The 71,476-nt window shown below is 46.5% G+C and overlaps 1 protein-coding gene across 2 annotated transcripts; it reads left to right on the forward strand.

The window, feature by feature from the left end:
• Window positions 1-10,714: 10,714 nt before the first annotated feature.
• THNSL2 (threonine synthase like 2) lies at window positions 10,715-27,509 on the forward strand. Of its 2 annotated transcripts, none has more exons than XM_004612099.2 (10): window positions 10,715-10,814; window positions 12,187-12,288; window positions 14,754-14,988; window positions 16,600-16,794; window positions 17,239-17,391; window positions 19,530-19,760; window positions 22,825-22,973; window positions 23,068-23,193; window positions 26,779-26,930; window positions 27,123-27,509. In XM_004612099.2, the coding sequence occupies exons 3-10, from the start codon at window positions 14,766-14,768 to the stop codon at window positions 27,331-27,333; spliced, it is 1,440 nt and encodes a 479-aa protein (XP_004612156.2). In that variant the 5' UTR covers window positions 10,715-10,814; window positions 12,187-12,288; window positions 14,754-14,765; the 3' UTR covers window positions 27,334-27,509. The 2 variants fall into 2 exon arrangements, with proteins under 2 accessions (XP_004612156.2, XP_054978337.1); XM_055122362.1 differs by lacking the exon at window positions 10,715-10,814 and adding an exon at window positions 11,344-11,446.
• Window positions 27,510-71,476: the final 43,967 nt, after the last annotated feature.

The following is a 71,476-nucleotide window of genomic DNA, read 5'->3' on the forward strand; positions in this document are numbered from 1 at the left end:
AACCAGGGTCAGCTGCATGAAAGGCAAATGCCTTACCTGCTGTGCTATCACTCCAGTCTGCAACAGCAGGACAACAAAAAATTAACTATCACTATCATCCCGTTGATTATTGATTTGTTCAAGCAGGCCCAGTAATGTCTCCATTTGTACTAGCCCTGAGATTTTAGAAGCCTCTCTTTACTTGTCCTTCCCAACAGTGCCGCACTAGAGGCTCTTACAGAGTCAGGAGAATGAGACCCATCATTGTTACTGTATTTGGCACATATATTTGGCACATGGGCAGCTTGCAGGCAGGAAGCTCTCGGTAGCTTGCCAGATTCTCTTGAGAAGGAGAACTAGGCTATAAGATGTCGTGCTTCAGGGAGTTTGGTTTTACAGTCTCTGTATGTTGGCCATTGATGGGATTACACGGCACCGGCACCGGGGGCAGTGTAATTACATAGTGGGTGTGACTGCCTAGCTACTGGAAAATGGGGGATCTGGGCGGAAGAGGCCCAGTCCTCCCGATCCGAGCAGGCTTGGAGTTCCTCTGCCGGTTCTTCATGTGTGAGGCTTGTCCAAGCATGTGGAGAGTGGCCTTGAGCATGGCTGTGGCTGAGTTCCAGAGCTCTTCGGCTGCCATGGCTCTGCTTGGGGCAGGGAGGGAGACTCAATCCGCCCCCCTCAGAGGGGCCCTGGTGAAGACAGCCAGGCTTGGGGGCAAGAGACTCTGCCAAAAAAAATTGAAACAATTAATATTTTGTGGCCAACATCCAGAGAGAGACTTAAAAGCAAGCTCTCAGAAGAGAGTGATGCAGAGAGTCTCTTGCCCGAAGGCCTGACTGTCTTCCCCAGAGCCCCTTGGAGGGGATGGGCTCCAGCTTCCCTCCCCACCCCAAGCAGAGCTCCCGGCGGCCGAAGACCACCGGAACCTAGCTACAGCCATGCTGGAGGCTCCTCTCTACACGTTTGGACAGGCCTCATACATGAAGGTACCGGCAGAGGAACCCAGGTGTGTGTAATCCCATCAACGGCCAACATCCAGAGAGAGACTTAAAAGCAAGCTCCCAGAAGCACGTGGCGCTTTGCGGCCTTGCAATATCTTTAGCCTACTTCTCCCTCTAGGAGAAACTGGCAATCTTCTGAGAGTTTCCTGCCCAAATGGGACAGCCTTGCAAGCTTCCCATGGTGTATTCATATGCAAAATTCAGTAACAAGCTGGATCTCATTCCCCTGACCCTGGAGAGCCCCCAGTGCAACATCCTTAGGAGGGCCAAGTCGAGATAGACTTCTAAGATCTCAGGGAAAGGGCAAAATGAGATGTTACTGAGCCCGCCCGAGAAATCAGTGATTAATGGGGTATTGTGATTGATTGTGATTGAATATTTTGTGGAACTTCCAAAGTAGTTTCCAAAATAGTTTGTAATGTTTGTTCCTTCCAGTATTGTATGACTCTAATTTTCCCACAATTTCACCTACATTTGATATTGTTCACCTCTTTAAATTATAGCCATCCTAGGGGATATGCTTAGATGCTAATATGGTCTCACAATTCTCTAATGCTTCATTTATTAAAATCCTATTTTGTCCAAAGTGTTTTTTATTTTTGATCACTTTTTTTATTGCTGTGAACTTGAATTTACTAATTTTTATTATACAATATTTAATTACTTTTTTTCTTACCCACTCAACTTCTCATCTTAGCCTTTAAAAAAGACTGTGTCTTTTAAAAAATTTTTTATTTATTATTTTTTAAAAATTTATTTATTTTTTAATTAGTGAGTCACCATGAGGGTACAGTTACAGATTTACATATTTTCATGCTTGTCTTTTCCTCATACAATGTTCGAGAGCCCATCCCTCCACCAGTGCCCATTCTCCACCACCAATGGACCCAGTATCCCTCCCACCCCCCAAACCCATCCCCCCCACCCCACTCCACCCCGCCTCTGTGACAGGGTATTCCATTTTGTTCTCTCTCTCCTTTTGGGTGTTGTGGTTTGCAATAGGGGTATTAAGTGGCCATTGTGTTCAGTCTCTAGTCTACTTTCAACACGCATCTTCCTTCCCATGCGGGATCTCCAACCACATTTTACTTGGTGTTCCCTTTTCTATCTGAGCTGCCTTTCCCACAGCGTGTGAGGCCAGCTTCCACATCACGGAGCCAACCTCCTGACATTGTCACTGTCACTGTCATCCCGTTGCTTATCGATTTGTTCGAGCGGGCACCAGTGACATCTCTCATTGTGAGACTTATTGTTACTGTTTTTTGGCATATCCAATACGACACGGGTAGCTTGCCAGGCTCTGCCGTGCAGGCGCGATACTCCCAGTAGCTTGCCGGGATCTCCGAGAGGGGCGGAGGAATCAAACTCGGGTCGGCCACATGAAAGGCGAACGCCCAACCGCTGTGCTATCGCTCCAGCCCCTCCTGACATTATATACTACTATTCTTGGGTGTTAGTCTCCTACTCTGCTATTTTATATTCCACAGATGCCACTGCAGTCTTTTAAAAAAAATTGTTTTAATTTTTTGTTGTTCTGCTGTTGCTGGACTAGAGCGAGATAGCACAGCAGGTAGGGTGTTTGTCTTGCACACAGCTGACCCAGGTTCGATTTCTCCAACCTTCTCGGAGAGACTGGCAAGCTACCGAGAGTATCCTACCTGCACGGCAGAGCCTGGCAAGCTACCTGTGGCACATTTGATATGCCAAAAAAGTAACAACAAGTCTCACAATGGAGATGTTACTGGTGCCCGCTCAAGCAAATCGATGAATGATGGGACGACAGTGCTACAGTGCAGTGCTACTATCTTTATGTCTTCTTTGTGTAAGTTTCTATTTCTCTCTTTGTTATTTGATGGGCTTTTTGGGTTTTGTTTGTTTGTTTGTTTAATCTGGAACAATCTTTAGATTTATATCACAGTCTTCTCAATATCACTTTTCTTTGTGCTTGCTGTCCAATGTTCTGAAAACTGTATCAAGCACAAGCAGCTCTGGATATAGTTCTTTCTTGCATTTCCAAAAATTTTTGATCATGGTGCCAGAGAGAAGGTCAACCCAGGTTCAATCCCTGGCACTCCATATGGTCCTGAGAGACCACCAGGAGTAATCCCTGAGTGCAGAGACATGAATAAGCCTGAATTCAACTGGGTGAAGCCCAAAATAAAACAAAGCAGTTCTTTTATCATTTTAATCTTCGACTGATGGTTATTTCCCCCTTCTAATCCGATTATTAATTAATTTTTTGGTCTTAGGGACTTGCTCAAGGATATCCACAACTGAAATAACAATAATGGAGTAGTTGATTACCTTGCTTTATTTGTAATGTTAAATTTTCTTAATCTTTAACTATTATGGTTTATAGGTTTTGATCCATAAACTAAACATTGCCTTAATATGCTTCATTTGAGTTCATTGACTCTCCTCAATGCTAATATAAACCAAGTATTTTATTTTTTGGGTGCAGGGCACAGTAAGAAGTGAGTGTTAAAGTCTTTGAGAAGACAGGGGGAGATCATAACTTAGAAGGGAAGGAAGAAAATCAAACTATGTCCAGAGAGCTACGGACAGAATAGCACTGTAGCACTGTAGCACTGTCATCCCGTTGTTCATCGATTTGCTTGAGCGGGCACCAGTAACGTCTTCATTGTGAGACTTGTTACTGTTTTTGGCATATCGAATACACCACGGGTAGCTTGCCAGCCTCTGCCATGCGGGTGGGATACTCTCGGTAGTTTGCCGTGGGATACTCTCGGTAGTTTGCCGGGCTCTCCTAGAGGGACAGAGGAATCGAACCCGGGTCAGCTGTGTGTAAGGCAAACACCCTACCCGCTGAGCTATCGCTCTGCCTATGAACAGAATAAACAATATGTTTATCTATCTTCCTGAATCAGGAAAATACATGGGGAAAAGTGAAGGAGGACATAAGAGAGGCAGCTGAAGCTGGAGTGATAGCACAGTAGGTAGGGCACTTGCCTTGCACACGGCCAACCCGCGTTCGATTCCCAGCATCCCATACGGTCCTCCGAGCATTGCCAGGAGTAATTCCTGAATAACTCCTGTGCAATGCCAGGTGTGACCCAAAAAGCCAAAGAGAGAGAGAGAGAGAGAGAGAGAGAGAGAGAGAGAGACAGACAGACAGACAGACAGACAGACAGACAGACAGACAGAGAGGCAGTGATAATTAGATCTAAGTCTTCAAATTTGAGTAGCTTTTCAGGAATCAGACCAAGAGAAAGGCTAGAGGCATAACAGAAAGCAGTTGCAAAGCAAGAGAGGTGAAAGTAAATAATATATGTGAGTGTTTGATAGGCAATGGGAGTACTGAGCAGTGGGAGTGGAAAAATAAATATGGTTGGTAATAATTCCTGTTGGAAACACTTTAGCTCTTGTTCTTGAGGGCACCTATATTCTGAGTTGAGTAGAGATAAATCTCTGGATCATATTTTTCTAGACCTGGGGTTAGGAGCTCTATAGATATGCTATCTATTCACATTATGTTCATTTTTTGTTTTTAGGTCACACCCGACAACGCACAGGGGTTACTCCTGGATTTGCACTCAGGAATTACTCCTGGCAGTGCTCGGGGGACTATATGGGATGCTGGGAATAGAACCTGGGTTGGCTGCATCCAAGGCAAATGCCCTACCCACTGAGCTATTGCTCCAGCCCCTCTTTTTTTTTTCACATCTATTAGATTAGTAGTAAAGGAAGATTGGTGGAATAGGAGGACCTGGGTTGGGGGCAATGAAGACCTCTTAGAAATCTTAGTAAATACCAAAATCTTGTTAACCAATATCCTCAACTTTTGGGTTTTATAAACAAATGGCATTAACCAAAGAATTTGGGCTAAAAAAGATTTTTAATCATCATTATTTTCATTCTCCATCTCTCCCTCCTCATCAGTACTGTAGACTATTATATCATATCATAAACAGCCAAAACTAAACAGGAAAGGCAAAACTCAGACAGAATTGCTGACAGTTTTAATCTGGTATGTTTTATGAGCAACCAAGATGTCACAGTGGGATTTTCAGCCCACTGAAAAAGAGAGAAGATGGCAGGTTGAAGAGGGACATAGATACGTGGAGTTGGAGTGTCCTTTGACATCTCCCTCACCGCTCCACATTAGTCCTGCCTAAGGATTATGGCTGATCTCTCTCTCCACGCTGGGAGAACGGTGGACTGTGTTCTGAGTCCTGTGCCAGCACACACGTCCCAGCGGTGCTCCATAGTTCAATCAACCTGACTTTGCTCTATCTATTTAGGAACTTGGCCTTGTGACCGTTGACCATCAGATCACGAGTCATAGATCCAATTAGTCTCAGTAAGATTAGGGAAGCAGCAGGAGCCAGTGATTCCTTTGATTAGGAACCAAATTGTCTGAACTCAGCACTCCATCCAGAGACCGCACCCTGTCTAGCTGGATGAAAGGTCTTCAGGTTGACAAAGATGACAAGAAACCTTTGACCTAACAGTTGTAGGATGGATCTGACCCTTCCCAAAGAATCTGAACTGATTTACTGGTTGGGGAATGAGTACCACAGACTTTATCAAAATCTTATCTAGAAAGGCCATTCTTTCTAAGATCTGAAGACCGGTAGAGAGGCCATTTCCTCAAGCTGATATACTTATCTTTCACGATAGCTAGTTTCTGATTAAATGGCAGTTTAAAACTTTTGAGATGTTCTGTTTGAGATAGATTGAGCAAACTCAGGTTAGTTGAAGCTATGAAGCACCGCTGGGAGTGTGTGCTGGCACAGGACTCAGAACACAGTCTGCCATTCTCCCAGCATGGAGAGAGAGATCAGCCATACTCCTGAGGCAGGAGTAATGTGGAGCAGTGGGGGAGATGTCAAAAGACACTCCAACTCCAGATATCTCTTTCCCTCTTCGATCTGCTGTCTTCTTGTAAGCCTGGATGCACTTGGTCCCTGAGCACTCCCAAGGAGGCTTAGTTACTAGAGTCTTGGTCAAGGGCAGGATTGTTTGCATCTGTGTATTTATTGGTAACTGAGCAAGAAGGACTTGCATTCTAAAGAAAGTAGGGCCTGAAAAGATGGTGCAGGACTTAGAGAACATGCTTAGCATGAGCCAGACTGGGGTTTGATCCTTTCATAATAGGACCTCTAAAGCATCACCACCCAAGCACTGTTGTGATGGTCTTGAAGGTCTCTGTCACCCCAAGAGCCTTAGCAGTACCACATCTTCTGGCCCTAAATCACTGGCTTGGCTGGCTGAGTTTTAGTGGCAGTGGCTACTGGGCGCTCTGAACATTACTAGAAGCAGTCCCTCGTCCAAAAGAGAAAGAAAGAGAAGAAGAAAGACCATATCCACCTAAGATTCTAAGTGACTTCTGTACTGTCTCTCCAGCCAACCTGTCTATTACGTCCAGAATCCAGATCAACTTGAACTTCACAGGTGAACTTCTTTAAGAACATTCAGTCCAATAATCTACAGAACCTTGAAAGCTCAGAAATACACCGAAGTATTGTACAACATATCATATTATTTTTCTGCTAAGATTTCATTAGTCTCAACTTGAGCAAACCACCCCCTCCTCCAAATTTAAGAGCCTCTGACTTTATACCATGCCTTATTAACAGGAGGAAACAGAAGTAAACTGATTGGCCTAAAGCTTTGTTGTTTAGATCTAGAACTGAATTCCTTCAAGTGGTTTGGCCAGCTCCTAGATCAGATTAAATTTTCAGACTCCTAGGCTTCATAGCCCTGTACAGTCAGAGTCTCTGAGAGTGGACACTACAGCCTAGCAAGCACCCCTCAAGTTTGAAGGTATATTAGAATGAGATAATCTTGGAACTTTCCTAGAATTAAAAAGCATACAAAAGAGGAGTTACTGGTGCCCACTCGAACTAATCGATGAGCAATGGGATGACAGTGACAGTGACAGTGACAAAAGAGGAAGAGTGATGAGATTATTACATCTCTTCTAGCTATTTCCCCCAGCTATTCCTTCCACATTTCTAAATTGGTTTTTCTTCCTTCCTTTCATGATAGGACCTCTAAAGCATCACCTCATTCCTTCCCTCCTTCCTTCCCTCCTTCCTTCCCTCCCTCCTTCCTTCCTTCCTTCCTTCCTTCCTTCCTTCCTTCCTTCCTTCCTTCCTTCCTTCCTTCCTTCCTTCCTTCCCTCCCTCCCTCCCTCCCTCCCTCCCTCCCTCCTTCCTTCCTTCCTTCCTTCCCTCCCTCCCTCCCTCCCTCCCTCCCTCCCTCCCTCCCTCCTTCCTTCCTTCCCTCCTTCCTTCCTTCCTTCCTTCCTTCCTTCCTTCCTTCCTTCCTTCCTTCCTTCCTTCCTTCCTTCCTTCCTTCCTTCCCTCATTCCCTCCTTCTCTCCTTCCTTCCTTCCTTCCTTCCTTCCTTCCTTCCTTCCTTCCTTCCTTCCTTCCTTCCTTCCTTCCTTCCTTCCTTCCTTCCTTCCTTCCTTCCTTCCTCTCTCTCTTTCTCTCTCTTTCTTTCTTTCTTTCTTTCTTTCTTTCTTTCTTTCTTTCTTTCTTTCTTTCTTTCTTTCTTTCTTTCTTTCTTTCTTTCTTTCTTTCTTTCTTTCTTCTTCTCATTTAGCTTTGTATAGTAGTGCTTTTTATACATCATGGAAGTTAGGTCCATGAGACTTACTTGATGTTTTTTTTTATGTGCTTATATGGGTACACCTGTGCCACCTTTGCTATCAGGAAATGTTCTGGAATGGTGTACCCACTTCATCTCTCTCAGAAAATCTGTCTCTTCTTACCTGGGTACCACTGAAAGTGGTCTGTGGTCTGTTCCCAGTTGCCTTGCAGAGCTAGTCTGAGCCCACAGAGACCCTAAGGATACCTCTTAAACCTTCTCTTTTTTTCTCTTAAACCTTCTTTATGGAAACATGAGGGTTACTGACTTCAGTACCAACCTGCTTCTCCTCTGCTGGTTCCTGTGCCTACAATATTCCATGCACTCTTTCACTCTACATGTGTCCTTGGTTTGTGAGATGTTTGTGGACCGGTAAGATGGTCCATAATTTTTAACTGGTTATTCATTCTTTTGTGCTCACTTTTAGCATTGGCTCTACCAAAATGCAGTACTTTGTACCAAGAAGTTGCTTAACACAAGTCTGTTAAATGAATAACTCTGCCTTACAAAGGTCTACTGATATTCTTGACCATATAGTTTCCCTATAATAGTGACAAATGAAGACGAAGGAGGGAAATTGGGTGCAGAGGGATGGGGTAGACAACATTAATACATTTTACTATCTAAAATAAAAATTTTATTTTTTAATTTTTAATTTTTGGGATATACGCAGCAGTGTTCAGGGATTATTCCTGACTGTGCTCAGGGATCACTCAGCTGCATGCAATGCAAGCACTCTTCCTGCTGTACTATCTCTCCAGACCTCAAAAATAAAAAATTTAAAAATTATTGCTGTTTAAAGGGAATAATAAAGTAAGACAAATAAAGAAAACTCTCACAGGAAAAATAAGAGAAAAATAGAGATAGTACTATCTTGGTTAATAAGGATTTTTAAATTTGATCTTTTTACCCATGGTGTATTTGATATTCAAAAAACAGTAACAACAAGTCTCACAACGGAGACATTACTGGTGCCTGCTTGAGCAAATGGATGAGCAATGGGATGACAGTGAAAGTGACAGTTTCTTTTACTCCCCCCAATCTAAAATGCATAAGCATAAAATGAGAATCTTAATTTCACCAAGAAGAGGTCACTAGGAAAGTTAACGTGGAGGTGAGTCTCTTTAATTCCATTTTTAATTATTTTTTTGCATCTAAAAGACACGGGTAAAAATTACAGCAGTATTCTGTTTCTAACATATAGACATTTCAGATAATTGCTACTTCCAATTGTTGTAGCTCCTCTACAGCAGAGGAGTTGGGAAAAACAGGAAAAGTGAAAAAGGTGATATATAAACTAGAAGATAGTACAGCTGGTAGGACGCTTGCTTTGCACGCTGCCAACTTGGGTTTAATCTCTGGCATCCCATGTGGTCCCTGAGCATCACCAGGAGTGATTCCTGAGTGCAGAGCTAGGAATAATATATGTGCGCCTCTGGGTGCGTTCCCACCCCCCCCACACACACTAAAATACACAGTCATTTCTCTCATATATAGAATACAAAGAAACATAGTAACAGAATAACAGATACTCCCAAAGCAACTGAACCTGAAAACTGGTCTACAGAACTAAGTTTAGGGTGGGGAGGATGGGGATGCAAATGGAAGGGGTGCCAGATAGTTGTGGAGGGTGCGGTATTGAAACGTTGTATGCATGAAACCCTATCATTATTGTAACTCACATGCCTCAAATGAAAATTAAATTATTCAAAACATAGAGATTAAGGGCCACCCTCTGCTGTGACAATTCTTCATTTATGACATTCTCATTCCCTACCCGCTGTACTATCACTCCGGCCCCCAGCCCTCAATCTTAGTCATCATCTGACATATCCAGCTCCTCAAACCTTGCTGGTTGTACTTTGGGACCAAGAACATGAATGTACGCTCTCTGCCCAGATGTGATCCCTAGTGGCTGCACACGAGCGGCCCCTCCATTGCTGAATGCCCATGATCCCAGAGGCCAACTAACTACTTTCAGCACCCAGCGGCTTCTTGCAGAAATGCCTCTAGACTGTGAACTAAGCTACGGCCCCATGCCGCCTCAGGAGGGGAAAAGTTTTTCTATCTCAGCCTTTCCTTTCCCCAGGGGTGGCATGGTGACTGCCATCTTATAAGGCCCACCAAACAGAGGTACAAGCTTGTAATGATGGGATTTCTGGCAGAAATTTCTCTGGACTTAATTACTAAAATACCAGAAATCCAAAACCTCATATGCTCTTCATTCTCAGAAATGAAAAACAAATGATCAAATGATGCCTTTTTGGCAGATCTGATTGTTGGGGGAAATTTTCAAATAATAATAGTGAGTTTTCTGTTGAAATATTGAATGTAATCAAAGTAAAGAGAAAATAAGGTGAAAATCATCAGCCACACAGGCGGGGGGTGGGGGTGGGATGGGAGGTATACTGGGGTTCTTGTGAAGGGATGGGTGTTTGACCATTGTATGACTGAGACTTAAGCCTGAAAGCTTTGAAACTTTTCACATGGTGATACAATAAAAAATTAAAAAAAAAAAGAATGTGGAACTAAGTAGGCAGTTCAGGAGGTCATTTTTTGTTTGTTTGTTTGTTTTTTCTCTTTTTAGTTCACACCCGGCGATGCGCAGGGGTTACTCCTGGCTCTGCACTCAGGAATTACTCCTGCCGGTGCTCGGGGACCATATGGGATGCTGGGGATCAAACCCAAGGCAAAAGCCCTACCCACTGTGCTATCGCTCCAGCCCTTGGGATGTCATTTTTAAAAAGAAATACAAATCTCTATCTCTCTTCTTTTAAACATTTGGGAAGATCTTTTCCTATTCTAGAAGAGACTCGCGTGCGTTTAACCAAATGTATTCTCATTGAGCAAATTTGAGCTAAAGCCCATTCCTCCTGAACGACTTCACTTGGAGGCTTTCCTTCTGATTTGGGCCTATGAGAAAGAAACACGAACCCCAAAGAAAGGGCTTCTTTATTTTCTATCTTGTCCTCGACTTTATCATCTGGAAAGATTAGGTCTTTCGGTACTTCCAGGACTGTAGAGAAGATTACAAGACTGAATCCGAGTCCAGCGTCAGCCAGACGCAGGTCTAGCCCCGCCCCCTCCAGCGCCAGGCCCCGCCCCTTCCCCACGGCCCTGCCCCTGTCCTGGGCTGCGGCCACTGCAGCTCTTCCCGGGCCCAGCCGGAAGCCTGCACTGTGCGTCCCGCCGCTGCGCGCCGCCGACCCGGTAACTAGCCCCGGCCCGGTCTGGCCCGGGCAGCCTCTCCGCGCCCTGCCTCCCAGCCAGCCGTGTTCCGGCCGGGTACCGCAGCTCGCTCGCTCGCGGGGTGGCACTGGCATCAGAGCTGTCTCCCGCACTGTTAGCCCCGGTGCCCCTCCCCGCCCGCGCGGCCCCCTCTGCCAGGCCCTGTCGGTATTTCTGAATTCTTAAACTTCTCCCTGGAGTCCGCTTGGCCCTGTCGCCCCCTCTGGAACCGGGTGCGCCCCACCACCCCCGCAGACACACACTTGGAGAAAGCCGGAGGGTTGCATTCCTCCCAGTGCTTTGCTTTGTGCCCCGTGCAAATTTCTGCAGGTGGGCTCGGGAGTCCGAAACGGAGGCGTCTGCCTCCGAAGTCTGAGTTTCCCCAGACTTCGAGTGCTGTATCTTGCAGACCTGCAGAGAACTGTGCAGTGCCCTAGAGTGGGCAGCGGTCCGCTGGGACTCCATCTGCTGTCCCAGATCTGCCGCCTGTACTGTCCTTGTTGGTCCCCAAGGCTCCACCCAGCCCCATCTCGGAAGAGCAGAACTTACGGGTGGCAAGCTTTCTGAGTCTCTGTGACCCATCCCCGGTCTGGAATAAGAAGCGGCGGGGGCAGGTTAGAAAATGATGTACCCGGAGATGACTGACTTTCCCGGATCCTCAACTAACTGGGTCACTAATTCTCTCACCCCACCCTGAAATGGTCAACAGGGTTTGATCTTTCTCAACATTACCACCTCTGCCTCCAGAGGCAGCTAATTCTACCTCTCTGCAGTTTCCCTCTTTGGTTTACCTTGCCTTGAAGTTGGGATAGTCATCGCTCTGCCCTCTGGGTGGGACAGGTCCCTTAGGCTCACTGAAGCAAGCAGGAGCTGCCCTTCCCCAGAGAGACAGATGCCCGCATGCCCACGCGCAGTCATTCCTTGCACAAACAGAGCCCTCGCCCTTGTTACTGGGCCTGTTTCATCCCATCTCACCAGAAAATGAGGAGCCCGGAGCAGAGTCCAGTGCCCCATGGGTGAGGTGGTTCGCTTCACCAGACCCTGGGAATTAGATTCTGCCAGATTTCCCTTCCAGGCTCCTAGCCCTGCTATAACTTTGTCAGCCCGCCCATGTCCTTCCTTTAGTGGTGCCTTGTGAGATGTTCCAGCAGGATCTCCCTCTTCCTCTAGGACCCTGGGCCATCTGCATTGGCATTACCCTGGCCACAGGGTTACAGAACTCTCTCCCTTAGTGACAGCACTGCTATCCCGTGCCCCCCTTCCCCAGTTCTGTCCTGTGAACATCACACCAGCTTTGTTTATTGGCATTTGGAGCTAACATGATTTTATTTCTGTAACATGCTTGTCCATACAGGGTGACCACATATGCCACTTTGACCGACCGTTTGCCTGGCTTATTCTCATGTTCCCAGCATAGTTATTGGCAGCAGCATCCACTTTGACTTTGGAAAGTTTCGTGAGTTAAACTTGTCTCTGGCTCTTGGGTGTGCTCATATGTGTAGGCACAGGAATAGTTACCCATGAGGATGTGGCTGGGTTCTGAGGTGTTAGGTGCACAGTACTGGAGAACAGAATTCCTTCCATTAATGCTGTCTCATTTTCTTGTGAGTGGCAAACTCCCACAGGCTTTGTTCAGAGGGCAGAAATCCCTTTTTTGTCCTGGCAGAGAAACAAGAGCAAGTTGGTGCTGAGAGCTGTGTTTAGTTAAATTCCATCCTCCGAGGTCCTGTGGGGCTTTGAGCCCAGAGCCCCTGAATTCACTGCCATAATGCAGAGAAAGGGGTTCATAGCTCAAGGCTCCTTGATGCGACTTCTGGTTGCTGGGGACCAGGATATGGAAGTGTAATTAAGGATGGGGTTCCTTGGACACAGCCCTACCCCCAATAGAGGGTCCATGTAGAGCCAAGAAGCCCTGACCATAGGGTGTTAAGAATCCTAGTGTCATGTCAGACTATCCTAGGATTCAATTGAGAGGGCACGGGGTTCACCCCTCCCTCCCTTCCTCCATCTCTCTCTCTCTCCCTCCCTCTTTCCCTCCCTCCCTCTTTCTCTCCCTCCCTCTCTCTTTCTCTCCCTCTCTCCCTCCCTTCCTCCCTCCCTCTCTCCCTCCCTCCCTCTTTCCTTCCTCCCTCTCTCCCTCCCTCCCTCTTTCCTTCCTTCCTTCCTTCCTTCCTTCCTTCCTTCCTTCCTTCCTTCCTTCCTTCCTTCCTTCCTTCCTTCCCTCCCTCCCTCCCTCCCTCCCTCCCTCCCTCCCTCCCTCCCTCCCTCCCTCCCTCCCTCCCTCCCTCCCTCCTTCCTTCCTTCCTTCCTTCCTTCCTTCCTTCCTTCCTTCCTTCCTTCCTTCCTTCCTTCCTTCCTTCCTTCCTTCCTTCCTTCCTTCCTCATTCTTGCCTCTAATTTGGCTCACTCTTGGCTCTGTGCTCAGGGCCCATAGAAGTGCTGGGGAGACCATATGTGATGCCAGGGATCAAACTAGGCCAGAAGCCTTAATCTCTGTATTATCTCTCCAGTTCTAGGGTCCCACATGCAAAGTTTGTGCTCTAACCCTTGGAGCTATTTCCTGGGCCCCAGGACTTTGGTTGAGCTGGACGATCAACTGCCCTAAGTTTGCCTTGACATGAGACAGTTTCAGAATCAGGAAAGCCTGGGCAAACTGAGACAAGTTTGTCACTCTTTTCCCAAACCTGGTGCACATTAGATTTGCCCATGGGGTTCCTCAAGAAAAGATTCTAGTTTGATTGCTCCAGACTGGTTCCCAGATAGAGGTATTTTTTCCTTTAAGCTCCAAGTTGATTTCAACAAACTATCAAAGTGGAGAATCAATAGATTTTAGTCTGTATTGCTAAGCAATTTTGAAGGTGACTTTAAAAAAAAAAAGCCTAAGCCATTGGGCTGGAGTGATAGCACAGTGGGTAGGGCATTTGCCTTGCATGTGGCCGACCCAGGTTCGAGTCTCAGCATCCCATATGGTCCCCTGAGCACTGCCAGGAGTAATTCCCGAGTGCAGAGCCAGAAGTAACCCCTGAGCATCGCCAGGTGTGACCCAAAAAAGCAAAAGCAAAAAAAAAAAAAACCCGTAGGCCATACCAGTGGCCTCATACATGTTAACTTTCTACTATCTCTTGGGTATTAAAGGTGTTTTTCTTTCCTTTTAAACTTTTGTTGTTTTGTTTTGGAGTCATACCTGGTGGTACTCAGGGTTTACTCCTGGCACTGTGCTAATGGATCACTCCTGTCAGTATTCAGAGGTCCATATGATATGAGCTGAGATCATATCAAAGGTTGGGCTATCTCTCAGGCCCTGATGGCAGTAATTTATTTATTTATTTATCTTTTAGTGAAAGTGGAACCAGACATACATCAAAATGGTCTATGAACAAGTGTGATTTTGTTTTTTATCCAGAAGATATAAAAATGGCTGTTGCCTATTATTGCTGTTAACATTCCCACCCCAAAGCTTTGGTTTTTTTTGCCCCGTGAGCACCAGACTTTCTCCTTTCCCAGCATCCGTCATTGCACACTTTCTCGAGGTTGTAAGAAGTGGGATTGGGATCAGGAGCTAAGGCACTTTCCTTACATGTTGCCGGTTTACCCCTCTGCAGCACGTTTCCTGAGCCATGCTAGGAGTGGTCCCTGAGCACAGAGCCAGGAGTAGTAAGCCTGTAGTAATAGCACAGCTGCTGGATGTTGCATCAGCCACCTTCCCAATAAAGACTGGAATTGCCTCCGGTCCACTGGAGGGTTGTGATTTGCAAAGTCCCAGAGAGAGATGACACAAGACTCCAGACAGGGCTCCATCTGAAAGCGACGCTTGACCCAAGGGACAGTTCAGGGCTGGATTGGGTGGGGGCATATGTACTTCAGCATCACCTGCTGGGATGACCTTGGTAACCTGGTGACTCTGGACTGTCCCCTCTGCAGACCTCTAGGATCATGTGGTACGTCAGCACTCGGGGGATGTCGCCACGGGTCGACTTCGAGGGGGCCCTCTTCTCTGGCTATGCGCCAGATGGGGGGCTCTTCATGCCTGAGGAGGTGCCCCAGCTGGACAGGGAAACCCTGCTGGAGTGGAGCACCTTCTCCTACCCCCGCCTGGTGAAGGAGCTGAGCGCGCTCTTCATCGGCCCCATGCTCATTCCGAGGGATGACTTAAACGGTGAGCAGCCCCACTGCCCTCTCTCCCGTCCTCTCTTGCCTTCTGTATGGCAAATTTGTCACTGTCCAGATCCTTGAGATCTTGAGTCGAATTCTCCAATGTGGATTTTTTCTTTTCTCCCAGACTCTGGGATTCCCACATTGGAAATAGCTAGCACACCCCCCCCCCCCACAACACACACACACAAACAACATTCCTCTCTTTCAGCACTCACCTCCAGCACAATGTGGGCCAAAGTGATTTGCAGAGAATTTCTTTGAGTTTCTTTCACAAACAAAAGCCCCTTGTGGAGGTTAGAGATTTCAGTATCCATTTGTGCAGTTTGGCAAGACAGTTACCTTCCTGCAAATAAAGCTTCTCCGCCTTCTGATTACTGTTTTCTATTCCTGAAGGGTCATTCTAGAAGAGGTCTCTGGTTTCTTGTACCAGCTACCAGCACCTGTCAAGATGTGTGTTCCCCTGGGTGCCCCTGGGGACCTGGTCAGATGCCTGTTCTGGTGCGTTTCGTTTGGGCTGGACCTGAGAATTCTTCGCTCTTGCTAGTGTGTTGATTCTGCTGGCCCACGGGCCAACGATGGGTGTCAGTCATAATGTACTGGAGAGAGTCAGGGTGGGGAAGAGGAAGACTTCCTGAAACGTGGCTAGATGACAGGTCCTGAAGTTCCTGCCTTTTAGTGTTTGCAGATCATTAGGAACCTGCTAAACTAGGCTCTGTGCTGAAGTTCTTAGGAGATTCATTTGCCAATTTTGATAAACACTCACTGCTCTCTAGACCCGAGAAGGCGAGAGTGTGTGAATGAGAGCTAGAAATGCCACAGATGGAAAACTCCTGACTTTAGGGAGGAAAATAAAAGACATGTGACATGTATTTGTTTGTCATATAACTGTTTGAATCTCTATTGTAATACATTCTCATAAGAAATCAAAAAGATGAGTAATTTATTTGTTTGGCTTTTTGGTTGTTGTTGTTTTGACCATCACCAGCAGGGCTCAGGGCTTGCTCCTGGTTCTGTGCTCAGGGATCACACTGTTGGTGGTGCTTGGGGGAGGGGGGATCATATATGATGCTGGGGATTAAACTGGGGTCAGCCCACATAAGGCAAGTGCCTTACCCCTATATTATCACTCTAACTTTGAAGAATTTAATTTTATTGTAATTTTTAAAACCTTTATTGATTGAGGTACTGTGATTTACAATATGTTTATGATGGTTTTATATGTATGCCATTCCAACGCCACATCTATCACTGAGTACCACCTCCTTCCCTGAGTCTCCAAGGTCTCTCTCTCTCTCTTTCAGCCCCCTCGCTTCCCTCCCCTCAATAAGCTCAGTTGTGTGGATCAACTCCCCTATTCTGTTGCCTTTTAACCCTGAAGAATTTTATAAGATGAAGTCTTACAACAGCAATCATTTCTGGAGGATTAGTTTGAGGGATCTATAGGTAGTTTATCTTTTCAGATCTAAAATCAAATTCTAGAAAATTTCAATTCTAGACAGTATCATTTTGTACTATTTAACTGGTATCAGGAGAAATTTCTATTTTAAAGGTGTAAAGAGACAGAGAGAGAACTTGTGGGAAGAGATGATGCCCTTCTCGTTGCTCCCCGCAGGTCTGATTGATCGAGCCTTCAGCAGATTCCGGCACAGAGAGGTGGTCCATCTGGCCAGGCTGAAGGATGGGCTGAACGTGCTGGAGCTGTGGCATGGCGTGACGTATGCATTTAAGGACCTGTCCCTCAGCTGCACGGCTCAGTTCCTGCAGTACTTCCTGGAGAAGAGGAAGAAGCACATCACTGTGGTTGTAGGTGTGGACAGTGGCCTGACTTGGGGGTACTCAGCCACAAAAGCACCCGAAGCTCTCTGTTCTATCTCCCAGGGAATGTTACTGGTTGTTTTAGCGTGGGACTTTCTTTGTGTCCTGAAGTCTGGTGGAGGCTATGGAGGTTTCCCATACTAGTATTGTTAACACATAAAATTATATGGTAGCAGATACACCAATATTCTGGATTCTGTCCATGGATCTCTTGGGACTTAGTGGTCACCAGATTAAGTACCAGGTTTCTTTGCTCCAAGCATTTGAAAGTAGCTAGTGCTTACCTTAAGAGAAATGCTTTAGGGCCATTTCTTTCCTTCTCTCTCTCTCTCTCTCTCTCTCTCTCTCTCTCTCTCTCTCTCTCTCTCTCTCTCTCTCTCTCTCTCTCTCTCTCTCTTGCTTCTACATTAGACAGTTCTCCTTTCTTCCCACTCAGGCACTTCTGGGGACACAGGGAGTGCAGCCATTGAGAGTGTGCAGGGGGCAAAGAATGTGGACATCATTGTATTGCTGCCCAAGGGCCACTGCACGAAGATTCAGGAGCTCCAGATGACCACAGTGCTGACGGAGAACGTCCATGTATTCGGAGGTGGGTGCTGGGACCCAGGGACTTGGGGGGCAGCATGGCACCACCATGGGCAGGTCTGAAGAAAACCAGTACAATTGGCAATCATCCTTCTTCTTCTGTCTCCTTCATCAGGCCTGTTCTGAGATTGGTTTATGCCTCAGTTTAGTGCTTGGTGGACTTTTGGCCCAACAATATCATAAGCAATCAGAGAAGAAAGATGAATATCCTAGGAAGCACAGGTTTAAAAACATACCCCAAAAGAGCAGGTTTAGCCCACTGCTACCCTGATTATAGGTGTCCCACCCACAGCCATTGTCTTGTGATCTGGGTCTCATCCCAGAACATTCAAGTTTGAGGGCACAAACATGTTCGATAATTAAGAGCACATGTCCACCATTATAGTTTACACTAGGCCATGTACCGGGCTAGCAGGTCTGAGTTAATAAAGTCAGAAGCTGTGCGCAGCCTGATGTGGCCCCGCATCCCTCTCCACGAAGGTTTTTCCAGCTTAGGTAACTGGAAGTGCAGAGATGGGTGGGGTCTGATTGATTGATTCAGGGGCATAGCAAGGCTTCTGGAACCGAGATTCTTCCTCTGCTCTGACTCCCCCAGTCCTGATGCTCACTCCCTATGTGGTGTATGATGGTGGTCAAGGCCACCAAGACACCTTCTTCCTCTTATTCTCTTGAAAATAATGAATCTTGGGGCTGAAGAGATATTTCAATGCAGAGCATGCAGGAGGCATGGGTTCGATCCCGAGCTTCTCATGGCCCTTGAGCACTGCAGAGTGCCACCCCTGAGTACAATTAGGAGTAGTCCCCAAATACCACCAGGTGTGGCCCCAACCCCCCAGAAGAACTAAAACTACAAAACAGTGAATATTTTCCTTGAACACCATTAAATATCTCCCTTATGGCTGGTTGACCTGAATTTGGTTATGTGCCCATCTTGGAGCCAAACACTCACACACAGAAATGCTAGGTGATGGTTGGTTTGGTTCTGGGTTGGCAAAGGGAATGGGTGGCTAGCAGCTCTCCACCATTCACGGTTCTGATGTGCATGTGGAGTTCATCCCCCAACCTCATATTGACACACAGAGGGGAAGGGAATGTATAGCAACCTCAGTATTTCCTCTGCATTTCCCAAGCTGTGCTCCAAGCTTGGTACCACTGGAAGAATAGACTCAGGTACCAGATATAAGAACAATATCAAGTTGGTTGCTGGTTGAGCTGGAATGAGGAATGCAGTTGACAGTTTACTTCTAAGTGTACTCACTAACTCATTCATAAATTAAGCTGTACACACATCCAGATCAGGGCAAATTCTCCCTGTATCAGCTTTCCACACAAGAGCAGTAAAACACCTACCATCCTCTAAATGAGAAGAAAGGGTAAAGTCTGAGAATAGCAGCTTCCACCCATCACCTCTGATGGGATGGTGGGTAATCAACCTTTTGCACCCAATAATCAGATCCCAGGAACAATCCAATTCTCCCAAATAACAGAAACACTGGAAATATGACCTCAAGAATATAGGACAAAGGGGGCTGGAGAGATAGCACAGCGGGTAGGGTGTTTGCCTTGCACGCGGCCGACCCGGGTTCGAATCCCAGCATCCCATATGGTCCCCTGAGAACGGCCAGGGGTAATTCCTGAGTGCAGAGCCAGGAGTAACCCCTGTGCATCGCCAGGTGTGACCCAAAAAGCAAAAAAAAAAAAAAAAAAAAGAATATAGGACAAGGAAGGGTGTTGGAGTGATAGCACAGTGGGTAGGGCATTTGCCTTGCACAAGGCCAACCCAGGTTTGATTCCCAGCATCCCATATGGTCCCTGAATACAGCCAGGAGTAATTCCTGAGTGCAAAGTCAGGAGCAACCCCCATGCATCACTGGGTGTGACCCAATAAAAGCAAATATATATATATATATATATATATATATATATATTTTATATATATATTATGTATATATTTGACAAGGGGTCTGTCCTTGAAGAGCTAGGAGTCTAGAAATCTCTGAGTCTAAAAAGCCAGGCCAAGACAAGTGAGAGATAAACACACAACTTGGAGGAAAGTGCTTGCAGGCTGGGTCCAGCCTGAGAGGACAAGTACATGAGGGAGCTTCGTGCTCCTGAGAGCTGTCTTTGTGTCTCTCCCGACAGTGGAGGGAAACAGTGATGAGCTGGACGAGCCCATCAAGGCTGTGTTTGCTGATGTGCCTTTTGTCAAGAAGTACAACCTGATGAGTCTGAATTCCATCAACTGGTCCCGCATCCTGGTGCAAATGGCCCACTTTTTCTTTGCTTACTTCCGGTGTGCGCCATCCTTACATACTCAGCCCCTGCCGCTTGTGGAGGTGGTTGTGCCAACAGGGGCTGCTGGTAACCTTGCAGGTAAGGAAACTCTTGGGTTAAATGGACTTTCCAGACATCTGCCCTTGTCCCCACCCAGCTGACTTACATCTTTGAGACAAAGAACTAAGTTCCTCAAAGATGAAGGGGAACCAGAGAGAAGATGGTTCCAGAAAATGCCCCTCAAACTGCTTATGGGCATCCCCTGGCCTCTTGCTATGAAGGGAGGATGGGCTACCCAGACATGCCCTGGTCACCTGACCTGAGGTGCTTGGTCAGCAGACTGTGTAGAAACGGGGTCAAGGTTCTGTCTCTGTGCCCGGCTGGCAGTGCCTCTTCCAGAATCACAGACTTTACTCCAGCCTCTGCCAGTTTCCTGCTCTGAGGCCAAAACACTCAGCCAACACAGATTCCCACTTTCAGACTCACAGCACAGAGACATTGTGAGGAAAGAGCCCTGGCCTTGGGGTTCAGGGCCCAGTTCAGTGCTAGCAGCCAAGTCTCTCAGCTACTCTGCTCTCCAAGGAGGGTTGGCAGTTCACTTATCTCTCTTAGGGTTGTAGCAGGGCGCCATCAGATTCTTTCAGGGTGTGTGTGAACTTTATAAGGGTAAAGTGCCATACAGTGGCGTGGCATAAAAACTGTGCCCTGCAATAGTGGTCACCATTTATTAATGCTGCTTATTACTTCCTAAGCCTTAGGCGTGGCTCTGGTGCTTTTCATGAGTTCAAGTTCCTGCGCTCTGGAGAATAGTGCTGTGACTTCTGTTTTATAATGAGGAAACTGAGGCATGGAGAGGAACAGCCCACCTCTGGGGCTGATCTTCGTGCTGCCTCCTACCAGGAGATGTGGTTCCTGGGAAATCTCTGAGTGGTACCAAGGATAGCTTAGGTGAGACCCTAAAAGCATGTTGCTGGTCAGGTATCTTCCGGCCTTCTTCCACCAACGCAGGGGAGGGAGAAGTGATGAGTTTGTAATGAGGCTCAGCCTTCTTCACCCCCGGAGAGTGAAGCAGACCACCTAGAAAAGGACTTTGAATTGTTAAAAAGTCTCTGGGGGAGCTGTGGTTACCCCTAGTTCTCTTTCCCATTCAGGAGAGTCTATGAAGCCTTCCTGGCAAGGCTGCCTTCTGGGGTTCTTCAACTCTCAGGTGCAGAAGTCCCCTCTGGTTCGCACAAGTGAACTTCCGTTTGGGGGGGCTCTCATGTGTGCCCCCGCTGATTCTCCTGGACATGCAGCTGAGCGAGTGGTGGTGAGAGGCTGAGTCAAGGGACCGTAGCCTGTGCTCTGGACTCAAACCTTCTTTGAATCCTTCTGCAGCCATTTAGCAGGCTTTCAGTGGAGAATTCTGATCCTCAGAACCTCCGTTTTCTCTTCTGCAAAGGGTAGCATAAGGTGTTTCATACCTGGTGCAAGTGGCCTGGGAAAAGCATGGGACACATTGTTCTCCTCCTTCTCCTCTTCCTTCCTCCCCCCACAGCCTCTCTGACAGCTTTATTACTCTGTGATTCACAGGGCAAACATTCAACCATTTAAAATATATAACTCAGTGTTTTTATTATATTCACAATTTGCACAGTCAACACCACAGTCAGTTTTAAAACATTCTCATCACCCTCTGTACGTGTTAGCAGGTGCGCCGTCTTTCCCCTCAATTCCCCCATTTCTCTGGCTCCTGTTTGATTTGTCTCTATAGACTTGCCTACTCTGGATTTTCTATAAATGGGATCCTACACCGGGGGAGCCATTTCTGTGAAGGAAACTGGTCTGACTTCTTTCACTTAATGTACTGCAGCCAAGGCCCATCCTTGCAGCGTGAATCAGTATTCAGTCCTTTTTCATAGACGAGTAATCTTTCATTGTTTACCACATTTTGCTTATCTGCTCATCAGCTGATGCACTTCTGGACTGTTCAGTTTTTTGGTTCAGTTTTGAATTTTGGGTCACAACTTATCCCCAGGTCTGTGTTCAAGGATTACTCCTGCTGGTGCTCAGGGAACTGTATGCAGTACCAGGGGTTCAAACCAGGATCTGCAGGGTACAGCCAAGTGCTCTAACTCCCATATCTCTAGCCAAGATTGTTAATTTTTAACTACCATTAAAAATGTCACCGTAGACACTTGTCTATAAGCTTTAGTGTAGATCTATTTAACACTGACTTTTGTTGGGCTGGAGAAATAGTATAGTGGGTAGAGGCACTTATTTTGTAAAGACTGGGCACAGAGCCGGAAGTAAGCGCTGAGCACCACCAGTTGTAACCCAAGCATAAAAAGAAATTTTAAAAAGTTGTTTTTTAAATAATAAAAATTTATTTTGCTTTAATTTTTCATTGCCATATACCCAGGTATGGAATGTCTGGGTCAACAGCTAACTCTATAGTTAGCTTTTGAGAATTTGCCAAACTATTTTCCAAAATGGCTGTATCTTTTTATATTCTAGTCTTTCTACATTCTTATCAACACTTGTTATTTTATTTTCTGTTGGGTGGGTTATTTGGCAATGCCCAGCAGTGCTCAGGATGATCTGATTCTAGCCGTCTTTTTGCCTATGAAGTGGCATTTCACACTGGTTTTGGTTTGTATTTTCATGGTAACTAAAATGGTTGACTATCTTTCTATGTGTTCATTGGCTATTTGTATATCTTCTTTGGAGAAGTGTCTATTCAAGTCCTTTTCCCATTTAAAAATATGGTTATTTGTATTTTTATTATTGAATTGTCAAAGTTCTTTATATATCCTGGATACAAATAGTGATTTGAGAATATATTTCTCTTTCTATGAGTTGACTTTTCATCTTCTTAGTGGAGTTAAGGCTTAAAAAAATTCAAAAGTTCTGGGGCTGGAGCAAAGTACAGTGGGTAGGGCTTTTGCTGCGTTTGATCAAACTCAGGTTCAATCCTTGGTATCCCATATGGTCCCCTGAGCAATGCCAGGAGTCACCCCTGAGCATAGTTGAATGTGACCCTCCCCCCCTCCCAAATAAAAAGGTATAAAACTTTGTTAGAGTCCTTCACTTTGCTGAAGTCCAGTTATTTATTTATTTTCTTTTGTCCCTTCCTCTTTTGGTGTACATGTCTGAGAGAGCGTTCTTCTCCTCTTACCTTAAGCTGGGTGTATTGCTCAGAAGATGGGCCTACCTGTCCACCTAGTTGCGGCCGTGAATGGCAATGACATCATCCACAGGACAGTCCAGGAGGGAGACTTCTCTCTGTCCAAGGATGTCAAACCAACCTTGGCATCAGCTATGGACATTCAGGTGGGAACTGTGAAAGGGTTTACAGTGTTGGTTGGGTGGGGATAGACAAGGGCCGAGACTGGTGGACTCCTGTGAACCCTGACCTTCTTCCCAGGTACCCTACAACATGGAGCGGATCTTCTGGCTACTGTCCAACTCTGATAGCCAGATGACCAGAACCCTCATGGAGCAGTTTAAAAGAACCCACAGCCTGAGTCTACCCAAGGAGCTTCATGGCAAGGTCAGTTCTCCCCGACACAGCAGGAAAGGCTGTAGCCATAAAACCAGACGCGGGATTTATAGACCCACTAGGGGAAGGGGACACCTACTTCTTGAGCATCTGCTATGAGCCTGGTATTTTGCTGTCATTTTCTATGAGTCAATGTACTGAATGACAAAGGAGGTAGAGAACATTAGTTTAAAGTCAAACGGGGGCTCTGAATGTAGAGATGGGGGAGGTGGTAAGGCTTTGGTCTTGCACTTGCCATAGTGATAGGACAGTGGGTTAGGTACTTTCTTGTATGTGGCTGGCCTGGGTTCGATCCCCGGCTTCCCATATGGTCTCCAGAGCACCAGCAGGAGTGATCCCTGAGCACAGGACCAAGAGAAAGCCTAATAATAGCTTAGCTAGCCCCCAGCCCACAAAGTCAGGTGGGGCAGAACTCCATGCCAGCAAATTCATCAAGTTAACACCTTAAACCAGCTTCTCTTTTGGTTTCTGGACCACACCCAGTATTGCTCTGGGTTTACACCTGGCTCTTTGACAGTATTAGTGAAGCAGTGAAATCGAGCCTTTGGTGTGGCTTCAGTGGTAGATTGTGGGTGCATCTGCCAGGGGTCTGCAGGGCAGGGACTCAGCCTGACCACCTCCGAGGGCACCGTGGAGTTCTCAACATGGGACCCACGTGTCTTTGAATTTTAGCTACTTAGCTTGCATCTCCTCGGAGATTACTAGTAGCTGAAATCTTTTTGCAGTTTGGTGTCTGCACAGAGGAAGCCCCGGCAGCTATACTCATTCCCATAGCTGCTGCCCTCTTACCCATCCAGCCCTGCTCTACCAATTCATAACTAAATCTCTGACAAAATTTCAGGAGGAGATGAAATGGGGAAGCAAGAAAGTTTGTTCATTGAAACCTATTTAGAAAGCTGTGAGGTGAGAGAAAGGGAAAAGTCACTACATGTTTGAGAGAGCACACAGGCTTCTCCAGAGTAGACATAGGCAAGCAATGAAACAGAGTCAAGCACGCTGATGTTGGTGGGCCCCCATGTGAGGTAGGGAGGAGAGAGACGGTCACTTTCTCCCGATCCGCCTTTGCCACCCCGAGACCCAGCTGGGAAGACCAGGACTGATAAAGTCTGCGATGAGCCCCTGCTCAGCACAGGCCAGAGCCCCACCAACCCCACCAGGAGGCCATCATGTCACACCTGATGTCCACTTGGTCTTCTAGGCAAGGGAGTCGATCCCTGCCACCCGACTTCTCTGGGAGCCATGGACTCGGGTTGGGATGAGGAATTGCTCTCTGCAGGGAAAGGAAAGGCAGTCCTAGACCTTATCCAGGGTAACTGGGTTCTTGTCTTGCTTCATAGGAAAGAATATCAGAAGTGAAAGTAAAACAGATTTTATTTGAAGGCTTTTGAAGGTGAGGAGGGAGGGAAAGTGAGAGAGAGTAATGTGTTCAAGAGAGAACATGGGCTTCTCCAAGAGTGGAGAGATCCTTGAATGGGCTCTTGGGCTGGCTTTTATATGGCTATCTTCTCTGACTGTCTTGGTCTGGAATGTTCTGAAGCCTTCTTTGGTCTGAACTGCAAAGGTTAATCAGACTAAGGGAGGGATCGAGGGTTCTAAGGTTTTATCAGGTCTTGTTTTCTGTATCCACAAGGTGGGTCAGCCTTAGGACTTTACTTTCCAGAAATTTTATTGTAAATCCAGGTGGCTTTAGAAATTTCATTGCCATGCGGCCTTTTCCTTGCCTATCTGCCTGCTTACATCAAAGTGAGAAGTGTTCAAGGGAGAACAGGGGCTTGAAGTGTGAGCAAGCTATGAATGACTTTAAGAAGGAGCTTTTATTCATGTCTTCCAAATGGGTTTTCCTGGAGTTTTGTACACATAGAAGTTAACCTGGGCATTCTCACTGCTGAAGGTCTTCTCAAGTCTCATAAATTTTTCTGTAGCTTCTTCCTGAAGGGTCCACCCCTTCTTTGGGTGGGTCCTTGGATTTCTGAATCTGGGTGGTGCTGAAGTTTCTCCACTTAAGGTCAGGATTTACATCTCAAAGGGATGTAGTCATCACACTTTGAGGCTACCTCATGCCTTTGGGCTAGGAAATCTGTGCTTATTTTTAATTATTACTATTTCGCAAAAGTACATTGGGAAGTAGGAGAGCTATCACTCTTCTTATAATTTCATTATTTTCTATTTCCCTGTTTTGTTTCTCTATATGCCAGAGGTGGGTGAGATCTGGTATTTGTCCTTCTCCCTTGAACTTGTTTCACTTAACATGATACCTTTTAGTTTAAGTTGCAGCAAACTGCAAGATTTCCTCTTTACAGCTGTGTAGTATTCCATTGTGTGCATATGCTGCAGTTTTTTTTCTCCATTCATCTGTCACTGGACGTTTGGTTACATCTATCTCTAACTATAGTACTAAATGGTTGCAGTGAACATAGGTATGCATACATCCTTTTGAATGACTCTTGTGTTTTGGGGGTAGAACTGACATCATTGGGTCTTATTGATGTTGGTGGGCCCCACCAGTCGCTTATATGAGGCAGGGAGGAGAGAGACTGTCACTTTCTTCCCATCCATCTCTGCCACCCTGAGACCCAGGGTTCTGGGGTTCTTGTCTTGCCTTGCAGATATAATTTCAGGAGTACAAGAGCAGTGAAGTAAAATCTTTCATTTGGTGGGGCTGGAGTGATAGCACAGCGGGTAGGGCATTTGCCTTGCACGCGGCCGACCCGGGTTCTAATCCCAGCACCCCATAGGGTCCCCTGAGCACCGCCAGGGGTAATTCCTGAGTGAAGAGCCAGGAGTGACCCCTGTGCATCGCCAGGTGTGACCCAAAAAGAAAAAAAAAAAAATCTTTCATTTGGAGGCTTTTAGGAAGGGAAAGGAGAGAGAGAGAGAGAGAGAGAGAGAGAGAGAGAGAGAGAGAGAGAGAGAGAGAGAGAGAGAGAGAGAGTGAGTGAGTGAGTAATGCACTCAAGAGAGAACGCGGGATTCTCCAAGGGCAGAGAGAACCCCTAGACACATTTTAATCAGATTAAGGGAGAGGTCCGGAAGTTTCGGAGTCTTCTTGGGGCTGATTTACATTCTAATCAGATTAAAGGAGAGGTCTGAGGGTTTGAGGAACTTCATGGGGAGGGGTCCAGCCTCCTCAGGGTCCGCTGAAGGTCTTATCATGTCTGTTTTCTGTATCCACGAAGTGGATCAGTCTTAGGATTTTCTTCCCAGAAGTTCTGTTGACCTGAGTTTTATTGCCAAGGGCCTTTCCCTGTCTACCTGCCTAATCAGAACGGGCCTAAAACCGGGAAACCAGGCTTTTTACTCTGAACCAATTCTGAGCCATTGGACCTACACATGGTATTGGAGAGTGGTGTTTATTGATTTCTGTTTTGTTTTTTATGTTTTTCTTTTGGTTTGAGGGCTCTGCCGAGCAGTGCTCAGGGATTACTCCTCGCTCTGCGCGCAGGAATGACTCCTGGTGGTGCTTGGGGTTGGGATGCCAGGGATCAAACGCCAACCTGCTGTAGGTCGCTCTGACCCGGGACAGTGGTATTTATCACCCTCCCCCTGCTCTCCCCCATCCTGATTCCCCCCACTCAGCTTTCAGCTGCAGTCAGATCTGTGTCCGTGTTGGATGAGACCATCCTCCAGACGATGGGGCGCTGCTGGGAGGAGAACAGGTACCTCCTGTGCCCTCACACGGCGGTGGCTGTGAGCTTCCACTACCAACAGATGGACAGGAGTCAGCCCAGGTACGACAGAGGCAGCCTTGGCCTTTCCGGGCTCTCCTCTTCCCGGGAAGGGGAGACCCAGACGCGAGCAAAGAACCGTTGCGCGATGGTCCTCAAACTGTGGTCCCTGAAGGAGTGCGCCTTCGAGTGGGGGTGAGCTGGGGAGCGATGGAGCCTGGCGGTCCACCCACACAGCCTCCTGTCCCCACACAGTGGCCCCCGGTGCTGCCTGGCCCCCGCCTGGGCCGCCAAGTTCCCAGAAGCCGTCCTGGCGGCGGGCCTGACCCCGGAGACCCACGCGGAGATCCAGGCCCTGGAGAACCGGGAGACGCGCTGCACCCCGATGCGGAGGGGAGACGACTGGACGCGCATACTCCGCGGCGCCATCCAGGGCCTCAGCGGCCGCCGGGGGTCACCTTCCTGAGGGGTGGGCTTCCTCGGGGCGCCGGCCGCTCCTCGCTTTCTGCTCCCCTGGTCAAGAGTGGGCGTGCCAAACTGTCAAAGATGTGTTCTAATGAATCAGAGAACATGCAATAATGTGAAAATTTTTATTTTATGTGTTCACTTTAGCTCAGGATAAAGACACTCCTGATAATAAAACAAAACAGACTAAAGCAAAAAAAAAAAAAAAAAAGAGTGGGCGTGGGCGGCCGCTGGGCTCCGGCAGTGATGAATAAAGAGCTGGGGGGTCTCGGGAAAACACCCCACTCCCTCTCCGTGGTGCTGGCTGTGTCCTTGGCTGTGCCAAGTTTCAGCGCCTGCAAATGAAGAGCCTCAGGAAGAGGTGCAGGAGCCCGGACCATAAACACGGCCGGGCCACAGGAACCGAGTGTAGCCGCTCCAGGGTCAGCTCATCTGACCGCTGCCCCCAGCCGCCTACATGAGGGAGCCTGGCGCCGTGTGGCGTCTGTTCTGCCACGTGGCATCTGTGCCGTGCATGTGATGTCGGTGGACCCCACGGGTGACATGTGAAGTGGGGAGGAGAAAGACGTCACTTTCTCCCGATCCGCCTCTGCCACCCAGGACCCAGGGTTACTGGGTTCTTGTAAAGGAATTTCAGGAGTAGACAAGCAGTGAAGTAAAATAGATTTTATTTGGAGGGTTGTGGGGGGGGCAGAGGAGAGAGAGAGAGAGAAAGATGGGGTGGGGGGGCAGTAACACACTCAAGAGAACGCAGGCTTCTCCAAGGGCAGAGAGAACCCTAGACACATCCCAGCATTAGACACAAAAGTATGAAAGTACATATCTCAAGAGGAGAGATGCGGGCGACACATGTGCTCAACTATGTGAGCACAAGCAGTAGATGGGCGCGGGGCAGCACCCTTCCTTATTCAAGGTAGCTTTTATAGGCCTTTCGAGGGATGTCTTGATCTGGAAGTTCTGGAGTCTTCTCGGGGCTGAATCACTAAAGTTAATCGGATTAGAGAGGTTTGAGGATTTTTGAGGAGAGGAACTTCATGGGGAGGGGTCCAGTCTCCTCAGGGTCTCCTGAAGGTCTTATCAGGTCTTTGTTTTCCATATCCACAGAGTGGATCAGTCTTAAAATTTTCTTTCCTGGAAGTTTTGCTCACCTAAGGGCAGAGAGAACCCCTAGATACATCCCAGCGTTAGACAGAAGCTCCTTCCCCTGCGCCAGACTGTCATCACCGGGGCCCCTCAGAGGGGGGCGGGTTGAGTCTCCCTTCCTGCCCTGAGCAGAGCTCTGGCAGCTGAAGACCTCCAGAACCCAGCCACAGCCATGTTCAAGGCCACTCTCCACTTGCACGGGTGAGCCTCACGCATGAAGGGACCGGCAGAGGAACCCAGGTATGTGGGACCCCTGGCTGAGATCTTTAAGCCTGCTCGGATTGGGATTGGGCTTTCTCCACCCAGATCCCCAGTTTTCCAGTAGCTTGGCAGTCACACCCACAAACTGCCTCCCCTGCCCCCTCACCCCCCACCATGCAATTTCATCAATGGCCAAGATCCAGAGACTATAAAACAAAGCTTCTGGAAGAGAGCGATGCAGAATCTCACACGGCAGAGCCTGGCAAGCTACCCGTGGCATATTCGATATGCCAAAAACGGTAACAATAATGGGCCTCATTCCCCTGACCCTGAACACGACAGGGACGAATGGAGATGTTACTGGTGCCTGCTTGAGCAAATCGGTGAACAACGGGATGACAGTGACAGTGACAGTGATAAGTGTTATTGCCAAGGGTCTTTTCCTGTCTACCTGCCTACATCACATGCACCCACCGCTCCAAGTTGGTGTAGTGGTGAGAAACTGTGAAACAGGATGTGGGCGGTTGGCAGGGGTGAAGTGTTGAGGGGCAAGATCAGCAGATGCAGGTAGGGGGATGGTGTGCACTCCAAGGTGCAGCCTGAGTCTGGGCACCCCACTGCTTGTTTATGGCACTGGTTAGACCAGGTCGGGCCTCAACAATGGGCAGCAAGCACAGCCTTTCCTCTTGCTGACCACCTGATAAGGGCCTGTGTTTCCCCAAGACCCTCTGTAATCACCTCTCCAGGGAGGCAGGTGGCGCTGTTCCTCTACAGTGGCAGCCTGTACTGACCCTGGGCACCCGTGCTTCTCCACACATGTGTCCAGTCTCTCTGGACAGTTGTATTTTGGTTCCTGGGTGTTCTTTGCTGGGGAGTTGCTCACATCAGCATGGCTGGAAGTAAAGTTCCTTGTGTCTGCATTCTGACAGAACCACATGCTTTAAGGCCTGTTTTTCCCTTCTATCCCTCTTTCTGATTCTCTGTGGAAACAGCTTTATCTCCAGGCTTTTTGAACCCGAGTACCATTACTAGGCATTACTACTTTTTGCATTTGCACACAATAAAGCTTTTCATTGAAGGTTGAAATTTTTTGTGTTTGCTGCAATGGATGAAAAATCCTTTTAAATATGTTCTCAGCTTTAGAATGAAAGAAAAAAAAGCAATCTAAAATCGGTCCTTAATAATTTCCTGCTAAGGGTTTGTTGAAAGGGGCATAGTTTGTTGTGCTGAATTAAATTAAGCAAATTATTAAAGTGCATTTCATCTTGTTTCCTTCTCCTGGGCCATTTGAAGTTATGTAGGTGGCTTGTTGTTAAGGTTCATTTTCTTATTTCTGTGGACAGTGGAGATCCGGACTCAGCCTTGGCTGTGTGTTGACATGAACACACCGCAGAGGGCTGCAGGCTTTGCTGTGTTACTGTGCAGTTCAAATCTTGTGTGCATTCAGTAGGGATCTAGACCACGGGTAAGAACATCCAGCCCACAGACCTAGAAGGCCTGTGAAACCATTAGGTCTGGCTTGGTCCTTGATGTGCTTCAGGGCTGCCTGTGACATGTGTGTCCACCGAAACAATAACTATCCCAATGGAATCTTGGTAGAGATCAGATTCCTCACTCCGGGACATGGCAAGTGTATGTCCATGCAAGCGTCATGCCCTGGCTGCTGGGGCCCCTCTGGAAAGTAGGTGAGGCAGGCAGTGCAGAGTGGGGGTCGTGGGGGTGGATTTCTGTATTTCTGTTTCCTTTCCCTGGGCCATTTGGACTTAATGTAGGTGGCTTGTTGCTAATGGTTCATATTCTTATTTCTGTGGACAGCAGAGGTCTGGACAAGCCTTGGCTGAGGGCTGCTGTGAAGGGAACCAGTAGGCCCCTGCCTTGAAAGCCCCCTCCCCTCCCTGGTCTAAGGCACAGGCCACGCAGGCTTGATCTCTACCTGCCATCCACATCAGAACTGCAGCCTGGCATCTTGGGGGAGCCCCGGAACCAAAGAGAGGCCAGAGGGCACTGGGGTACTGGAAAACTTTGTATCATATGGCACGCAGTAGAGAGAGGGTAGGGCCAGGGTGCTGACCCACAGGCGGATGGAAGGAGCATTGCTAAAGGAACATCAACAGCCCTTAGAGGTCACAGCACTGAGCCATTCCTGTGACAGTGACATGCGTGATGGATGCCCAGGCCCTTACAGAATAGGCCAATACTTAGAGGTCATATGAAAAGGTTTTGATTTCCTCAAAAATCAAAAAGGGGACTGGAGATATAGTACAGGGTTTAATATCCTTGCCTTGCATGCAGCAGAACCCGCTTCAAATTCCTTATACAACATATGGTCCTTTGAGCATTAGCAGGGGTCACCCCTGAACAACAGGTCACTCTGAGCACAGAGCCAAGAATAGTCTCTCAACACCACTGGGTGTGGCCCACCCACCATATATATAGATGTAAATATAGGTAAAAAAGGGTTGAGGGTGCAGCTCAGTAGTAGAGCCCTTGTCTTGTATGTGTGAGGCCCTGGGTTTGGTTCCTGGTACCAAAGAAGGAAAGAGAAAGAAGGGAAAGAGATAGTGAGAGAGAGAGAGAGCAATAGAAAAAGAAGGGAACAAGGAATATATTCCACTTGTTTGTATTCATCTGTATGCCAACACACTTAGCTGACCAACAGAATTAAACTATTTTCATGGAGAAAGTCCCTGGAAAGAAAAAGTGCCCAGGGTCCAAAAGTTCCTACTGGGCTCTGGGAGGAGCCACTTTGTGCTAGAGAAAGCATTGAAAGCATCACCAGTGTCATCCTGATCACAGCCCGCCCAGTGGGTACTACTAAGATCACATTTTTAGGAATGAGAACTTCAGAGGTGAGGTCTCTTGCCAGGGAGCAGAAGCTAGAACTTGAACCCAGCCCCCTGGATTCGAGATTGGGGTGTATTTTTCCATTTCACCATGCTGTAGGCAGCTGGTGATGCTCTCCTGGGATCTGCCACTCTCTCACTCCCTCCTCAACTCCCTTCCCTCTCCCTTGCATGTTTGGGTTGGGGATCCTGGCTGTGATTCTCCAGCAGGCCACCAGGGGCCGCTGCAACCCTACGCTTCAGCTCCCAGGGTGCAGCCAGATCAAACCCCTCCAACAGAGGCCCCTGTAACTGTGATAGCACCCCCAAATAAAACCATTGGATACGCACACAAAACATCAACTGTAAAATATTTTACCCCAATAGTTGTAGGGGCCAATTTGCATATGCCAAAAACAGTAACAATAAGTCTCTCAATGAGAGACGTTACTGGTGCCCGCTCGAACAAATCGATGAGCAAAGGGATGACAGTGACAGTGACAGTTGTAGGGGTGGGTGTAAAGAAGGTCAAACAGTGAGATGAAGGGCAGGGAGATAATGCAGCAGTTGGGGTTCATGAACCTTACCTGGATTCAGTTCTCTTTCCCACATGGTCCCCTGAGCATCACAGGGTGCATGCTGTACCCTGGGGTGGCTAGCCCAGGTGTCTCCAGCACCTGGGCAGCACCCTCAGGACCTTGCAATGAACCACCAGCCCAGTTGGATGAGAATCACTGGTGGGGCTCCCAGGCCTCCCAAACACCACTTGGGAACCCCCCTGCCCCCACCCCAGCCTCCCAAGGAAGTGAGATGACTCTGACTGGAGTCGTTCTTTCTGAGTTACCAGCTCCCCGGTGGTGTCCTCAGAAATGTGCTATTTCATCTCTGTGCGCCTCAGTTTCCTCATTTACTAATTACAATACTTTGCTGCCTTGTTTTGAGGATTATGTGAGATAATGTATTTCCAAGAGCTGGGTAAATGCTAAAGCGCCATACAAATGGTTCTTATTATTAGCACAATTATAGTCTGCAAGAAACAATTTAGTGCTTTTAAGCTATCTTGTGTTTTTTGCTAATTGCCTTGTGAATTAGTCTTATCTTGCCCCTGCCGCCAGGATCAAGTTTTCCGGTGGCCCCACAGTGCAGGCACAACTCTGGGCCAGTGGTGTCTGGTCCCAGCCAGTGTGCCCAGCACAGACTCTGATGGGCCTTCTGGGCTGGGCCTCCCGGGCTGGGTATCATGGATTAGTGAGCTGTGACAGCTTGCCAGCAGTGAGGCTGCAAGGCTGACGCTGGCGGAAGGCTTCCAGTGTGGGGGCAAGAATGACTAACAGAGCTCCCTTGTATTAGCCAGATCGTGCACAGTTATTCATGGATTGGGGGAGTTGAGTTTGGGGGCCCACACCTGATATTGCTGGGGTTACTCCTGGCAATGAGGTTCCCTGTGCCAGTGCTGAGGGGACTAAGGGGTGCTGGGGATTGGACCCAGGTCACCTGCATGCACAGCATGTGATAAGGTCTTTGAGTCATCTTTGCAGCTCCCCAAATTGTGACTCCTTGAACCCACACAAACTTTGGATGAGAAAGTGCAACTTAGGTTTTCTTGTGAGTAGAAAAGGTGGCTTAAATGCTGGCTGACAACAGGATGGTGAGTCCTGGGGGGCTGGGGGGGGGACTGGCACCAAAGAGGGACCATTGGCAGTTGATGGGGGTGACTAGACTTGGTGGGAGATGGGGTGAGAGATACACAATGGCCGAGGCAAGAAACGACACCTACAGCTGACACAGCACTGGAGACCAGTGTTTCTTCAGTGGGAATTTTTTTTTTTTAATTTTAGGGATGAGAAGATATGAGGCACAAAGAGGTGAAGTAACTTGCTCAAGGATGCCCAGCCTGTGAGTAGGGGTGGAGGGATGTGAGAGGTTGGGATGGGGGTCTCGAAACTGTCACCTCTCTGCTAGAGCAGTGCAGGCACTTTGGAGCCTGTGGCCTTTGAGTTCTCTCCAGATCAGATTTAGGGAGGTGGCCCTGACGTGCAATGGTCAGATTGCAGATGGACATGGTAGGGGAGGCTGTTTTCTGTGTCTACGATGAAGCAGGGGAGTCCAGGAGGGCTCAAGCCCTCAGCCTCTTTCCTGGAAAGAGGAGAGGCTGCCTCTGCCCCACAGTCTCCTCCGCCTTTGCCCAGAAAACAGAGTGCTCAGGCTGAACCTGCAGGTCCCACCCATGAGCCCCGCCCCCGCCAGTGGTGGGACACAGTGCTTCCTCTGGGTGCTCAGGACTCAGCAAACCCGGACTGTGGACTGCCAAGGTAAGAAGCAGGAGACAGTTGATTAGGAGGAAAAAAATTGGGGAGCAACGTCCAGGACTGCCCAGGGGCTGTGGGGTTTGGTGATCCAGAGGCCTCCTAGGACCTCCCATCCCCCCACTTCCTGGTTCCACTCCTACACAGAGCCAGTGTGATCAATGAGGGTGGTGGTGGGGGGGGGGATTGAGGGACCTGCTCCTCCTTCTTTTAAAACTGCGGGCAAAAGCCTCAAAGCCAGGAGCGAACCCCCAAACCTCACCCCTAGAGAGGAGAACCTGCAGGACCCAGGGGCCGGATGGCCAGGCTGGAGGTGGCAGGAGTGAAGAGGTGGGCTGGGTCTCCCAGAGTCCGCAGGTGCTGGGGACCCTTGGCCGTCCCCACAGTGGTTTGGGCGTTCCCGGGAAAGAGCATCCGCCTTCCATTCTCGGTGCATCTGTGAGGGTCCTTCCTCTCCTCTGAAGGAAGCATCGGGAACTCGTGAACTCGGACAAGCTCAGGAGCTCTCAGGCCACCGTGTGCCCACGAGAGCCTCCTGCGTCCATCGCTTGGGTCACTGTCTTCCCTGCACCGTTCTGAACCCAGTTCTCATCCCCAAGCTGAGGCTGCTCTTGCTTGGATGGATCGAGGTCTTGAGAATTGAGACAGATCAGGACTCTAGGCAAAGCACCTGTACCCTTGATCCTAGCCCAGCCCAGTCCTGAGTTTAAGCGCCTCAAAATTCTCTACCCTGGGAATGAGCCCAGCAGTGCCACATATGGACGGAAGAGGGCAGCAGAACACACCCAAAATCTCCCTGTTCGAGGCCCCCATCGCCTACCGACATGTGGGTCTTTGGCTGTTTATTCAGCGATCAGAGAACCTGAAGGTTTGGGGGGCGGAGAGCTGAGCAGGAGTTTTTTTGGTTCATCAGGCTCTCACACTTAATATTGGGATTTAAGATTTCCCTCCTTTAATGGTTACACAGATGCTTTCAATGCTGCCTTAGCTTTCTTCGTAATTAATAATGCCACTTAATATGGCATTATTAATGTGTAAAATTATAGATAGTATATATGTATATATAATTATAGATGGTATAAATATGCGACCCTGAAACTACCTATGAACTCAGGGTACTGGCAACTAAAGGAGTATATATGTAGATATTCTTGGTACCTCTACATACATATTCTCTTGTACTTTATATATGCTTTGTGTATGTATAATGTATGTGTACATATGTATATGCACACACCATTTGATACAATTTTAATGTCATAAAGTCAAGAATCAATCTATATAGTTTACCTCACTCCCTAATTGGTCAGAATAAGGCATAGGCTGGAGAGATTGACAGTGATACTATACTTATCCTGCAAGCAGTCAACCCTGGTTCAATCCCTGCCACCACATATGGTCCCTCAAGAACCACCAGGAGTGATCCCTGCACACAGAGTCAGGAGTAAGCCCTGAGCACTGCCGGGTGTGCCCCGCCCCCTCACCTGCTCTCCTCCCCATCCAAATGAACAAGCAATAAAGTAAAACATTATAAATATTTTTTATAAGTTTGTGTATGACAAAAAGACATAGTAGTACTTAACTGTCTGTGTGTGACTATTCTTTGATTTTCAACTTTTGGGAATAACTAAGAATCACATATTAAGATTGAGTATCAACTTTAGCTTTTACAGTTTGCTTGTTTGGGTTTGGCACACCCAGCAGTGCTCAGGAGTTACTCCTGGATCTGTGTCAGGAATCACTCCCACAAGGACTTAAGGAATGATTGCACTCAGGTTGGTCGAATGCAAGGCCAGTGTCCTACGGCTGTACTATCTTTCCAGGCCCTTAGTTTTAAAAATCATAATAAAATCGTTTCTATGTAATGAAGAATAAAACTCTATGTTATTAGAAATGGAAGGAAAAGAATATTAACATGAAAGCATCAGAATTCTCAAGCTGCATTCAAGTCTAGAGCGCCTGTAATGAGCCACTTGAGTCCAGCCCCAGATACACCCTCCACCTGGCATGTGCAATGTCAAGTGAACTTTACTAGACACGACTCACTCATCTTACACTTGTCACACTATTCTGATGAAATTTATTATTACATGTATCTTTGGTTTTATAATCGATTTATAGAATGTGCTTTAAAGAGATGATTTTACTTGTGGGTGGAAAGTTTTAAAAAGATGCCCAACCTGTCTGCACTTGGGACGAATGTCCCTGTTCCAAGCTAAGAAAATGCTGCTTTTCAGAAACTCTCTGTAGCCATACTGATAAGATGCCATCAAGTACATGCGGGCCCCCCTGCCTCCTCCCCTACCCCATCGTGTCGTTGCTTGAGTGTGAAGCAAAGGAATGATGAGTTTGTAGCAATGTCCTATAGAGACAGGCTCTTGGACCCTGGAGCTTTGTCTAGGGCTAGACCCACCGGTCTGATCAGCTGGTGTCATAAAGACCTCCTTGTCTCCCCGCCATGGATTGTGTCTTGGTTGCTTGATTAAGAGAACCCAGTTGCAACACATCACATCCAGCTGTCTCCTCACCAGCTGCTGGCAATTGAGATAGTTTTGTTGTTTGTGCTTATAAGTACCAATGCAAATGCAGATGCTAATACTATGCTATGACGACTTTGTTTGGTTTTTGTGTTCTTCTTTAGCCCAGAGAGACTTTGATGGGGTTTATTTCCTGCCCTCCCTCCTCTGCTCTTTGTGACTTGGAGCATGGGGCGGGGGGCTGGTGCCTGCTGGGTTCTCCCTTCTGTGGCCATGCTCACACTGTCAGCCAGGGTGCTCCCGGGGAGTCGCAGGCTTCTGCTGTCCTGCCTGTGCTTGTTCTGCTCGGAAGGCGTGGCTGGAGTCAGGGCAAGGTTCCCGCTGCGGGCCAGGTGCTCACACATCTTTTGGTGAGGACACATTTGGTATGCTCGAGGCCACTCCTGGGTATGCTCACACTTTTCTTCTCGATTTCAGTCATCTTGTTTCTTAATACTTGTCTCCTTTAAAATACATGTATTTACCAAGACACTGATTTACAGTGAGGTTAATGGTAGTTTCGTGCACCCATCACCCAACACCACACCCACCACCAGAATGCCCGCTCCCCTCACTGGCACCCCCACTGCCCTCCCTGTTCTACTCCAGCCTCTCTCAACCTCAGTTCTGTGGGCCAACTCTCCATTTGTTGCTCCTTTACTGCGTGTCTTTACGTCCCACTTATGAGCGAGAACATTCTGTCTCTATCCTTTCCATCTTCATCCTTTCCTCTTCCTTCACTAGCATATCTCTAGCTCCATCCACTCGGCAAATTACATCATTTTGGACTTTCTTACAGCTGGGTAGTATTCCATGGTAGATATACGACAACTTCTTGATCCATTGATCCATAGTTGAGCATTTGGGTTATTTCCATATATTAGCTATTGTGATGAATCAGGCAGTGAACATAGGCATGCATGTATTATTTCAAATTATTTCGTGTGTGTGTGTGTGTGTGTGTGTGTGTGTGTGTGTGTTTTAGGGGTAGATGCCAAGAAGTGGTATTGCTGGGTTATATGGGAGTTCTATTTGTACTTTTTAGTAAAATCCACATATTGCTTTCCAAAGAGACTGACCCAAATGGTATTACCACCAACAGCGGATGAGGGTTCCTTTCTTACCTCAACCCCATCAACACTGGCTGTTTCCAGACTTTCTCAGTGAGTGATATTTCACTGATGTTTTGATTTGCATTTCCCTGATCACAAGTGATGATGAGCACTTTTCTTGTCCCTATTGGTTGTCAGTATGTCTTTAACTGTCTATTCATCTCTTCTCCCCATTTTTGGGGTGGGGTTGCTGGATTTTGTTGCTGTTGATGAACTTTGTAAATACTTTATAGTTCTTGGATATTACTTCTCTACCTGAGGCACTTTGTGCAACTATGTTCTTCCACTCAGTGGGGGACTCAGGCATTTTGCATTGCTTGCACACGTTAGCTGGGGTGCTTGCATGCACCCAGCTGTGTGTTAAGATGTTGTTCTCTAGGTAGCACCAAGGGTTTAGACAGAGGCAGCTGGAAGAGGGATTGAACTCCTGGCCTAACTCTAGCACAACAAGTGCTTTTTGCCACCAAGCCATCCCCAGAGTCCCCAAGGATTATTGGTGGTGGTGGGGCAGATTGGGGGCTTGGGCCACACCTGGGAGTGCTAAGATCTATTTCTTGCTATGTGCTCAGGGGCTCTTATGTGGTGCTGGGGAACCAAAGTTGGCCAAGGACACTACATGCAAGGCAAGTGTCTCACCTTTTCTGCTGTCTCTCAGACACAGACATGATTTTTTTTAAAGGTGGCCACTTAGACTATACAGAAAATGTCTACAAAGACGCTCTCGAGATGAAATCACACAAGATTTCACACACACACACACACACACACACACACACACACACACACCAGTGGTTGAGAGTTTTTACATACCAAGAATGCAGGTCTGGTGCCTGTTGCTCACTTAAAGAGGTTCCGTCTCAGAGAGGAGGCCCAGCTGGGGTCCTACTGTGAGTGGCTGCAGCAGCTGGAGAATTCTGATCTTGGTGTGGTGGGAGCTCTGCTGTGCAAACCAGCCCATCCTGCGGCTCCTAGGGCCACTCCACACAGTGGTGGGTTTCAAGGCACCATCTTCTGCAGCTTGGACATGAAAGAAACTAGATGGACACTGCCACTGACTGCCCCATGGAAGCGCTGTTGAAAGCCCCTGCAGACCCCAGGGCTGAGAAGCCCAGGCACCATTCTGTGTAGTCTTATTTTCTGATCATGCACATACATGCAAATGTAAAGATCATATATTAAGGTTTTGGCTGACTGGAGCGTATGTGCTTCATGCAAGAGGCCCTGTGTGCCACCAAGTGTAATCTGGTGGCTCTCCAAAAGTCACTGGGATGGCACTAGTAGACTCCAGCTACACATCACCAGGACCAAGTGCTGATCTGTCCACACTGACAGATGGGTGGGGCATGGCTGAGAGTAGCCTTGGAACCCCCTGAACACTGCTTGGGGGGCTCTCCAAAGTAAAGGAAAACACATCAAACTTATTATATAAAGATATATGTCAAGAATACATAAGCCTGTATAGAGTGTATCTCTCTCTCTTTACTCATACATATATATTACTTACGTACTTCAATTACGAGGCCTTATTGCACACTGTTCTTGGGCCTGGAGACATTACATCCATCTCTGCCCCAACTCTCATATTTCTGGAGTTTTTTGGGGAGTGTGGGGTGTTAATTTAAGGTTCATGGATAGAATTCAGGGTGCTTGAGGAGCAGAATGGGAGGAAATGGATCTTTCCTGCCTGAGACTATACTCGAGAGGTTCATGTCCTTCCTACAGAAACGTTGGTAGCAAGTGAATCCCGAAAAACAGCAGCTCGGCAGAGATCTCTCTGGACCCCTTACCAAGCCAATTGCACTGGGGCACCTCAGATGGAGTCGGTGTGCCCTCTCTATCCACTCCAGATGAGACCCCAGTGGCCATGAGCTTCCTTCTGGAAGGTAGCTCATGTTCAGGGACGTGTTCAGGGATTAAGACTCCAGGCCACATGGGGGCAGTGGAGACAGACCAGTCCTTCCTGGTCTGTCTGTCACACCCAATGAACTGCCTCCGCCTCTGGGGGTCATCTCAGCATATCAATGGCCTTGATCCAGAGACTCCCAAATGAATCTCAAAATGGATTAGCTTCCTACAGAGATGTTTCTGGACCTCAGCCATTTACAATTTTAGAATTCCAGAAGTGTGCAGCCGGCCGCTTTTGCGGCCTCACGACCTCTCATGATATTCATAATAAGCAATAGAAAATAAATTATCTAGCATTTGCCCCTGGCAGGCAGGCTTGAAATGGTGGTGGGAAAATATGAAATAATGGTGGTGGGAAGGTATAATGATGGTGGGATTGGTGTTGAAATATTGTCTGTAATCAGCTAATGTGAACAACCTTCCATTTCTCCGCGCCCGCATCCCCAGAATGACTGACGAAGAGGATGGAGCTGCTTGGGACACCGGCAGCCCACCAGCAACCTGCAGTATGTGACTTGAGAGTCTCCGCCACGTCCCCCGAGCGGGGGCCTGGCGTTTCTCTTTTTTTTTTCTTTAATCTATCTCTCTTCCCCTCAACTTCTGGGCACAGCACAGCATCTACCCCACTTCTGAGCACAAAATGGAGAGACGCACCCAAGTGCGCGGCGCGGCTGGCGGGGGATCGAGGGCGGGGAAGTACCGGTCTCCGCCCACATCGGACACTTAAAGAGAGTGCAGCCACGTGGGCTTTCCCATTTCTCCGCGCCCGCACCCCCAGAATGACTGACGAAGAGGATGGAGCTGCTTGGGACACCGGCAGCCCACCAGCAACCTGCAGTATGTGACTTGAGAGTTTCTGCCAGGTCCCCCGTGCGGAAATTTCTCTCTCTCTCCTTCAACTTTTACCCTGGACTTTAGACAGAAACCCAGAACCGCGCGGCCGCAGCGGCCGTGCGACCTAATGTCATCTTAGTATCAGCAGTATGTAATGGTTCCTTTTTAATGGGTCGGACTTTTGTGGGTGATCCTAACAAGAATAGTAAGTATTTTGTTGAAATATTGAAGGCAATCAAAATGGTAGCCATCTCTCTAGACTGAACTAAGCTATATCCCCACGCCGGCTGAGAAGAAATATCCTTCTTTCTCGGGAAGAAACGTGGCGTGGTGTCAAACATAGTGTGATGTCCATTAAGCAAACAGACCTGGTGGCGTGGGAATGGGAAATAAGGGGAAAAATTAGGTACATGGACCAGCGGGACGCTGGTGGAATCTCGAGCCGGAGCCGATATCAGCGCAAGAGCTTTGGTTCCGGAAACTGCTTGCAGACACTCTACTAGACTATCAACTAAGCCAGAGCCCCATGCCGGCTGATGACGGGAAATAACCATCCTCTTCGGTTTTTTTTCCCTTTGTCAGACAGCGTGGCGATTACTAAACAGGCGTGAACTCGGTGGCGCGGGGCAAGGGGGAAAAAGAAAAGTTATGTAACAAACAGCAGGACTTAATATCTCTATATGCTTAGTAATGGAGAATTATCAAATGCCTCTTTGGCAATAGGACTGTCTTTTTCTTTTTGGGGGGAAACCCCAGCAACGGTAGTGAGTTGTGTGTTGAAACTTGGAATGTAATCGAGATAACGGCAAATGAAGTGAAACTTATCACGTACAAGGGTGGGGACTAGGGAGGTGGGAGGGGGCGGCAGATATACTGGGGGGGTTGGGGATGGAAGATGGGCACTGGTGAAGGGAGGGGTGTTTGAATATTGTATAACTGACATAATCCTGAGAACTTTGTAACCCTCCACTTGGTGATTCATTGCTCATCGATTTATTCGAGCGGGCACCAGTAACATCTCTCATTGAGAGACTTATTATGAAAATAATTAAAAAAAAAAAAGACCTTGGTAGCAGCACTCACAGCCCTGTGGCTGGGTCGGTGACAATCCCAGGTCAGCCAGGCTGTGTTCCAGCAGGCATCAGGTCTGAGATGTCGCACTCTGCACTGCTCTGAGGGAATGTGAGACCTGACTATCCTGAATGTCAGGAACGAATTTGTGTCCTGTGTTAGGAATTTTTAAAAATGCTTTGCTGTCTTCAGTGTTGTTGGATTTTCTCACGGGCGTTCATTTGAGACTGCGATTCCAGACTGTAGGGGAGTCTGTGGTATGGGAAGACCACTTGCCTGGGGGGGCCAGCGGGAGAGAAATGCTATTTCTTGAACACCAACGCTGCCCTAGGCACATCCTTGATCCCAGGATTCGTTCTCTGAATCCTGTAGCAGTCAGAACAGGGGACAATATTCCATATCTTTTACATGTTTGGTTTGTTTGGGGCCCACACCCAGCAGTGCTCAGGGACTCCTAGCTCTGTGCTCAGGGATCTCTCCTGGAGAGGCTCAGGGAATCGTATGTGATGCCAGGGATCAAGCTCAGGTTTACAAATGCCCTACCCAATGTACTATCACTGCAAGACCACCCACCCAACACCCCTTTACAGGTGAAGACACTAAGGCTTGGAAAAATGCTTACTATCACAACAGATCCAGTTCTGCCTTTTTTAAAAAATTAAACCACCATGTGATACATAGTTACAAAGTTGTTCATGATTCCCCTCACCCCAGTCTGCCTTTAGGGCATGGCACGATATCTCCTTCCTCTCTCTTCTCTCTCTCTCTCTCTCTCTCTCTCTCTCTCTCTCTCTCTCTCTCTCTCCCTCCCTTCCTTCCTCCCTCCCCCTCCCTTCCTTCCTCCCTCCCCCTCTCCTTTTGGGCATTACGGCTTGCAGTACAGGTACTGAAAGGTTACCATATATATCCCTTTACCTGCTTTCAGCACTCAGTTCTTGTCCAGAGTGATCATTTCCAAGTATCATTGCCATGGTGGTAACAGATCCCATTTTAAAGTGAAAATAAGGGAACCAAAAGACAAGGAAAGCTGAAAGTATCACAGTGATAGAGTGTGTCTGGAGAGGGAGGTTGGGCCTGGTCAAAGGCACTGGTGGTCTCGCTTAGATGTGATTAGTGGGCATTATTGATACATGATTGAAAGAAAGTGCTGAACTGGTGTGATTTATGCTCTAGAAAAAGTACTTTGGAGGCTGTGTGGAGGGGCAAATATTGTAAAATGATTAATGAATAAAATGAAAAATAATGCACCCAAGGACCTGGACAGATAGTACAGGAGCTAAAATATTTGCCTTACATGCAGCTGACCCTGAGTCAATCCCTGTTACCACCTATGGTCCTTGAGCACCACCAGGAGTGATTCGTGAGCACGGAGCCAGGAGTAACCCCAGAGCTGGGTGTGGCCTCCAAACAAAAGCAAATATTTATATGGTAAATAAGCAAACTAAGTTGGGCCCTTACTCTGCTCTCGGTTTGATGAAAGGGAAAAGGGGAACAAATTAGCATATAAAATTGGAAATCTATTGTAGAACAGATACAAAACTCTTTTGGGGGGTTATTTTGAATGGTGTTTTCTCTCAAATAGTCATATATTAATGCCCTTAAACTCCAGTACCCAAGCATATAACTGTTGGAGAGAAGGTATTTTGTTTTTTCAATTTTTTTTTTTTTTTTTTTTTTTGCGTCACACCCGGCGATGCACAGGGGTTGCTCCTGGCTCTGCACTCAGGAATTACCCCTGGCGGTGTTCAGGGGACCATATGGGATGCTGGGAATTGAACCCAGGTCAGCCGTGTGCAAGGCAAACGCCCTACCCGCTGTGCTATTGCTCCAGCCCCTCAATTTATATTTTTATTGAATCACTGTGAGGTGCACAGTTGCAGAAGGCAGGAGCCAGGCAAAAAGTTGTTCATGCTTGGATACCAGTCATACAATGTTCCAACACTTTTCTTCTCTCTCACACTCAGTTCTCTCGCTCTCTTTTTCCTTTGGGCATTATGGTTTGCAGTGCAGTTATGGAAAGGCTACCGTGTATATCCATGTAAAGATAGAAGGTCTTTAAAGAGGGGACTACACTGGGCCCTCAGAGTGAGTTCTGATCCAGCATGGACTGTTCTGTAGGAAAAGGAGATTAGCACGCAGAGCAGACAGGCACTGAAGGACTGGGATGAGGTGGGGAAAAGACCATCATCACGTCAGGGAGATGCCCCACCTCTGCCGACACCTTCACTCCAGACTCCTCACCTCCCAAGCCACGAGAGAACACGTTTCATGTGTGAGGTCTTAGCCTGTGATGCTTACTAAGGGCAGCTCCCACTGGTCTTGGTGAACAGAATTCTAAAATGAGCATTTCCTTCTCAAGTCTACTTTCTTTCTCTTCCTTCTTTTCTTCCTTCCTTCCTTCCTTCCTTCCTTCCTTCCTTCCTTCCTTCCTTCCTTCCTTCCTTTCTTTCTTTCTTTCTTTCTTTCTTTCTTTCTTTCTTTCTTTCTTTCTTTCTTTCTTTCTTTCTTTCTTTCTTTCTTTCTTTCTCTCTCTCTCCTCTCTCTCTTTCTTTCTTTCTTTCTTTCTTTCTTTCTTTCTTTCTTTCTTTCTTTCTTTCTTTCTTTCTTTCTTTCTTTCTTTCTTTCTTTCTTTCTTTCTTTCTTTCTTTCTCTCTCTCTCTCTCTCTCTCTCTTTCTTTCTTTCTTTCTCTCTCTCTCTCTCTCTTTCTTTCTTTCTTTCTTTCTTTCTTTCTCTCTCCCTTTCTTTCTTTCTTCCTTCCTTCCTTTCTATCTCCTTCCTTCCTTCCTTCCTTCCTTCCTTCCTTCCTTCCTTCCTTCCTTCCTTCCTTCCTTCCTTCCTTCCTTCCTTCCTTCCTTCCTTCCTTCCGTCCTTCCTTCCTTCCTTCCTTCTAGTCACACCCAGCAATGATCAGGGGTCTTCTGGCTCTGTGCTCAGGGATCACTGCTGGCAGTGGTTGGTGGACCATTTGGGATTTTGGGATGTCGGGGATTGAACCCAGGTCAGCCACATGTAAGACAAGTGTCCTAGCCGCTGTACTTCAGCCCCTCTTCTCAAGTTTTCGAATAAAATGTATATTTCCTAGGAAGCAGTTTTGCTTGATCTGTGGCCTGAAGTACATCTGGAGTCCCATGCCACTTGGAATGGACAGTTTGGAATCAATCGTTCATCCATTTTGCCCATATTATGTTCCTGAAAAATCAGGCATGTTTTTAGGCTCAGGCATAGAATAGAGGATGTTCCTGCTTCTCCAACACATTTGGGGGAAGGCAGGGACCGGGCAATAGAGAAATAAAGAATGGAGGCAATCCTGGGTGGTGATAAAGCTGTGAAGCAGAAATGAACGGGGCAGGGGAGGGAGAGAAGAAAGGATGGGGGTGGGTGGGGAGGGGACTGGGCTAGCTAGCACCACCAGCTTTCCAGCACAAGAATATTCTGGAAGAAATCACAGACCGGGGCAGGGGCTTGGGGCCACGCTTTAGTGTTGGAGAATCTCTAAGAAGGCAGGTGCTACTGAGGCAGAGACAACAAGGGGTGAGGGGAGCTCTCTGAGCTGGAAGAGGCCTCCTCATTCAGGCCCTGGTTGACTTCAAGGGAGACATGGAACAAGTTTCTCTTTATGTTTGAAAGATCAATCTTAGGGGCTTAGAAGTGTGTTTGACATGTGACTAACCCTGGTTCAATCCATGGTACCAGATGGTCTTCCAGGTATCACTTGGTGCATCCCTGGATGCCCAAAGTATTGCTGGATATGGCCCTGGAGGTCCCCACGTACTGTTAGGGTGGTCCAGGTTATACCCAGCATGCAGGGCCAGAGCAATTCTGCACTCTTGGGCCCTCACATTGAACTCTGGTTGTGCTGGCCAACAACCACCCCTGGGGTGATCATCCCAAAAGATTAATTTGGGACCAGGGAGATAGCTCAGGAATCAGGTCCTTGCATACACAAGGCACTGGAAGTTTAATTCCTGCATCAAGTGGACCTTAAGCATAGTCTGGTATACTCCAGAGGCCCCATCATCGCCAGACGTGGGTCTGGTGGCCCTAAGCTTCTCTGGGTCCTAGTATTACATTGATCCATTCTGTTGGCCAAGTATAGCTGGCAGTAGCTCCTAAGCTCTCTGAGCATTGCTTGGGATCCTCTACCTCCTGCATGCAAGAAGTAAATGAACAACTAAGTGATCAGTCTGCACAATATAATCCAGCAAACCCACCTCTAGTTCTATTGCTCAAGGAATTGAAAGCAGGGACTTGATCAGGTTCCTGCACAGTTGTGGACATAATGGTATTACTCTCGAGTGCCAAAGGTACTTGGTTACTTGAGCAACCCATCCATCAATAGAAGAATGGATAAACAAAATGCAGTATAGCCGTGGAATGGGACACCATCCACCATAAAAAGGATGGGGCATTTCCACAGGTGTCAGCAGGGAGGAACTTTGAACATAATGTGCTCAGTGAAAGAGTCAATACTAGAATAGACAAATGGAAGTAATTCCATGTAGGTGAGGTACAAGGAACAGTATAATTTATGGAGTCCAGGGGTTGTGGCACTTGTCTTGCATGTGATTGAACCTGGTTCAATTCCTGGCACCACATATATGATCCCCGAGCACTACCAGGTGACCCGAGAAGAAAAAAAGAAAAACCAAATAAGAAAGAAAAAAAGAAACAATCTAGTAACAAAAAAAAGAAAGCAGATTATTGATTTGCCAGCACTGCAGAAAGGGAAAAATAGAATTCATGTTTCCATTGTTTCAAAGTTTTAGTTTGGCAAGATAAAACATACTGGAGGGGCCAGAGAGAGAGACAGAGAGAGACGGGGAGAGAGAGAGAGAGAGAGAGAGAGACAGAGTACTCAATATACAAGCTTTGCACTTAGACAAACTGGGTTCCATTCCTGGCACTGCATGGTCCCCTGAGCAGGAAGTTGGAAAGAAATAGGTGTAGTACTATCACAATTTTGAGGATAGAGTTAGTGCCACAAATTGATCTGGCTACATCTTGGGTGGGAGAGGGAGTTGTCCACCCACAAACTTTTCAAAGCCCCGGCATCTTGGGTGTTGCACCAGCAGCCAAGTTTGGGATCTCGCCCCCCCCCTTGTCCAAGGCTGCTGTGTGGATCCTCATTGCGCCCGGCAGTGGGCTGCCATCCGGGGGCTGACGTGACTAGTTTTCAGCAGGAGCCTGGGGCCTCCAGCTGCTGCCTAGACCCCTCTCAGCCTCCCCGGAATGGAGCGTCCTGATGGCATCAGATGCATCAGACAACTCCTGAGGCGCCTTCCTGTGCCCAGCCCCTGGCGCTGCCCGGGCATGCCCACATGGGGGAATCACCAGACCCTAGGAAAAAAAAAAAGGCAAGAGAGAGGGAGAAAAGCAGCACAATTAAAATCTTAGTGTATGAATAATTACATTTTAAAAATCCCCACATTTTTTTCACATCAAAAGGAATTCTGTAATCAGAGGTTTAATTTGCAGATTTAGTGGCATTTGGCAGGTTAAAAGTAGGTGCTGTGAAGTGAGTAAGCGTGGGATTTGGGGCTGGAAGCAAAGAATGGGGGAATCTGCTGGGCCAGAAAGCCCAGCTTTGAGCATCCTCTGCGCAGCGCGGCCTCACCGCCTCTGCCTGCAGCCCCGCAGCCACCCTTGAGTGGGACAGAGCCCCTGCTTCAGCACTCACGCCTCCCTCCTCTAAGAGCTTTATTCCTGTGGGGTTTGCTTCCCTCGGATTATTTGCTCACGGATGAGTAGAAAAGGACGGGAAGTATAGACAAGCCAAGAAGAAAAGAAGATGACGCTTCTAGGGGTGCAGGGAGCAAACTGCGCTTCCCAGACACAGTGCTTTCTTGGTCTCACCCCACTGCTTTCCTTTTCCTCAGCACTTCTGGAAGTCTCCTCGCTTGCCTTCCTTCCTCAGGAAACACAAGGCTAAGCAAAGCCAAACCGGAGCTTTTTTTTTTTTTTTTTTTGGTTTGGGGGCCCCACCCGGCAGTGCTCAGGGCTTTACTCCTGGCTCCGTGCCAGGGATTGAACCTGGGTCGGCTGTGCGCAAGGCAAGCGGCTTACCTTGTCTCTCTAGCCCCACACAGGAGATTCTTTATGTGAAGGCCGGAAAGAGCAATTTGGGCCCAAGACTTTCTAAAACTGGTGCTGGAAAATCAGCCGAGCGTACTAGTGGGCAGGGCTGGGGTAGTTCTAGGAGAACCTTTCCATGGAGGGGAAGGGATTATTTCAAAACTACCATGTGGGCAGGTTTGGGTCTTATTAGCAGATTCAACATCAGTTCTACTTCCAGATTCTGCCACCAGGGTTGTATTGTGACCAAGAAGCAAAGATCAACTGCCCATTTTGCACTATTTGTACAATGTCTTGTTTGGTATTTATTTATTTGTTTGTTTGTTTATGTTTGACATTTTTGGGTCACACTCAGAGATCCTCAGAGGTTATTCCTGCTCTGCACTCAGAGTGTTATTTATGGCTCTGCACTCAGGAACTACTCCTGGTGTTGCTTAGGGGACCATCAAGATGCCGAGAATCAAACCAGGACTCAGCTGCGTGCGAGGTAAATGCCCTATCCACTATCCTATCGCTCTGGCCCCCTATTTGTGCAGTGGATTTATGTAATATATTTTTTTAGAAAGTAGAAACATTTATTAGAAAGTAGAAAGAGAAAGGGAAAGGAACTTCCTGTGACAAGGCACTTAGACTGAGTTTACCTTACATGATTTTAACATTCTTGATATAATGATGACTTTGTCATTTCTTTTTTTTTTTTCTTTTTTCTTTTTGGGTCACACCTGGCAATGCACAGCAGTTACTCCTGGTTCTACACTCAGGAATTACTCCTGGCGGTGCTCAGGGGACCATATGGGATGCTGGGAATCGAACCCGGGATGGCCACGTGCAAGGCAAACGCCCTACCCGCTGTACTATTGCTCCAGTCCCTGTCATTTCTTTTTGATCACCCTTCTAAGTTCTAAGAAACTGAAGGTTCTCCATTTGGTGGTTGCCTGACTTTGTGCTGCATGATTCGCATTAGCTTGGGAGCACATGATTTTGCTTTAACTTTCTTTTTTTTAACATTTTAAAATCTTAGTCACTCATAGTGATGCTGAGGCTTCCAGGACCAGCATGGAAGAAACTCAGGGTCTTTTCTGTGCTACACATTTGCTCTACCACTTGAGTTGTCTCCCTGATCTTGCTTTTCTTTCTTTTTTTTTTTTACTTTGGGGTGGGGGCAGATTCCTAATATGAAATACATTTGTTATATGCCTGCCAAGGGGGCAGACTGGGAGATGGGAAGGAACCAGGGGCACTAGTGGAGGGAAGGGCACTGGTGCCTAAAACAACTCTACTATGATCAACTTTGCAAATCACAGTTTCCTGGGGGCTGGAGCAATAGCACAGGGGTAGGGTGTTTGCCTTGCACGCGGCCGACCTGGGTTCGAATCCCAGCATCCCATATGGTCCCCTGAGCACCGTCAGGAGTAATTCCTGAGTGCAGAGCCAGGAGTAACCTGTGCACTGCTGGGTGTGACCCAAAAAGAAAAAAAAATCACAGTGTCCTAATAAAAGTAAACAAAAACAAAAAATAAAAACAATTATAAACATCATGTCACTGTAGCACTGTAGCACTGTCCTCCCGTTGTTTATCGATTTGCTTGAGTGGGCACCAGTAACATCTCCATTGTGAGACTTGTTGTTACTGTTTTTGGCATATTGAATATGCCATGGGTAGCTTGCCAGGCTCTGCTGTGCGGACGAGATACTCTCAGTAGCTTGCCGGGCTCTCCAAGAGGGATGGAGGAATCAAACCCGGGTCAGCCATGTGCAAGGCAGACGCCCTACCCGGTATATCAAGAGAAGAAAAAAAACCCAGGAAGAGTAGTACAGAGGGTAAGGTGCTTGCTTGTACTGGGGCAGGTACTGGGAAGGTACTCCAGCCCTAGTACTATGCAATTTTGAAGTGTTATACTTCCCCACAGTATAGGAGCTACGGATTGGGAATAGTTTGTTGGCTTGGCCATTGGGTGAACTTCATCTGTGTGGCTGGGGGGGAGACTGTAGAATGTGGCTGTGGGCTGCTGTGCCTTCAGGCAGAAAGCGGAATCTGCCCTCTACCCCCATTCAGAGAAGGCCCTACAGTCCTCAGCCTGGACCAGTCTACCTGGGAAAGTTCGGTAATATCATGTTCTTTTGGAGCCATGGCACTGGGCCATTTCTCTGCTGGCAAGATGACCAGTGTGGTGTATGCAGAGTATACAAGAAACATTGAATCATATCACAAACATATTTGATCTTATAAGTTCGAACATACTGTCGAGGGTAATGATGGTCATTGAAGAATCATATAACACACATGTCAATTGTTTAATACCACACACAAGTAGAGGCTGTATTTGCTGTTACAAATATGTGATCAGTTTATATTTCTATATTAATAACCACATCATTTAAAAGTTTTATTTATGTTATCAAATTTTATTTATTGACCTCTGGTTTACGATGCTATAAAATGTCAGAAATACAGTTTCACACTTTGTAAATATATAGCTTACCATACTGTCAACATTCCACTATCAAAATAACTCCTAATTATTCTTCCTGCTCCCTTTTCTTCCTTCTGGTAACCACAATATTTTTTGTATGGTCTAAAGTTATTTTTGTTGTGTTTTTCTAGTTCACTTACTTTATTTATGTTACACATAAGAGTGAAACCATCAGTTTTCACTCCTCATTTGTTAATCATCATGTTCCATCTATGATTGTTGAGAAAGGCACAGTTTCATCTTTTTAAATTGCTAAGTAACACCCAGTGGGTATATAAGGCTCATCTTCTTTATGCAGTCACTTGTCGATAGGAATTTAGGTTGATTCCTTGTTTTGATTATTATATATTACACTGCTGTAAACATAGAGTACAAAACTTCTTTTGAATTTGTTTTTTCATATCCTTCTAATAAATGCCTAGGAGTGGTATTGTTGGATCTTTTTTAGTACTAATGTCAGCATTTCTTTTTTTTAAAATTTTATTTTAGGCTCTGTGGTTTGTATGAATGTTAATGGCAGGATTTCATCCATAAAACATTGTAGCACCAAACCCTCTACCAGGCATTACTGTGTCTTATGATATCTCCATTTTTAGATTTTCAAAGGACCCTCCACATAATTTTCCATAGATATTGCACCAATTTACCTTCCCACTAAAAGTAAACCAGAATTCCTTTTTTTCCACTTCCTTGTCAATATTTGTTATTTCCAGTCTCTTTTATATAGGTCATTATTACAGAGGTGAGGTTATAGTTTACTGTGATAATGAATTATGTTTCTCTAGAAATATGTAAAGTGAACAATTTTCATATACCTGCAGATCATCTGTACATCTTCTTTGAAGAAAAATCTATCCTGTCCTTTGGACCATTTTGTTTGTTTGTTTTGAGGCCACACAAGCTGGTGCTCAGGGGTAACTCTTGGCTCTGAACTCAAGAATCACTCCTGGCGGCTTTTCGGACCATATGTAGTCCCAGGGATTGAATTGGGTCAGCTGTGTGCAAGGCAAGAACTGTGCTATTGCTCCAGCCAGGGTCCATTTTGTTGCTGTTGTTGTTGTTAATAAGTTTCTATTTTCTCCTCCTTTTTTAAAAAATTGAATCACTGTGAGATACAGTTACAAAGCTTTCATGTTTGAGATTCAGCTATACTATGATCGAACATCCTCCACCAACGCACATTTTCTACCACCAGTGTCCCCTGTATTCCCCTCCCCCATCCCAATTCTCACCCTGCCTCCATGGCAGACAGTTTCCCCAGTACTCTCTCTCTCTACTTTTGGGCATTATGTTTTCCCTGAATTTTCCACCACCATTCAAGCTTGCCTGCCGGGGCAGATGCTAGATAATTTATTTTGCATTCTTCATTTTGAATACCATGAAAGTTCACTTCTGGGATCCTAGGTTGTAGATGGTTGGGTTCCAGAGACATCTCTGTAGGGTACTAATTTATTTTGGTATTCAGTTGGGAGTCTCTGGACCAGGCCTGTTGGTGTGCCAAGATGGCGCCTAGTGGAAGCTTGTGGGTGTGACAACCAGGCTACAGAGTGGGCAGAGAGCTGGGATGGGACCACCTGGCGCCTCTTCTGCCATGCAACCTGGAGATTTAGTCCTGGTACCTGCATACTTGGGCCTTGCTTGTGGAAGCTCTTGGACGCCGGGGTGGGTTGTTTGTTTTCTTGTTGTCAAGTTGCAGAAATTTTTTATATATGTCTTGAGTACCAACCCCTTGTTGGATGTATAATGATGGTACATCATTTCAAGTTGCAGGAATTTTTCAAGTGTCTTGGGTACCAACCCCTTGTTGGATGTATAATGATGGTACATCATTATTTAAAAATATTAATGGCACATAGGTACATGAATCTGGCATTTTCTTAAACAGCTATTAAAATTAATTTTGGTGCAGAAATTTAGCTAATAGAGATTAAATTTTTTGTTTTGTTTTGATGAAAATAACATCCCAAAGTTGTACCTGTAGCTCATGATAAGCCGAAAAAAAAAAAGCAATGTTAATTTGACTCAACATGCAAAAAACTGTAGCAAATACCTTGAACATCATGGTAAAAGACATGCACTACATACATGCATTATAGAGAAAAAAACCAAAGGACTCTTCTATAGTGATGAAATTTCTAGGGTCCAATGTCTGAGGCATGGTTAGGTTTCCCCTCCAACATGAGGAACAATTGAGTGCACTTTAAAACATTTACTACTTGGGGCCAGAGCGATAGTACAGCAGTTGGGGCATTTGCCTTGCACATGGCCAACCTGAGGTTCAATCCTAACCATCTCACATGGTCCCTCGAGCCTTTGAGGAGTGATCCCTGAACTTAAAGACAGGAGTAGCCCCGAGCACAGCTGAGTGTTAAAAAAGCAAACAAAGACACGCCAATGCTTACTATTAAGAAGGAAATATAACCTTTGGTTGTGCTTTGGAAGTTTCTTAGAAGTTGCATACTTCATACTTAGAAATCTTCATATGAGCTGTCTTATCAGGTGATGCAGAGGGCTGCTATCTTTGAGTGAAACTCAGGACAAAAAAGCCAGCCCTCCCACAAGTCTAAATCATAGCACACACGACTCTATTTGTTGACTTGTACAACTTAAGAACCTGCAAAGCATCCGCATGCCCAGGATGAAGAAAGATGTCACATAGTGGCAGAACAATACTTCAGTTTCTGGAGCAAGGTAAAGCTTTAGCAGTAGAGAACTCTGCTAAACTCTTCTAATAAAAACTGCTCCAGGCATGTTACTTGGCTCTTACCTCTCTCATGGGAAATCAAGAGGCTTTGAGGCAATGAGCTAGACATTGTTAGATTCTCCAGACAATCAGATAGGTGGAGAGGAGCAGAAATTGATCACAAAATCAAAGTGAAACATTGGGGATTGAGCTCAAACAGATCCAGCAAATAAACTCACCTATGAATGGCCCAGATGTGCATTTGCATTGGAACCTCTGTTGCTTTAGCCCATCTTTCTCATTTCACACCTGTGGGCTTGTGCAGGAGGGCAGGTATCACCTATGACTAGCTGACAAGGAGGAAGAGACACAAGGAAGGGTCACAGTTGGGTCAGGGCAATGACTGGAGCAGTCTGACAATGTAATGTTGACATACTACCTATTCCTTTTCTCAGGGTCTGGCCTGAAAGACAATGGTGAGGACAATATCAACCGACACTTGCTTCCCCCACTGTGTAGACAGAGAAGTTGCTGAGGAAAGACTCTATAGATTCCTGGGAAGTGGACCTTTGCCATTTGTCAGTAGCCTAGAGGCAATGAAATGATTGGATCTGGGATAAGGAAATATGGAGAAGAAGTCTGTGAATAGACACATGCCAGTGGGCACCAAGTGTGAGAATCTTTGCATTGACCCATCAATCCCTCTGAGAGTGTCTCCACTACATTGCATAATTAAGGCCTCTGAGCCATTAGATGGTGGTCTTCAGCACCCAGTATTGGTGCAATGGCTCACAAACAGTGTGACCCTGGTGGCAGAGGTGGAGGTGATGCAAGAGGCCAAAAGCCTGGATTTCTTCCCAAAAGAGCCTCATCTTCCTTCTTTGTAAAGAGCTGTGAGAACTATATTTTTACAAGCTTCTAAATCTAAACATCAGCTTAGAGGGAGGAAGAGGAAATATACCACAGGGATACAAGAAACAAGCCCCAGACAATGGGGGGGGGGGGCAGGGTCCCAAGAAACTAATAGCTTGGTTTCTCCAACAAAAAATTTGCAAAATTAGGGTGAATTTTAGATCAAAAGATTGGTCTGAAATGTAACACATTGCAAAGTGTGCTCCTTCCTTAGTTACTGATTTAAAAAAAAAATCCTGACATTTGCCATGCAATTGAAATGTGAGTGCTGAATACATCATTTATTGATATTCTTGAGTCAGAATTAAATTTTTAAAATATGTCATTGAGGATCAGAGAGAGAGTGCAGGAATTAAGACACTTTCCCTGCAGGCAGCAATCCTAGCTTAGCCAGGAGTGATCCCTGAGCACAGAGCTTGGAGTAAACTCTGAGCACAGCATGATATACCTGCCTCCCAGAGAAAACCAAAACAGAATAAAAAGTGTTATTGTCATTGTTTTTATTTTATTTTAGTGTGTGTGTTTGTATTTTAAAGAGGGAAAGGAAATAGCCCTACCCTTTCTACTCCTATGTTCACTGAGTCTTAACTGGGTCCTTTATTTATTATATCAGAGGAAGTGACCTTCCTTAGTCTTTCAGATTTAGAGCTTCCAGCTAAAATCCCCAAACTCTCACCTTACTGCATGGATTTGGACAAGGCTGGCTAGGTGATATGTCTAAAACATATGTAAAATTGTTTTACTCCATAGCTCAAGAATCATTGACTAGTCTGCATTGGTCAAAAGCAACCCATTCATTCATTCATTCATTCATCCAAAAATATCTTGGTGTCCCTTGTATGCCAGTTACAGTGCAGGACACTTTGCATAAAGAGGAGAACCATGGGCCCAACTGCAGAGTGTAGTCAAGAAGATGGATAAGAACACAATCAAGTCTGGAGCGGGGAGCACACAGCAGTGGGCCTGGTACCTCTTGCCGATATTCCCTCCCCAGAATATTCCCACCCTTGCCCATACTCCATACCTGTATCCTTAATCCTAGTGCTCCCTTTCAATATAATCTTGATTTAGCTGTCTGAAAGATGTTAGATGCTCTCAATGCTGTAATCTACACAAAAGCTGCTTGGGGAAGGAGGAGGCAGGGCCTATGGCATTTTTACTGCATGTTTCCTGCAATGCCCTGCCGAAAAGACTCAGCATTCAACAGGAAGACCTCTCTAATTTCTCTTCAAAAAGCCTCAACACAGCTAAGAGATAGTTCAGCCGATGTGGTGCTTGCTTTGCTGACCCTAGTTTGATCCTGGCATTCCATATGGTGCCCTGAGTACACAACAGAAGTGATCCCTGAGCACAGAGCAAGAAGTAAGCCCTGAGTACTGCTGAGTATAACCCCAAAACAAGAAGCAAGCAAACAAACAAAGACGCCTCATCACATATTCAGGGATCCCTTTAAAGAAGATAAAAACATGTTGTCATTGTTCAGTGCTTGAACAGGATGGGATTCCTCCTGGTCCTCTGTGGCCATTGTTGATTGTTTCTGAGGATGATCTTCCCCCTCAATCAGATCTGTGCAGGGCTGGGCTCTCCATGGGGTGGGGGAGGGGTGAGGGGGGCTCCCTAAGCCAGCTGGGGGAGCTTAGGAAAAGCTTTGCTGCTTGGGGGATGCTCCGCCTCTACCAACTCTAAATGAGGAATCTGGGCCCAGAAGATAAAATGGTTTTCTGCCTGATGGAACTTGCCACTCCTCAGATTGGCCAGCGAGCTTTGGTTTCCGGCCAAGTCCATGGTGGGCTTCCCTGCTTTGATGTGGTTTTGCAAAGAAAACATCCGCAAATGAGCAACAACCAACAGAGTCTCTTTTCTCTTTTAGTCCACCTTGAATTTTTGAAAAGTAGTGCTAATTAGCCTCTTGGAGTTGATTGGGGCGGGGCTGGTACAGTCCCTGTAGAGGAGATAATGAGGACAGATTTCAGAGTCTGAATGGCAGAATTAACTTAGGTTAATTTAGGATTTCTAAACAGTTACTCAAAGGTATGCTATTGGTGGGAAAGGGGAGGTGGGAAATTTGGAATTAGAAAACATGGTTCCTCAATCACTTGCACCGTGATTTAGCTATGGTGTATATAGATTATGGAAGCAAGCCTGTTTTTTTTTATCCTTAAAATGGGTATGCCAAGCCAGGTACCACATCCCTGGAAAGAGTCTCCCGGGAAAGGATGCCCATGAAAGTCCTTATGTGCTCTGGAAAGCACTGGCCATTCTAGGTGTTACCCATGGGGAAGTGCCCATCCCGAAATAGGATCAGAGAATTGCTTACCAATATTGGAGGCAAAATGTGGTGCTTATAAAAAATTGTTTTTCAGATTTTATTCTATCTCCTTCTCTTCCTTTGGTTGTTTCTGCTGTTTTTTTTTTTTCTTTTGGGTCACACCTGGCTCTGCACAGGGGTTACTCCTGGCTCTGCACTCAGGAATTATCTCTGGTGGTGCTCAGGGGACCATATGGGATGCTGGGAATCGAACCTGGGTCGGCCTCGTGCAAGGCAAACGCCCTACCCACTGTACTATCACTCCAGCCCAATTGCTGCTGTTTTGATGAGCAGAGGTCACCCCTGTTTGCTGATGGTGTTCTCACACATAGCCGTGGTGCTTATGGGTGCTACATGCTTTCAGTTGTGGGTAAACACATACACTTTGGTTGCATTGCTGGCCAAGGGTACAACATTTTTAGTTGGGGTGCTCATATTCTCTAGGCTAGAGCGTGACATGGATTGCATTTTTTTTTTGTAGTAGCACTGGGGAATCACAAATGGTAATGCTGCCAAGGAATATTACCTGAAGTTGATTTTTGTCTTTACTTCTTTTTTCAAAAAAGTATTTGGTTCATTTCTTATTCCTTACTATTTTCTTTATATTTCGATATTCAGTATTTGTTCTTCTCCCTTCATTTCATTACCCTTATCGCTCAACATGTCATACTTAACTGCTTTTCTGGTTCAGCTAACTGCAGGGTTTCAACTTTTACAGCTGAATAGTATTCCATAGTGTGTATGACACAATTTCTTTATCCACTTTTCTGTTCTTGGGTATTTGGGTTGTTTCCAGATTTTTGGCAACTGTGAATATCCGATATCTTTCAAAGTAGTGTTACTTTTTGCTTTTGGTTAGGTGCTAAGAAGAAACACCACTGGGTTTTATGGAAGCTCAATTCTTACATTCTTGAGAATCTCCATACTGGTTTTCACAGAGGCTGAACCAGACAAAATTCCCACCAAGGGTGAGTGAGGGCTTTGTCTCCCTCCTCCTCACAGGCCACCAGCACTAGTTCCAAACTGTTTTTTAATTTTTTGGTAAGGGTGGGGGTGTCTTAGAGCACACTAAAACTGCACTTAGGACCTGCTCCTGGCTCTGTGCTCAGGGGTGGTGCTAGTGAAGTCATATGTAGAGTAAAACTTGGGGCAACTGTGTATAAGGCAAATGACTTACCCCAATACTACTCCAATCCTCTTTGATGTGTGCAACTCACTGGTGTGAGGTAATATCACATTGTCACTTTGATTTGCATTTTCCTAAAAAAAAATAAATGATGGAGTACTTTTCCCTATATCTAGTGGCCACCTGTTTGTCATCTTTGAGGAAGTGTATGCTCAGCTCCATTTCCCCCATTTTTAAAGTTTAAGCACTCTGATTTACAAAGCTGCTCATCGGATTTTAGGCATGCAATGTTCCAGTTCCAAACTCATTTTTTTAGTTCTGTTTTTATGCTAAGTTTTGTGGGTGTTTTATATATCTTGGATATTGGCCTTTGTCATATTTGTGGTCAGTGAACATTTTCTCCCCCTCAACAGGGTGTCTTTTAATTGTGTCCTCTTTCCTTGACAGTGCAGAAACATTTTAGTTTGAAAGTTGTTCTGGACCAAGTTGCCCGTCATGTCAGCTGGGTCCCTCTGTTCACCCAGCAGTGAGAGCTAAGGGCTTCCCACCCAGATCTTTACCCTTATATCCAACTTCCTAAAATAGCAGGCAAAAGAGTCTTTGCACCCCAGGAGCAAGGAACCAGGAAGGCTGATTTGGCACAGATTCTGACAACTTGAGGAACACACGAATGTGAATTTGTCAAATACAAAATAGTTTTGAAACTACTTTTGTTATGAAATTCCTGAGGCATCATCTCTAGGGAAAATCATCCTTTTTGGTGAATGTGGGTTAGAATCTAAATAAAGTCTTCATGCATGAATTCAGCAGGTATTTACCAAAAATATTCAGTGAGCGTCTATTCTGCCCCAGGCAACGTTTAATATACTGGAGAAACAGAAGCAGGCAAGATGGTATATCTTCCGTGCCAGCCACGGCAACCTTAGGGCAGCCTACATTAAACAGGGCATTAATAACAGCTTGTTATTATGATTATTATCATAATAATATGTGACTATAACTATACTATATGGCAATACATTACTTATAATAATGTGATTACGTATTATAGAAGTAATAACTATTATTATTCATAATTCGGGTAACAGTACGGGCAACCATAACTGTTCCTTCTGGCTTCCTGTCCACACTGAGTACAGTTCACCCTCAGACATTATGAGCATTCATCTATCAGGTAGCAACATTGCTCATGGATAGAAGAGCATTCTCTGTATAGTGTAAAGTGTCTCCAATGCATTGACAAGACTACTGTTCTCAAGATTGTTGTCAAGATTCAACTTGAATTCTGACATTCTTTTGAAGTCAAAATAAAATAAAATCATTTTATGGCAATGCTTTGGGAAAGACTTACACTTTTCAAATAAAAACACATCCCTAGAGGGGGCTGGAGAGAGTATAGTAGGTTAGGGAGCTTATATTGCACATGGGTACCACGTTTAATGCCTAGCAAGCCTGTTATATACCTGATCCCTGGCAATACCTGATCCCTGGTACTTAGAGTCTAGCCAGGAGTGATCCTTGAGCATAGAGCCAGCAATAAGCCCTGAGCACTGTTGGATATGTCCCCAAAACCAAAAACCAAAAATCTATCCTCACTAGAAACAAGAACTCAGTAGTGTAATAGGTGAAATAAGGACCCTTCTGATCTTTAAAAAAAAAAAAAACAATTTCATGTACTAATTTTTAAAAGGAAAGAAAGAAAAGACAAAACTAGACAAATTGAAATTGAAACAATCTCTTTACTTGGTAACACCCATCTCCTCCACCCCTTCCCTTGAACAAAAGATAGCCATTGATGATAACAGTGTGGGTGTTTTCAAACTTTTAGGATTTTCAAACTTCCAGCATAGATATTTATGAAATTAAAAATTGTAATATTGGGGTCACAGAAATGGTTCAAAAAGGCTGAGTATGTGGTTAGCATGTGGGAGGCAAAGTTCAATCCCATGACTACTTAACTACTGCTGGGAACAAGGCTCTGAGCACAGAGCCTAAAATAGCTCTCGAACATTGCCATGTGTGACCCCAAAACCAAATGAATAAATAAAACATGTAGCAAAAGAGTGGACTATTGTAACCATTTAAGTGAATTATTTTATTTAAGTGATGTTACAGTACTGTTCGTATTAGTGTTTCAGGAGTACAGTGTTGCTATGCCACACTCACCAGCGACATGTCAGATGTCTTCTCAGCCCCTCAACTCCTCAGCCTACTTAGCAAATTCCTTTCTACAGTCTCACGGATTCCGTTATCATTAGTCATTATTTATTCCTTTACTATTTTTTTCACTCTACCATGAGTGAGATCATTTGACATTTGTCCTTCTCCCTTTCACTTCAGTTGGTCCTAGAGGATACCTGTTGGTTCCATCCAAGTTTATGAATTCAGAATTTCATCTTTATTATGGCTAAGTAGCAGTATATTATGTATGTAGACCACAGTTTCTTTATTCACTTATGTACATGCATTATCTCCAGCTCTGGTCATTGTGAATAAAGCTACAATGAATCCAGTAGAGCAAATATCTTATCTAATAATTTTTTTTTCTTGCTATGGGGTTACATGTAAGAAGTGGAATCATCGAAATATATGGAAACTCAATTCTTGAATTTTTGAGAATTTCATACTGTTTGTCATAGAGGCTAAACCTGACAACATCCCCATCAAGAGCATTCCTTTTCCTCCGCATCCCTGCCTGCATGGATTGTTTTGGATCTTGTTTTGTTGATTACCAGTCTCACTGGTGCGAGGTGATAGCTCGTTGTTATTTGTTTGTTTGGGTTTGAGTTTTGGGCCACACTCATCTGTCATCAGAGACTAGTACTGGCTCTGTGCTCAGAGATCATCGTGGGGTTCAGGAGATTATATGTGGTGCTGGGGAGTGAGCAGGGCTTGACTGCATGCAAAGCCTTAACCCTTGTATTATCTCTCTAGCCCTCTTATTGTCAGTTTGATTTGCATTTCTCTGATGATAAATGATGAAGAGCTCTTTTCCATATACCTTTAGTCTGCTCAGCTCCATTCCCCATTTTTTTGATGGTGTTGTGTTTTTGTTAAGTTATTTGCCCTTTCTCAGATTTTTGGTGAATAAATATTTTCTCCCACTTAAACTAAGAGTTAGGAAGTTGGAGTCTTTTTATTCCAGTATTTGGTTCTTTTGCAGTGGAGGAACTTTAGTTTGATGTAGTCCCATTTTTAAATTTTTGTGGGTAGGGCGTTTGCCTTGCATGCCGACAACCCGGGTTCAATTCCTCCATCCCTCTCAGAGAGCCCGGCAAGCTACCAAGAGAATCTCACCCGCATGGCAGAGCCTGGCAAGCTACCCGTGGTGTATTTGATACACCAAAAACAGTAACAAGTCTCACAATGGAGACGTTACTGGTGCCCGCTCGAGCAAATCTATGAACAACGACAGTGCTGCAGTACTGCAGTCGCAGCATTAAGCCAGTGGCAACAATTGGAGATGCCTCTGAAGCTCTTCCTATGTTTTCCTGGTGTATTTTATGAATTTGTGTGTAACACCAAGTTTAAAATCCATTTTGAGCTAACTTATTTTGGTGTGTTATGTGAGATAAGGGTAAAGACTCTCTCTCTCTCTCTCTCTCTCTGTCTCTCTCTCTCTGTCTCTCTCTCTCTCTCTCGGTATGTCAATAACTCTTTTTCCCAATACCATTTGTTGTTGAAGAGGGTTAAGTGTTCATGTACCCGAGGGGTCATCTCTATATTATATCCACCCCCACTCAGCATTTGTTGCTCAAAGAGCACACATATTGCTCTTATGAATACACTTGACCCCCTGCTCTGTCTTCAAAATGGAGTGAAATTCCTGTATGGATCTTTTAAAGCCAATTGGCAGTTTTTAACCAATTCCCCACTGATGGACAATCAGATTGCAAATCATAATTTGCAAGTAATACAAGCATATGTTTTATTTTTTAATTTTTTTACAGTGCTACAAGCATATGTTTAAAATAAACATCACTGCAGGTTAGATTCTTAGAAATAACTTTTCAAATATCCTGCATTAGCTCTGATAATGAGTTGAGTACAAAGATCACTCAGCAAGGATTCAGGAACCCAAATAACACAAGTCTCCCACTCAGTCTTACACAATTTTCTGGAATTCTCTGAGCCTCACTTCATCTAAAAAATGAGGATACTAATCCCCATTAGCCTATTTTGCAGGGTGCTACAGAGACTGACGTAAAAAGATTTGGGGGAGCTTTGAAAGAAATGATGCTACATAGTTAGAGGGAAGAGGTGGTGGGGTATAATTACCCTTAGGTATGAAAGCATGGGAGGAATTATGAAAGTCCCAACAACAACTTGGCTAACATTAGTTTTTAAAAAACTATATCAGAATATTTTGGTGAAAGGTATTGGTGTAGTTATAGATGACAAGGCCACACCATTGGGTCCAAACAAATTTGAGATTTTTGTGGTGCGGTCCCTAGAGCACATCTGCAAATTTCAGAAGGGCTCTCAGTCTAAACTTACCCTGAGCATGACCCAATACTCCAAGTTTGGGAAGGCTGCTTCTCACATGCGCTAGAGAAGAGTTGAGTAACAATCTGAGCTATGTAACTTGCAAGGGTTTACAAGTTTACAACCCCTCTGAGGGTTAACCTCAGAGGGGAGCTGCCACTTTCCTCAGGAGAGACAGATGAACCCCTGTAGGAACAGAGATTTTCCTTTTCTCTCTTCATCTTATTCATCATCTCACTATGAGGAGGCTTAGGGGTCTGGGGAACACTGTGGACTTGCCAGTTTCTGACCAGGTCCCTAGGAATCCCTTGTTTATCTCATTTATTTTGTTTATCTCAACAGGCTCTCTTCCCTAAACATTTCTGCCTACCACTGAATAATGTGTCCTTCTGAAACAATGAAGCTCCACTCCTTTTTTGCTTTTTGGGTTGCACCTGGCGATGCACAGGGATTACTCCTGGCTGTGCACTCAGGAACCACCCCTGGTGGTGCTCAGGGGACCATATGGGATGCTGGGATTCAAACCCGGGTCGGCTGCGTGCAAGGCAAACGCCCTACCCGCTGTGCTATCACTCCAGCCCCAAAGCTCCACTCCTTATTGATAAAGTTAGGGCATCATTCTTTTGCTACAGACCAGAACTACTGCTACCTATATGGGCACACCCTCTAAAAATAGCACTTAATTCAAAGGTGTTAACTGGCTTGTCAAGGACATATGGCAGAACAGTTGCCCAGTTAAGCCAAGATTGTGGTCATCAGATGCTGTGTCCCTTCCACAGGCAGGAAGCAGGCACCTTTGGAGGCTCCTGTGCTGGCCTCCAACAACTCTTCTACCTCAGCAACTCGAACAACTCCAGCTTCTAGCTTTGCCAGCTTTCCATCCCTACCAGGAATTCAAGAACCTGGCGGTTTATTGTGTTGTTTTTGTCTGTGTGTTTTTGTTTGTTTTCTTTCCGTTTGGGGGTCATACCCAAAGATGCTCAGTGGTTACTCCTGGCTCTGCACTCAGGAATCACTGCTGGCAATGTTTGGAAGGCCATAAGGTGCTGGCGGGGGATCAAACACAAGTCAGCTGTGTGCAAGGCAAATGCCCTACCCAGTGTACTTTTGCTTCAGCCTCAGGAACTCTGTTTGAAAGCTACTGAACTTGTAGCTAATAGATGTAGCTAACTTGTAGCTTCTAGCCCTAGTCCTGCAGCATCAAGCAGTGAAAACTTCTGGAACACAGGAGCAATGACACTGAGCTCTCAGAGCAGCTTTGTGGAGGAATAAGACCCCCAAGTCTACCTGAACATACTTTATAGTTACATAGAGGGCCTCTTTTTAGTTCACATGCACACTTTCAACCTTGGAGCCCTCATATGCTCAAGATGGGAGCCCCTGAGATCAGGCGGGGAGAAACATACCAGAGGTTCTCAAACTTGACCATTCAACAGAACCATGTGGAGGACTGGGGGGTTGGGGGGGGCGCGTACAAATGCTGGGTCCCATGTTTCTGATTTGGGAGACCTGGGTAGGCCCCAGAATTTGCGTTACCAATGAGGTCCCAAGAGATGCAAAGGATGTCTTTTGAATGGGCATGTTGAGAGCCCCTGCGTGCCATCAAGCTTCTGCACCCTGTCCCAGCCCCACCTGGGCTATGGGGGTGGGGGTGGGGCTAGACACGTAGTGGCCTCAGGGAATGACAAAGGCCTTTGAAATCAGACAAACTGGGTTTTGATTTTTTTCTATTGGCGCTAGGGTCTCTAGGTGACCTTTGTGGAATCACCCAACCTCTCTGAACCTCGGAGCATTCTCTGGAAAAAGATGCTAAGATCCATGTTACCAAATTGTGAAGATGACCTACATCAACCCTCCAAGTCCTTAAGCAGAGACTCAGGGAATAATAGTTACCCTGCAGCTCATATACAGACTTACTCTTTGCTTCTACTTCTCTCTGCAGCCAGGACCTACAAAACGCCAGGGCTGGACGTGCAAAACCCCAGGGCTGGCTGTGCTCATTAAATCTCAGTCCAAAAGGCAGCACCGGGCCTGCTCACGAGGTCTGCATGCCAGTAACCACCGCGATTCCAGACCCCAGTAGACACCACAGCCAAGGCAGGTGGACAACACAGCAGCAGATAAACCAGAGAGGAAAAAAGGGAAATTGCCTGGGGTTTCAGTAGACTGACCCACAGTAGCACCCCCTAATCTCTGACAGCTGTAGGCTCCAGGGTCTGTCATGTGGGAGGAAGCAGCCTGCTCTGGGGTCCAGACCTGCCACAGCAGGGCTGGGTTTCTTGGCGCCCAGGTGCTGTGGCTGCAGGCTCTGGTCTTGTATGGGCCCAGCAGCTTGCAGGTGGGGCTGCCAGCATCTGTTCGGCAGACTGGGAGAATGCCTGGTCCCAGCTTCTCACCCTCCCTCTGTTCTGTGCCCTGGGGCTGTTGGAGGGTTCTTGGTGGCTGGCTGCTGTGCAAGCTCAAAGGGAGATGCTAGCGTGTGTTGCCCACCTCCTCGGCCAGTGGGTGTCCTTTCCTGCAGCTTAGGGCTTCAGTCCTGCAGGAGCTCCTGCAGGAGCTGCCCCTCTGAGCTGAGCAAGAGTGCCTGAGCCCTGGACAAGACAAATGGCCCACAGTTGGAAGCCTGCTTCAAGAGCTCGGGAAGAGGGAAGTTGGGATAGAGAGAGGACCGTTATGATGATAATGATGGATGGAAGGGATTGTTCTGAATGGGAGATGTGTGCTGAAAGTGGGTAAAGGACCAAATATGATGGCCTCTCAGTATCTGTACTGCAAACCATTGCAAACCATGTCCAAAAGACGGGAAGTTGGGGGGGGGGGAGAGAGAGAGAGAGAGAGAGAGAGAGAGAGAGAGAGAGAGAGAGAGAGAGAGAGAACTGCCTACCATAGAGGGGGTGGCTAAGGGGGATAATGGTGGTGGGAAATGTGCACTGGTGGAGGGATGCATGTTAGAACATTGTATAACTGAAATCCGATCACGAAAGCTTTGTAACTGTATCTTACTATGATTCAATTAAAAAAAAAAAAAGAGTCCCATGTGAGCCCCAAACCGTGGGTTCCGCTAAAGGATGTGACCTTATGCCATTTTGAGAACACGCTCAGCCACCTCAGGGAGGCTCCTCTTCTCTGATGCTGGAGCTTGAAGTTCTCAGGGTGGACAGGTGGGCAAGATGGATGCAAAGCAGGGAACATCAAGGCCAGGGTGGACACCATATTCAAAGCTGGAAGCCACACCAGGTCCTATACTGGTCTGGTCGCCCCATAACAAAGTTCCTCCGACTGGGAGACCTAAGCCACAGAAACGAGTATCCCCCAGCTCCGGAGGTCACAGTGCCAGATCCAGATGTCGAAGGTGGTTTTCTTCTGGGCCTGCTTCTCCCTGTGGTACCCTATGTAGATCTCATTTTGTTAATTTTTTCCCCTTTCTCCCATCACTCTGTTGCTGTTGTCATTGTAGGCTTGTCTGAAGGTCACAGACTTAGTTTCGAACAATTGGTCGTGGTGCTCTCACCCCTAGTTATGGTGCTCATTTATGTGGTCACAATACATCAGAGATTACACACTTGTTGTGGTGCCAGAGATCACAAGGCAGTGTCACTGAAGTGGCACTTGGTGACGTGGACAATGCTAGGGGACTCAACTCTGTCCTCATGCCTGCAAGACAGGTGCTGTATTGCTGAACCACATCTGGCCTCTCCTTCATCGGCACTGAGGGAACTGAGGACAGTAGCAAAGTCATGCTTCTAACTGTCACAGGACAACTCCACACACAACTATAACAAGCTCAGCTTTTTTCTCTCAGGACAGTCCTTTCCCTTCTTTGGATGTTGCTCTTTCCTCTAGCCAACTCCCATGTCTCTAATATTCTGTGCCTCAAATACTATGAGAGACCCAAGTTTTCTTTCTGAAAGACCTGCCTAAATTATTGTGGTTTTCCTTTTGGTTTGATCACAGCACTGGAGTCTTCAGAGGCCTCCAGGGGAACCCCCACATTCCATCCCCGCTTCTCCAATGTGTAGCTGTAGCCCGATTTTCTCTTGGATGTCATGATCAGTTGTTGGAGCAAGTGACTAGAGAAGGACGAGAGGTGATAGAATCTGAGGTCTGGCCTACAGGGCTGAGCTCACTTGCAGTGAATACGAGGGCAGAGAGAGGGAGAGGCCTTCGGGATACTGGTGGCAGGAAGCAGACACTCAGGTTGTCAGTGTGGTGTTGGAACATTGTATGCATTCAACTATTATTAACAGTATTCTAAGACAATAAATTCCTCAATAAAACTGGGAAAAAAGCACTTAAGGCACTGAGCATAGCACCCAACAGGCAGTCGGCACTCAGTTAATGTTCGAGTGCCAGTTGGTGATAGCACAATGTGAACGGTGCTATTTCGTGCTCATTGTAAGAGGAAGTGGAGGAATGCACATACCACACAGGGCTCTGATCTGTGCTCTCTGCCCCAGCAAACCCTTTTCCTTTGCCCGTTTGGATGCATTTCGCACAACCTGGCCGACAACTCTGGGAGCAGAAATGTGCACTTTGACCTTGTCACGGGTGACAGAGCAGAGTGTCTCGGTTTCCCTCTGGGGAAGGTGGATTATCCTTCCTCCGCGCATCAGCCCAGAGATTAGTTAGGTCACTTACTGGCTCTCTGGCGCTCTCCGCTCTCCTCCACTTCCATTTCTGGCCAGGAGGCAAAATGGAAAGAGCAAGAATAATGAGGAAACCTGAGCCTTAGGAAGGAAGATGCTGGAGGGGGCTGGCCACACCTGTTGTTAGAGGCCAGTTTGGGGGGGGACCCCTCCCCACCCCTGCCCATGCTAGGATGATCTGAATGATCCTCTTACCTAACTGCAGATCCGAAGTGGACTGAGACCTACCTGCTTCAGCTCATTCCTTCTCAGTTTCAAGAGGAAAAGAAGAAAAGAGAATCACAACTGCTCAACTTTCGAGAACTGCTCCCCAGGCACACGTATACCAAAACAGTTATCAGGCCAAAACATCTGTGGCTGCCTCCTACCCCCACCGCTCACAAATCCAGATGATTTCAGAGCCTGAAGGTGAAACCTCAGCAACAGAAAGGACTTTGCTCACACAGGGTGTACATTTCAGAGGGACTGACACCCAGGTGAGGGGCTGTAGCTGTTGAGAGAAAGGGCAGGTACAGATTTAATATGGAGCATTGGACCTGGCACAAGATTTGCTTCCCCCCCCCTCTTGTGCACTGATATTCTTTCCTTTTTATGTGTTTGCATTATTTATGTTAGCCTGCTTTTAATATGCATGTTTTCCTGATTTTCTAGTCAGAGTTTACTAACCAGGTAACCAACTAGGCTACTGTTTCAGAGTCTGTCAAGATAACACAGTGCCCTCAAGACCTTAAGAGAAGAAGCGTTTAGAAAGACACACTTAGACATGTAGTCAACACCTTCTTTGTCAGACCAGAGCAATAGTACAGAGGGTGGGGCGCTTGCCTTGTGTACAGCCGACTCAGGTTTAATTCTCAGTCCCCTAACCCTCCAAGAATGACTCCTAACTACTGCTGGATGTGACCTAAAAACAAACAAACAAACAAAAAAGATCTTCTTTTGCTCAAATTATGGACATTGCTGTTCTCATAGCCAGGTTATAGCCAGGTCAAAGAGAACTTTCTGGACCATTTCTCCAGGAGCTTAACATTGTGAGGTTGACTCTACTTCCTCCCCTGCACAGATTGGTTCCTCTGTTGCAGCAATCCACTTCCTACTACTGCTGTCTGTGGCTCTAATTTCCTAAACACCAACAAGTAAATGATTTTTATAATCCAGCACAGATTTTCCAAAATCCATCTACCGAATCACCAGTTCCTGGGGTGTGGCTGCTTCAGATGGTGCAGCACTGAGAGATGGATTGGATCCTGTTTATCATAGGCAGATTGTTACAGCTCTCTGGGCAGACCCCAGCGTCTCTGCTGATGCTGTGGGATCAGATGTTTGACAATTCTGCAGAAAACCTGGCTCCCTGTCACTGAAGAATGAAGTTAAAACAGATCCTTGAAGGTGATGACCCGAAGGAATTAAGCCACTTGCAGCCTCATGCAATAATGGGCTGTCGCTATGCCACTTTCGCAGGTGAGCTAAGTCCTAACAAGGCAGCAGTGGTACAGCTCAAACTCCAACTAAATTCCCTGCTTCAAACTCTAAGGCTCTTCCCTCTGATTCACATGGCAAACTTGGTTCGGTGGCCCTGTCTCCTGCCTGTTTTAATATTCACCCTGCAGTTAATGTCTAAGCAGGGGCACTTGTGATGTTGACAAACGATAAACAGGGGCTGCTAACCTGACTGCTCTGTCAAACCAGGCTGCAGGAACTGCCTGCTTATCGTGGGTGGCTTCTTATGCATGGGAGGGCAATGATGAGGACATAATCAGTAGCCCAGAACAGAAAGGTGTGGAAATATTGATGCCGGGAATAATCTAGGGACAGAGTCCAGGATCTCGAGCAGCCCTGGATAGCCTCTTCTCATTCTGCTTCCAGCCCTGCGCTTAGAGACCACTGATGGAAGGCCGCCACCTGAGTGCCGCGCTTCCCTGCCAGGCAGTTCCCTTCCTCCCTCCCACAAATCTACTCTTCTCAGCTGTAATCTCCATTAATATTCTGGTCTGAGCAGCGTCCTGTATGGAGGCAGCAGGAAGCTCTGCTGGATTAGCCAGGCGGAGTGAGACTCTCAGGGGACAAAAGACATCCAAATCTTGCAGGTGTGGGCTGACTCCCAAGTCTGCTTGGCAGAAGGAGCACCCCCGAGGTTTCCAGGGATAGACACCTTCTCCTTCTCCCTCACACATGCACGCATGTACACGTATACATACGCAAAAATGTGAACTCACGTTTAAGTTTGAGAAGTCACACCAGAACATGGTGGAAAATAGCAAACCTTGCTGAAGAATACTCAGGGGCGCCTCCCTCATCCATCCTGTATAGAACCAATGCTGCTGGATGACATTTGTTTTTATAAAAACAAAACAAAACACAGTGCTGCCATTGAAGCATCCATCCTGAGACTTTTCATGAAACCAAGTTTAGGTTTCTGCATCAAATACGTTTAGATGTGTGAGCCAGTGCAAGGTCACCTCAGTTCTCAGTTCATTGAGATCTAGGTTCATCCCCTGAAAAGTAATTACTGGCCACACTTAGAGAACTGCAAAAGAAAGCTCAGTATCAATTCAACTCTTAAGTGGCAAGAGGAGAATATGACAAAAGAGATTCATGAAGACATTGTGATGATGATGGTGACGGTGGTGAGAGTGATGCCGAGAACAAGCAGCCACCTCAGAAAAGCACGTGGAACGTCGTCCTCAGATGGCCTAAGAGCTAAGCCCCAGGTTAACACAAGGGGGAGCCCTTATTTCCTCAGCTCGTGTCATTTTCTAGCGACTAAGGACCCCACAGCCAATTTCCTGAATGCTAAGGAGCACTCAGAGCTTTCCTTGGCTTCATTCTCCAGCACCTCTGTGGAGGGATCACGTTAGTCATAGTAAGGCAAAGTGTGATTCACTCAAACTCACAGAGGCTGACAAAAAACTACAAAAGTGATTTCCAGTGTTGTAAACTCTTAACCTTTTTACACACCACTTTTCCATCTAAGGGAGCTATTTCCATGCTAATCAACAAGCTTCCTTAAGAGGAATGAGAAAGTAAATATACATTTGCCTTATGAGGGTTATCATCTGGCAGAGGGAGCCAGAAGGTCTCTTGGCCTTGCCAGCAAATATAACTTCAGGACAGACAGACAGACAGACAGACAGACAGACAGACAGACAGACACACACACACACACACACACACACACACACACACACACCTGTAGCACTGTTGTCCCGTTGTTCATCAATTTGCTCAAGCAGGCACCAGTAATGTTTCCATTGTGAGACTTGTTACTGTTTTTGGCATATCCAATATGCCACGGGTAACTTGCCAGGCGGGCGGGATACTCTCCGTAGCTTGCCAGGCTCTCTGAGAGGGATGGAGGAATCAAATCAAACCTGGGTCGGCTGCGTGCAAGGCAAATGCCCTTGCAATAGCTATATATATATATATATATATATATATATATATATATATATATATAAAACCTACAAAAGATTCTGTACTCTCTGGAAACACCAGTTGGTTTCATCTCTCTTGGTATAAAATGGTGATCAAACCCAGAGACACTGGAGTCACACAGATCTATCTGGGTGCAGCTCCCAGAGCTCCATTTTACAGACAGGCACAGGAAGGCTCAGAGAGGGTAATGGATGTGCCCAAGAATGCACAGCAAGTTAGGCAGCAGCACAGGTGCTGAGCCAGGTGTCCTGATTCATCATATTCTTCCCTCAGACACTAAGTCTTCCTCTGAGAATGCCAGTATACAGTGACCACATTGCCTTTTGAGTGACACAATTATCACATTCACCCAACAGGTGGGCTGGCTGTCATGTGTGCCCAGAGGCTGTTCATGATTTCATCTGCTTCAAATATTTCATCGTTACCCTGGCTCCTTCCTTCACATCAACCAGAATCCTGGGAAACTGGCAGAGGTGCTCCTGTGAGGGCAAACAGTGGTGTGCATGTTGCCGTGAATGTGATGACAACTGGTCTACCTGGTCTACCCAGGTGATCTTATTGCCAGGGCCTCAACCACAGTGAAGCAGCCAGGGCAAGAATGATTATTTTTTGTTGACAGATGAAGCAACTAACTGAGGTTCCCTGGGGTTACCTGCCAGTCACTCCCTTCTGTGGACCTCAGTTTCTTCATCTGGACCTGTGTTCTCTTTCCATTCCAATAGTTGAAGCATCTATAATTTGCTTAAGATCCCAGAGCTACTTAGAAGCAAAAATCAAAACTAGAACAGGCATCTTTGGACTCCTCCACCAGTGATCTTTTGGATGCTAAGTGTATTCATTCCCTGACTAAGTTATAACTCGGAGAGAAGTTTATTCTCTCCCAGTTCTGGAGGTTTGAAGTCTGAAATCCCTAGAGGCATCTATAAGACCTTGCTCCCTTTCTTCAGGGGATGACCCTATCGACCTGCTTCTGAGGTGGCCACAGGCATCCCTGGGCTTGTGACAGCTCAGCTTCCATCCCAGCATCTGTATTCTTACTACCTTTCCTTCTAGGCCTGCATCTCCACAAGTTTTTGATTCTCCTCCGTGTATACATCTGTGTCCAAAATTCTCTCTTATGAGATACCAGTCAATAGATACCACCTTCCTGACTTTATCTTAAGTACACAGGCAAAGACCCAGGCCATAGTACCGGGGTTAAGGGTCATGCCTTATGTGACCCAGTTTGATCCCTAAAAGAGAACCCAGCTAAACATCCTAATACCTATTACACAAATAATGCATAATTTAAAAAACCCAAAGACTCCTTTATGCCAGGCTGTTACCTGGATATTCTCATTTAACTTGCACACAAAGTATTATATATTATCTGCCTTTTATACCAGAAAAGACCAGTTAGAGAAGCTGATGACTTGCTCAAGTTTGAAAAGATCTTAACAAGCTCTTCAGAGACTGTATCCCTCAAACACACAACACTGCCGGTGTGTGCGCGCATGCGGGTGGGTGGGTGGGTGGCCCCGTGGTACCTGTGCTTGTGGTTTCACATGGGGGTGGCTGTGAAGAAGGCTGAGTCTGTGTGTTCAGAAGGACCAAACCCAGCTGACCTTGTAATTTTGTTTTCTCAGCTGAAATACCAGTACACGGGGAGTTGCTGTTGCGTCTGGCATCTTCCCTGTGGTTCCCTGAGCAACTGTGGTTTCCCAGGACAGCGATGGCCTAGGATGATGTCACCTGGAGAGAGTGGGCATGATGTGAGTCCTAGGGAGGCAGGAACCTCAGGCGCTTCACCTTGACATCAGGCTTGGTTGCTATAGAGAGGACAAAATGCATGAACAGCTGAGCAGCCCGAGGGATCTCCCAATGGGTGGTTTGGGACAAGGTGGGTATGAGCGTGGACTCAGACAACCTGTGGCGAGGCTATTAGCTGTGTGACCTCGGGCAACTAAGCTAAGTTCTCAGAGCCTGAGTTTCCTCAGCTGTTAGATGCAGACCATAACAATCTCTCCTTCACAGAATTGTTGTGGGGACGCAATGCAGTAATGTCCATCCAGAGCTTTAGCCAGACATAGGCCCAGAGAAAGTGAGCAATTGCCTA

The sequence above is a fragment of the Sorex araneus genome, chromosome X (assembly GCF_027595985.1).
Source record: "Sorex araneus isolate mSorAra2 chromosome X, mSorAra2.pri, whole genome shotgun sequence".
In the NCBI taxonomy this organism is placed as follows: Eukaryota; Metazoa; Chordata; class Mammalia; order Eulipotyphla; family Soricidae; genus Sorex; species Sorex araneus.

Excerpts from the sequence above, each read along its gene's own strand:
- THNSL2 (XM_004612099.2), top strand. The coding sequence starts at position 14,766 with ATGTGGTACGTCAGCACTCGGGGGATGTCGCCACGGGTCGACTTCGAG. Across the intron at positions 16,795-17,238 it reads GCACATCACTGTGGTTGTAG|GCACTTCTGGGGACACAGGG; the intron begins GTGTGGACAGTG and ends CTTCCCACTCAG. Across the intron at positions 19,761-22,824 it reads GGCTGCTGGTAACCTTGCAG|CTGGGTGTATTGCTCAGAAG; the intron begins GTAAGGAAACTC and ends TCTTACCTTAAG.